Genomic DNA, 72,089 nt, shown 5'->3' with positions numbered 1-72,089 from the left:
GGAAGCCTGTAGAGTTACTCTGAAGATATCCTGATACATGCACATTTATTCAGGATTAGATTGATAGGATTTTAAATAATCATAAAATATTAAAAAGTCCTATTCACCCCCCTCTAGGACATATTGGCATATTTCCACTTCAACTAAAGCGGTCATTACCGTAATTTCATCCTGCTCCTCCCTTTACCTCTCCAGCTGCTCTCTGATGTTATCAGCGATGACCCGTAACTGCTGAACCTCTCTCTCTCTCTGCGATATCAGCTTGGTGTAGGGTGCTCTCGCCAATGACGGATCGGCTGGAGGCAGCTCTAGCAAGTGTCATGAGCTTGGCACCATGGCCAAGCCCATGCACATATCCAGAATGGGGGAGTGGGATGACTGCGTAAGGTGTCAATCGCCGTCTGTAATGAAAACATATGAATTTTCCTAACGAATAACATTATTATAATTAAATGTAATTAAATTTTACAATGTAAGAATTTTTACCCAATTCTTGCTGGCTCTAGGATGTACCCACGATCCCGTCGCTTGCTGACAGTGAGTCCCTCTATAGAGGTCTACTGGTCCGGGCTCCTGGCCAGTGGTGGAATCTCACAGCACAATCGAAAGGACAATAGAGTTAATATAAATGCATGAAAAGAAAATATCAACTTAATAATCACCAGTAATTTCTTACCATATCGTGACGAAGTTGTACAAATGAATTTAAACCAGCTACGTGGTTCACTTCTAACTTTTCCCTGTTGTCAGAATTTATTTTACTCCTCTTCTGAACACATTACTCATAATACATTGTTATTGATTACAAATTTAATTGTTACCTTAAGATATCATAAATATGTAAATATTACTTGAAAAGACTCAGACGAAAATCTCTTGCAGAGTATCCGCCAGTTGTCATGGGTCACGTGCGGCGGTGCGGACAGCACGCCCTCCTCGTAACTCATGCACTGCTTGTACCGTTGGTGTAAGTCACCGCGGTACTCCTTAAACCACTCCTTGACCATGTCATCGATGGCATGGGATATGTACAAAACACTCAAATCCAAGACAAATTTATCCTGCAGTTTCGTAAATAATAGATTAAGACAATAAACTTATTAAGAAAATAACTTAATGGTAAATGAACTTTTACAAAACAAAATTTAATTTACTAAAATTTACCTGAAGATGCTGATGGATGAGCAATTGCACATCATCTGTCACATCTGCCCAACGGGAGGTGGTGGCAGGGATCAGAGATCGGCATAAGACACCAACCTTCGACGTAAACAACCTGGCATTGTCCCCAACAGGTCTAAGGCAGTCCTATGGGAACTCTACCGTCACCCTACCCTCACGCATAAATCGCTTTAAAAATAACCCATGCGTGGGTCCACATCCTCGTCGGTTGGTCGACGATGATGTCGCAAAAGAAATATGTAAGTCTAAACATAAACAAAAGTCATTAAAAGAAATATATGTCTATACTTACATGCAGTGCCCGGTGTATGCGCGACTGAGGGATCAGACTTGTGTGATGCAACATCTGACGGCGATGCTGTCTCCATTGCATCACGGGTGGAAGGGGTAGATCCAGTGCGCGAATGACATGATTTCCAACCAGGTGTCATCACTGAATATGTGCGAGCTAAGAACTTATAAATTTAAACAATGTCAGTACAAGTGTAATATACTAAAACATTATACAAGTAGTGTTGATGGTACAATGCATTCGTGCTTATACTTAGAGAGACGAGAATACGTTTAGGTTATAGGTTTAGGTTTAGGTTTTAGGTTATAGGTTTAGGTTATAGATTTAGGTTTAGGTTTAAGGTTATAGGTTTAGGTTATAGGTTGTAAGTGTTATGGTTTTATGCTCCTTTGGTTGTCAAATTTTGTGGTGCCAAAACATCAATCTATGTCTTGTGTAGGTCATTGGTATATATGATCAAGACATTGCATCACCTCTCTAAACACTTTGCTTCAAGTAAAGAACAAAGAACTACTTCAAACCATTTTAAGAAATGCAAGTACAAGCTATAACGAAAGAAGTAATCTTGTTCAAATACTCAAGTTAGTGTACAATGCAAGATGAAGTGTAATTCAAGCTTTAGAAGATCTCAAGCTCAATGTTACATCAAGTAGAGAGATATCAAGCTTCACAATCTTCAAAGGTCAACTATTATCTGAAGAAATGAAGTCTCAATGTTCATACCTCACTTTCAAGGTATGATTGACCTTAGATTGACCTTAGGGTAGGTCATTTTGTATACATAATTCAAATTGAATTACTTTACATGTATTTAGACTGTTCTAAGACTAGTCCTGAACTCTGTTCGACTAGTCTTAGCTCTGGCTCGACCAGTCTTATTCACTCCTCTTTAGGACATATTGGCATATTCCTACTTCAACTAAAGCGATCATTACAGCAATTTCACGTAGGAACTTCCTGCGAAAGGCTTTCCCATGGAATTCGCGTCCATGGGCTGGTGTACCACACGGAAAACGGATTGGCTACTCCCACCGCCACCAGCCAATGGTTGATGGTCGGTGTACTGTGGGCCCCACCATGATGTATGTGTTTCATCCATGTTGTCCATATATTTTTCCAGATCATTTTATAGTATGAGACAAAAAATGAGGTATATCCCAATCTCAAGTGGACCACATTATAGGAAACAGTGTTGAATGAGCTTTGTCCATTGAAAACCTTTTAGGGGCCATAAAAGTTTTGGATTAAGCTGATTTTTGTTTTTTTATGACCTAATCAACATATTGGATGTCAGATAAACAATACGGTGGGCCCTAGGAGGATTTTAATGGTGGATATCCAATCACTATTGTTTTCCTGTGGTGTGGTCCACTTGAAATTTATTTCTCTCTTATTTTTGGGATAATGACATAAAATGATATGTAAAAATGGATGAACGGAATGGATGAAATACATACATCATGGGGGCCACATAGCACCGACCACCACCCACTGAGTGGATGCAGATTAGATACTGACAGGTTGAGTAGCGAGACTTGCTCCAGAAGTGATGTCACCAAGTTTTGTGGGACCCACCATGATATATGTGTTGTATCCACACCATCCATCCATTTGAAGAGATCATTTTAGGGCATGAGATAAAGAATGAGTCAAATCCAAATCTAGAGTGGACCCCACCATAGAAAATAGTGGGAAGAGTGACGCCCATTGTTGAAACCTTCCTAAGGTTCACTATGATGTTTATCTGAGATCCAATGTGTTCATAAGTTGAGACAGACATGAAATAAGGGAAAACAGAAATTTTAACTTGATCGAAAACTTTTGTGGCCCATGAAGGAAACTGTAACTATAGATAAGGTAATTGAGAATCCCATCTCAACACTCTCATTAATTACATTTCAACAAGCAATTTCTCAATCAGACATTTTATCAAACACTTAGACTACACATCACAACATACATGTAATAAATTAGTTATAACACATATTATGGCAAATCCTTTCACATAGGAGTTGTCATACATACAACAAACATGAATCCTAGATTAATAGTCATAGGTAGCATAAATCATAATTTTCTATTCATTCAAACATTTCAATAAACACATGAAATGCATTTTAATATACAACTTAGTTTACACATACCTGATATATCGAAAACGTCGTAACTAAGATCATATGGCAACAATTAAGTCAGACATAAATCATTGCTGACATTGAAAGCCTTAAAAACCATAACCTAAACGTTTATAGTCCGCACCTTTCGTTGGTACGCTCGCTACGAACTCGATTCGTACACCACATCTTTGTTTACGGCACAACAGCTACCTAAATCATGAAATAAGTTAGCTATTTCACCGATTCCTCTAATTGAATTCCTAAAACGAGATTAGGGTTAGGATTTCTTACCCAAATCAAAGATAGAATTGACAGTGTAGCGACGGTAGGGTGGTGATTCAACACGAGGGGCAGTGGGAATGGATCCCAGTAACGATCTCCTGAACTCTCTCTCTCTCTTCTCCTCACTTCTTTCTCCTCTTTTCTCTCTTCTCTCTCCTAGGGTTAGGAAAATTCGAATAGAATGAGAGAGGGGTGGGTTAAGGTCCTTATATAGGCCCAGAACTGGTCCAAATGGCCCCAGGGCCATGGTATACTTAGGTTATAGCCAAAAGACGTCTGTTTTAGGCCAACAGAGCTCATCTGGAGGTCCATTGCTCGCATATGGTCTGGGAAAAGTTCCCTGACAATGGATCTATGCCAAGTTAAGATTTCGGTCCGATCGGATTAGTGGATCGATCGTGGAGGACCCGTTTTAGTTTGACGGTCATCGTCACTCGATTAGGGCCACAAGTATACCTATGGATGTAGGGAAATTTTCCTAATCCAAGGGTGTAGTTAGGTCAGAATCTAATGGTCTGAAACCTTAAATTTTGCTTGCAAGCGAATAGCCCAATTCACTTAAGTTTGAGTTCATTTTATGAAAATATTCGCGTTTCTTACACACTTTGCTTCAGGCTCAAGTTGTGCGTTTCTAGATACTATTTGAACTCGATTCCCGCGACAGTTGTCAAGCCTAGTAAGGTGGTCATAACCTTATAGTTTCATGGTTATCGGACTTTCGACACGCAGTCCAGGTCCGATACGGAGTTTCAATGCGCTCCTGAGAGCAACTGGGTTTTGAGACTGATCCTAGGTTTTTAGGAAATGTTAAGTTAGTGATTCTAATAGTTTTGGGTCTTACGGTTCGTATAGAAAGTGGTTCGAGCTAATTCGTCGATTAATTCAGTTTAGTACTTAATTAATTTTTGCCTAATTTCTTAAAGATCTGGTCCTTAGTGATTTTTGCCTAAAGTGGTACTCGGGTCTTTGTACGGATTTTTCCGAGATGTTACAATCTACCCCCTTAAAGAAAAATTTCATCCTTAAAATTAGTACATTTTCGTACTCCTCGAGAATCTGAGGGTAGTTCTTATGGACCTCGGCTTCTGTTTCCCAAGTAGCCTCTTCTTCAGTGTGGTGTGTCCACAGTACCTTCACAAGCAGGATAACTTTACTGCGCAGCATTTGTTCCTTCCTGTCTAGGATACGCGTCGGTCGTAATACATAAGTAGCATCTTCACTCAACTGTACCTGCTCCCATTTGACAATGTGGGAAAGATCAGGAACGTATTTCTTCAGCATCGATACATGAAATACATTGTGCACGCCTGTGAGTGGTGTGGGAGGGGCGAGATGGTATGCCACCACACCCACTCGATCTAGTATTTGGAATGGGTCAATGAATCTCGGCGTAAGCTTCCCCTTCTTACCAAAATGAATGACTCCCTTCATTGGGAAAACTTTCAGGAACACATGGTCCCCAACCTCAAATTCTAGTTGTCACTATCTTGTATTGGCGTAACTCTTCTGTCTGCTCTGCGCTGCAAGAAGTCGACGCATGATAATGTCGATCTTCTTTGAGGTTGCCTGTACCAAATCTGAGCCAATCAAACTCTTCTCACCAACTTCTGCTTAGTAATGCGGTGCTCGACATGGACGCCCATACAGTGCTTCGTAGGGAGCCATGCCAATGCTCGCTTGAAAGCTGTTGTTGTAAGCGAACTCAGCATAAGGAAGATAGTCATCCCAACTGTCTTTGAAATCAAGCACACTTGCCCGCAACATATCCTCTAGCACCTGATTGACCCGTTCCGCCGGCCCATCCGTTTATGGGTGGAACGCGGTACTAAACTTCAGTTTCACACCCATTGCTTCTTGGATACGAGTCCAGAAGATAGATGTGAATCGCTTGTCTCGATCCGACACGATCTCTATAGGCACTCCATGCAGACGTACTATCTCCTTGATGTACAGCCAGGCTAAATCGTCTGCTGAGTTTGAGACTCTAATCGGGAGGAAATGAGCCGACTTTGTCAATCGGTCCACGATCACCAAAATGGAGTCATGTGTCTTCCTTATCTTTGGTAACCCAGAAATGAAATCCATGGAGGTGAAATCTCATTTCTATTCATTTATAGGCATGGGCTGAAGTAAACTAAGGGTCAGCGATGCTCGGCCTTGACCTGCTAGCACGTGAGACAGCGGGACACAAAGTCTGCTATGTAGGCCTTCATGTTATCCCACTAGTACGAACGTTTCATATCTTGATACATCTTCGTACTGCCAGGATGCATTGCCATCCTTGAATTGTTAGCGGCTTCTAGAACTTCCTTTCTCAAGTTATGAAGATTTGGGACGCATAGGCGGCCACGATAACGTAAGCCCTCATCTGAACCAACTCTCCATTCCGACTCTTCGTTGTCGGTTGCTTGCTCTCTCATCCTCATCAACCATTCATCTTCTCTCTGAGTCACAATGATTCGGTCATCGATAAGTGGTTACAAGCGGATGTGTGCGACGCTCTCGAACGACTCCTCTACCGTAAGCTTCTGTTCGAAGTCTCGCACGAATTCCACTATAATCCATTCTTCTATCATCAATGGAGCTGCAAATGCTACCGTCTTCTTACGGCTCAATGCATCTGCCACAAGGTTGGCCTTGCCGGGATGGTAGGAGACCTCAAACTTAAAGTCTTTTAAGGTTTCCATCCATCGTCGTTGCCTCATATTCAAGTCTTTCTGTGTGAATATGTACCTGAGGCTCTTGTGGTCGCAAAAGAGCTCGAACTCCTCTCCGCAGAGGTAATGTCTCCAGAGCTTTAATGCAAAGATGACGGCCGCCAACTCTAGGTCGTGCGTAGGGTAGTTTTCCTCGTGTTTCTTCAACTATCGCGAGGCATAAGCAATCACCCTATCCTTCTACATAAGAACACAACCCAGACCAACACGAGAGGTGTCGGTGTATATGGTATATTTGACCCCTTGCTCTGGTAATACTAGCACAGGGGCGGATGTCAGCTTGTCCTTCAGTTCCCGAAAAGCTGCTTCTACCTTCTCATTCTAGGCAAACTTGAGATCCTTCCGAGTGAGCTAAGATGATGGTCTGGCTATCTTGGAAAAGTCCTTAATAAACTAATGGTAGTAGCCAGCAAGTCCCAGGACGCTCCTCACCTCAGTAACCGAACCGGGCTCCTCCCAGTCCTGAACTGCCGTCACCCTAGCAAGGTCCACAACTATTCTTTCCTTGGACACCACGTGTCCCAGGAACTTGACTTCTTCTTTCCAGAAGTCACACTTCTTATACTGGGCAAACAATTGGTTCTTCCTGAGAGTATCAAAGACTACTCATAAGTGCTCCTCGTGATCTTTCTGACTCTTGGAGTATATCAGAATGTCATCTATAAATACGATGACGAATTGGTACAGATACGGTCGAAACATTCTGTTCATAAGGTCCATGAACACGGCTGGTGTGTTTGTGAGTCTAAACGACATCACAAGGAACTCGCAGTGCCCAAAGCTGGTTTTGAACACTGTTTTCTGTACATCCTTATACCTGACACGCAACTGGTGATACCCTAACTGTAAGTCGATCTTTGAAAAATAATGTGCCCCTTTCAATTGGTCGAACAGCAATCCTGGGCAAAGGATATTTATTCTTCAGTGACACTTGGTTCAACCTGCGATAATCAATACACAATTACAGTAATTCGTCCTTCTTTACAAACAACACGGGCGCTCCCCAAGGAGATACACTCGGCCGTATGAAGCTTAATTCCAACAGACCGTTGATCTGTCTCCTCAATTCCTCCATTTCGCATGAAGGCATGCGATACATTGGTAGCGAAATGGGTGTCGCACCAAACACAAGGTCGATAGTAAAGTTGATCTCGTGCTGAGGAGGTAATCTAGGTATCCTTCTAAACACGTCAATAAAATCTTGGACTACAGGCATGTTCCTAAGTGTCAGACCATCAACATTCTCTAGCAAGGTAGCATAACAACTAATGCGGTAGTACCAATTGACCTGAACTGAAAAAGTAAGGGTCGTGCCCTCAGGTCCATGGGTTGTCACCACTCTAGTATCACAATCAATTTCTACCTTCATCTCAGTGAGCCAATCCATGCCGAGGATGACATCGTAATGATACAGCGAGGCAACAATCAGGTTGACGGGTACCGTCCTGCTTCCTAAGTTTATCGAGCAACCCCTACAAATCTTAGTAGTGTCTGAGAAGGTCCCTATGGTAGTAAGGAGTCTCATCCCAACCATAGGAGTAGTTCCCAATACTAGTCGCTTGACTGCTGTGCATGATATTATTGAAATAGTGGACCCGGTGTCCACTAATAGGAAGACTGGTATACCTTGGATATGTGTTGTGACTTTGAAAGCCAATGGTGCTGCGATTGCTGTCTCGGAAGCCTCAGTTGCAAGTGAGTGCACCCGAGTTTGTTGGGGACGATTCGGCTGCACTGCCATAGGTCCTTGAGGCAGCCTAAATTGAGGTACAGGTGGCCGTAAGATGGCTATGCAGGCGGTGTTGATCGTAGAGTTGGAGCTAAGATAGCCTGAGGTAACTGACGATCGATCTTCTGAGGCAGCGCAAAATCGTTATCCCTCATCCTGGTAAAACAGTAAGTGTTAGTATAGCCCAACCTCTTGCAGTAGGTGCACCACACATCTGATCGCCTAGGTTGTATCAGTGGAGCCAAGAGCCTAGGAGGTGAATCTGGACGTGGCCTCTTACCGAGGAATGGTCTGTTTGGCAAATTAGGTCGAGGCCTCGGACCCATGGGTACACATGTACGGGACAGCCTATCCCCATCCCGCTCAGCTCGTAGGGACATGCTCACTAGCTCAGCATAGTTGGGAATGCTAGCGTAACACATCTTCATACGTATTTCAGGTCACAGACCCTCAGAAAATCACCGCATTCGCATCGGCTCGTCTGCTAATATCAAAGGAGCGTATCTGGCCAGTTCTATAAAGCGGTTCTCATACTCTGCTACGGTCATCCCTCCCTGTCGGAGGTGAAGAAACTCTCCTCTTCTTCTATCTCATCACCATACTCATCAAGTCGGGCTTGATGTTGTCGCGGCCCAATGCCCATGTTGTTAATTGTGGTGTCATTGATGAAATAGATTAGCGCAAGCTCATCCGCGTTAAGTTTGTAGCCGAACTCATGAGCAATCTTGCACATAAGTCGGCCAAATGGGAGTGAAATATCTGTCCTAATGGCACATGCGATCTGGACTATCTGTAGTAGTACGTATGTAGGCAGACACAGCTTGTCTTCCTGCCCAACTCTGTATAGAAAGTCCACCATCAAACGCGTGCACTCGTTGCGATTGCTCCATCTAGGATACACATTGTTTGTGAATATTTAGTGGAGTAGGCGAAAGTCAGGAGTCATCTCGGTCGCTGGGAGGCAATTGCCTCGCTTCCAATGGACCTTTCAGCCGCAAAGAAACCGCTTGCGGCGATCTCTTTTTCGCATACTCTTGAGATTCTTCTCCCTAGCATGTACCTCTCCACGTGGAATCCCCATAATTCGGGCTATCACACCAACATCGACAATGACTTCCTGCCTTCCCAGGGGATAGTGAACTATAGAGGCTCCAGCAGTGGATCTCGTATGTGGGTGTAGAAGGCTCGAACAGTGCTCACACACTCACGTGACTTGCTTTTAAATATGGGACCCCACTCGGCGTCCAATAGAAGGTCCATCACCGGATACAGCCCAAATAGTCTCTCGCCCACGTGTACTTCAAAGATAAAACTCTACGACCTTTAAAACTTACCATGTCTGATGCTCGCTAGCAGAGTTGTTTCGATGAGAATTTGGGGATTGAGATCCCGTTTCGTCCTTCGCTCCTGCTCAATGCTAGTGCTAGCCTTGGTGCCTCTCTACTTCCTTAGATGAGTAGGACGGCTAGGCCCGGCTTCATCCGCGGGCGCCCTCTTCTTTTCCATGAGGGAAAGAAGTGTGGAAAGGGAAAAGATTGCAGCCACTAGCTCAAAAAGAGCCATGAGAGTGAAGCAAGATTGAAGGATAAGATGGGTTGGTGGATTTTAAGGTTTATGAGACACAAAGAAGGGTTTGTGTGCTCAAATGGGAGGAAATAAGGGAGATAGGAGATGGGATTTATTGAAGATGGTGGAGGTGGGTATGTAATGAAAAAGAAGAAGATATGAGAATGGAGGGGGGATTTGAGGTGAAAAGCCAGGTTTTTAGAGGGGTTGGAAAGGTTTAGAAGCTAAGTAGGGGAGTGAAATGAGCAAAAAGGGAACATATAGAGGGTCCCGCACAGTTTTCGTGGGCCCACACACGTGCAAAGGGGCAGCGGGCCGCCGGACCCGCGAGCCCGCTGGACCCGATCGCGAGGCCTCGCGGTAGGCGCGATGCCATCGCGGTCCTCTGGACCTAGGGCAAAGGGGCCACCCTGGGGGCGATGGCATCCCCCTCCCGGGATGCCGGATAGGTGCGGGGGACCCCCTGGGTCCCACTGAAAAATGTGTTTTAGGCTCTTATGCCCGTTTGAGGTGTTTTCGGGGTCCATCTCGTGCATATTCACGCTTTCCGAGTCATTTGAGTGTGTAATATGCCGAATTATCATCTAAACCCATCGATTGACGACCTAAAAAGGAACTGGGATCATCTCACATGATCACAGATGCATATGGGTCATATTTCAACGATCAGTTTCATCCGTCGGCGAAACTTGAAATCCTAAATTATTTCTACGTTTTATCGCCCCCTCCTAAGTCAAAGTACGTCAGTGTGCGTCGTGTTACCATAACCCAGGTCCAGTTTAATCCAAATCATGCTCTGATACCAACTTGTAACGCCCCGAAAATCGGGGGTCAAGCAAAAACTCAACTCCCGAGTTCCAACGCATCACTTATGCAACATAGATAATGATGATTAAATGTTGTCCATATTAGTGCATTAAACATGAGTGAGATTATACTAAAACAACATATCATACTCCAGAGAGAATTAAGTTAAGCGAGCGGAAGACTATGATAGATATATAAAGTATATAAGTGGTTATAAATCCGCAGAGTATGATCATGTCACCAGGTTGAATATATATATGTTTGTTCCAAAATATACAAAATGATAGTGTAATGTCCAACTAATTTATATCCTTGTAGTCCCGTCGATCAGCACATGGTCTACATAAACTCGCCTGATAGCAGCATATAGGAAAACTCCTCCTCATCGTCGTAGAAGTCAGGCTCCGTTTCGTAAGCCTCACCATCATTTGCAGCTAAAACATAGTCTGGTTGGTGTTTTAAAACACCGTCCCAGTGTAGGAGTGAGTGATCAACTCAATGGTACTATAAGGCAAAGGTTAACATGTTATCAATTCAGTCAAGCAGTAATGAGAAAGCAGTACAACAATCATGTCCTAAGTACTCTTGTTAATGCAGGGATGATTATGCTATAATGATGTATGCCCTCGCCTGTACTCCCTCAGAGACACCATCGCACGGTTGCACATGCTACTCCCACTATGCACTTCCTCGCCAAAGCACATGCAATGCGGTGCATGCACATGTTAGTCGAGTTCTTGATTAAGCTTATTCATACAATAGATTCAGGAAGCTAAGGTACCTCCCTTTTTATCATTTACCCAAACAATGATCTATCTAGGGTCGTCAATCCTAGTAAATCACATACGATAGGCAAGTTATAGGGTAACATCACCCCTAATTTGAAAAGCAGTGGATAGGTAAGTTCAGGTTGCTACGGAAGGCTCGTCACCTTAGCGCGGGCCTATTTTATACTCGAGGTCACTAAGAGAGGCTCGTCACCTGATAGTAGGCTGACAGCTCGAATATAGTGTCTTATACTACCGTATTCGGCTCACGAGTTTGGATTGCTCACTGGTCACTACGGGGAGGCTCGTTACCCCAGCGTAGGCCGATAGCTCGACCACGGTGTCTCATACCACCATACCCGGCTCATGAGTCTTAGTGGATTGTGGTACCAAGGTTAAACGAGCTTTACATTGGTAAGTGGTACCTTAGATTCAAGTAGTAGCGTCTATACATGGTAAACACACATTAGGCCAATCGGGTTACTTGACAAGTTCGATTGGTACGAGCGCACGATAAATTAATTGACATGGAGCGCATACGCACTCCTTTTGGCCTAACCACTGCCGATAATCACCGTATGACTCGGATTCATCGAACGTATCCATTGTAGCGAGGTTAGTTCAGCCACTTGATCGAAACCATTACCGATTGCCTGGACTACGTAGTAGTCCCAATCATACTCAAATACAATATGCATTCATATATGATAGTCAAACATCATTTAACAACTAATTCAAATACAATTCTCATTTAGGCATGTTAACAACCATATTGCACATATTATCATACATAAGCATTTCATCCATAAATCACGTAGTAGTAAGATAGATTACATGAAGGAAACTGTAACTATAGATAAGGTAATTGAGAATCTCATCTCAACACCCTCATGAATTACATTTCAACAAACAATTTCTCAATCAGACATTTTATCAAACATTTACACTACACACACAACATACATGTAATAAATTAGTTATAACATATATTATGGCAAATCCTTTCACATAGGAGTTGTCATACGTACAACAAACATGAATCCTAGATTAATAGTCATGGGTGGCATAAATCATAATTTCTTGTTCATTCAAACATTTCAACAAACACATGGAATGCATTTTAATATACAACTTAGTTTACACATATATGATATATCGAAAACGTCGTAACTAAGATCATATGGCAGCAATCAAGTTAGACATAAATTATTGCTGACATTGAAAGCCTTGAAAACCATAACCTAAACGTTTATAGTCCGCACCTTTCGTTAGTACGCTCGTTACGAACTCGATTCGTACACTACGTCTTTGTTTACAGCACAACAACTACCTAAATCATGAAATATGTTAGTTATTTCACCGATTTCTCTAATTGAATTCATAAAACGAGATTAGGGTTAAGATTTCTTACTCAAATCAAAGCTAGAATTGACGGTGTAGTGACGGTGGGGTGGTGATTCAACACGAGGGGCAGTGGGAATGAATCCCTGTAACGATCTCCTGAACTCTCTCTCTTCTCCGCACTCATTTCTCCTCTTTTCTCTCCTCTCTCCTAGGGTTAGGAAAGTTCGTATGGAATGAGAGAGGGGTAGGTTAAGCTCCTTATATAGGCCCAGAATTGGTCCAAATGGCCTCAAGGTCATGCTATACTTAGGTTATAGCTAAAAGACGTCTGTTTCAAGCCAACGGAGCTCATCTGGAGGTCCATTGCTCGCATACGATCTGAGAAAAGTTCCTTGACAATGGATCTATGCCAGATTAAGATTTCGGTCCGATCGGATTAGTGGATCGATCGTGAAGGACCTGTTTTAGTTCGACGGTCATCATCACTCGATTAGGGCCACAAGTATACCAATGAGTGTAGAGAAATTTTCCTGATCCAAGGGTGTAGTTGGGTCAGAATTTGACGGTCTGAAACCTTAAATATCGCTTGCAAGCGAACGGCCCAATTCACTTAAGTTTGAGTTCATTTTCTGAAGATATTCGCGTTTCTCACACACTTCGCTCCAGGCTCAAGTTGTGCGTTGCTGGATATTATTTGGACTCAATTCCCGCAATGGTTGTTAAGCCCAGTAAGGTGGTCATAACCTTATAGTTTCGTGGTTATCGGACTTTCGACCCGCGGTTCAGGTCCGATACGGAGTTTTAATGCGCTCCTGAGAGCAACTGGATTTTGAGACTGATCCTAAGTTTTTAGGAAATGTTAAGTTAGTGATTCTAATAGTTTTGGGTCTTACAATTCGTATAGAAAGTGGTTCGAGCTAATTCACCGATTATTTCAGTTTAGTACTTAATTAATTTTTATCTAATTTCTAAAGGATCCGGTTCTTAGTGATTTCTACCTGAGGTGGTACTCGGGTCTTTGTACAGATTTTTCCAAGACGTTACACCGCGCTGTACAAATGGTTCAAAGGAGATCAAAGTTACATGGGCCTTACAATAATGTATTTATTATATCCACACCATTCATCAAATTTTCGAGATCATTTTAGAGCATTATCCAAAAAGTGAATCATATCCAAAACTCAAATGGACCACACCAAAAATAGTAGCGGGATAATGATTTTCACTGTTAAAAAATTCGCAGCGCCCACTATAACATTTATTTTCCATCTAATCTATTCATAATCAAAAATATCTGGGTGAAGAGGAAAAGAAATTTCATATTGATCCGAAACTTCTATGACCCGAAAAGGATTTCAATGGTAGACGTTCAATCCCCCACTACTTTTTGCAATGTAGTCCATTTTATCTTTAAATCTATCTTATTTTTCGGCTCAAGCCTTGCGACGAGCTCGCAAAATGGATGGACGGTTTGGATATAACAAATACGTCATGATGGGACCGACAGAACTTACTGACGTCAATACACCAGTAAATCCGCTTTCCAATCCCATCCCCGCCAGAGGCGGATTTTTTGCGAAAGCCTTTTACAGGAAGTTCCTACGCTGGGAACCCAGGTGGGGCCCACTGTGATGTTTGTAAAAAATCCTTCCCGTTTATCCATTTTGTGAGTTTATTTTAGGACATGTTGCCAAAAATGAACCGTATCCAAAGCTCAAGTGAGTCGAAAACGTGATAATTAAACGTACACAGTTGAAATATTCGTGGGGCCATGGAAGTTTTGATTCATACTAGTGTGTGTGTATATATGTATATATATATATATATATATATATATTCCAGTTCATCCCAATAGGAATGCCATTATTAACAGTATGGATGACATCTAAATATCACTGTTGAATCCATGAAGGTTTCAACGGTAGGAATTTTCCTAACCACATTTTCCTTTAGTAAGGCTTGGTTGAGCTTTGGATACGGTTCATTTTTAACAATATGTCCTAAAATGAACTCAAAAAATGGATGGATGGGGAGGATTTCTCACGAACATAACAGTGGGCCCCACCTAAGTTTCCAGCGCAGGAACATCCTGCGAAAGGCTTTCGCTGGAAATCCTCGTCCATCCCCGCGCATCCACGGATTGCATCCTACCCCTGCCCGGACGAATTACTGTCTGAGCAGGGCTATGTGGGACCCATCATGATGCAAGTGTTTTATCTAAGTTGTTCATCATTTTTATTATATTATTTTAATATATGATTCTAAAGATTAAGTAGGTCCACATCTCTAGTGAACCACACTAAAGGATGCTGCAGTGATAATGACATCCACCGTTGAAACCTTTTTAAGGGCCACTGTGATATATATATATATATATATATATATATATCATGCTCCCCTGCGCACCTACGCATGTACGCACCTTTTCACACGTGCCATAGGTGTTTAATCTGAACGGTCCATGTGATGCGGAATCCCATAAACCTCATGTGACAAATTTTCACCCCAATCTAATATTCTGGTGGGCCATAGCAAAGAGAAATGCAAATCAAGGGAGGAAACTGTTTTCATTTTTCATGGCCCATCAAAGTTTTAGATCAAAGTAAAACTTGGGTTCGAGAGGTTTCAGGAGGTGCTGCTTCACATGAACGGTTCAAATTTTGGATCCACATCACGTATGATGGGTTCTCAAAAAGTTCGTACGTAGTACGTACGAACTGGTTCGCAAGTGAGTGTTTTCGTGTGTGTGTGTGTGTGTGTGTATTATACCATCCAACCTATTCATTAGGTCATGTAGACGTGGATGAAGTGAAGACACAAAATATAAGCTTGATCTGAAACTTCTCTAGCTCCCAAGAAGTTTTTAATGGTGGACGTTCAATCCCCACTTTGTGGTCCAATAAATCCTTGGACCTGCCTCTTATTTTGGCTCACACCTTAAATGATATGAAAAAGTTGGTGGACTGTGTAGATCAAAACATAAATCATGGTAGGGCATAAGGAAGTTTTATATGTTAAAAGTTAGTTTTGCATTGCACAAGCAATTAAAAGAGAATTTTTTTCTAATTTTGAAAGCAATTTTTTTTTTAATAAAAAAATTTATGAAGCGCATTCCGTGTTCACCATTAAGCTAGACTCCTGTCAAGGAAAAAATTCAGTGAAAAACTACTCAGTGTTCTTCTTCTTCCACATTAACAATGCATTAACAAACATTGGAACATTTTTCCAATTCCGCTAAATGCACTAAATAAGCGTTAACAAACAGGCCCTAGGGCGTTACCGGGCTGCCCGAATACCCCTACGCGGTGCCTCCTACTTGTAGAGAAAACAGGAGGTGAGGTCTCAACCGTCCATTCGCATCAGACTATAACCGTCGGATTTCAACACCTCTAGGGTTTATACATAAACCTCAGGCTCCTCTAACAAAACCCTCCTCCAGCAGCCTCCACGAGCTTCAGCACCAGGTCGAGCTTCCATGGTGAGAAAATTTAAGAAAACAATCTCTCTTTTGGAATTCTAGGGTTTCATTTTCTTCTGATTTCTGCTCCTTCATAGCTTCCATAGTTTCTAGGGTTCTGGATTCTGTTCCGTTCTGAAATCTAGGGCTTTGTATGATACTGTCGTGTTAGGGTTTTGGATCTGCTCATGTCTTTGATATTCTTTTGGGGTGTGTACAGCATTTAAGGTTTTGGAGGTTTTTTTTTCTTCTTCTATTTTTGTATGATTTGGTTTGCAGACAGATTTTCACTGCATTTTACCGTGTTGAATCTGATTTTCTGCGGGGGTTCAAGGGTTTTACGGACTGTTATTTTGCTACGCTTTGAAGATGCATGGATGGGCATTTGGAGCCATTTCTAGCGTTTAATATCGACTGTCAGGAATTGCTTTAGGGTTTTAGGTTCATTTTGCTGTCTCTTGTGGATTCCAGATATCAGAGAAATAGGAATGTCTAAAATAGCAGACGACTATAGCTGCGCGAAAAGTGGGGCCACAACAAGCCCACGGACCTGAAAGTCACGCCCAGGCCCAACCCATGATAGCTATAAGTATTCCTACACTGTAGCTCGGACAGCCACCTGCATCCGTAGTATACTGCATTTGGGCAGATGGTCCAAGGGGCTTGTGGTACAACATATGTTCAGCCAAACCCAAGGGTTTCCATCTGGGATTAACTTCTTCATTGAGAGTCTAAAGGAAAAGAAGGCACATGAATTCCTAGAGAACATGTGGCACGCATTGGTATTTGATCCCAGGATTGTAAATAGGTCTCGGTTAACTGTCTCTGTCACCACCCTAACCGTGTTGTATTGTCCCTTGCTGCCTCTTATCAGGCCGTCTTGGGCACATACGGTGGTCCACACCACCGTATTATTCATGAATGGGACCTGAATGTATCAGGCCGTTTTAGGGATACTTCAAACACTTGTTGATAGAGTACACCCCCCCAGTAATAATACAATATGCTTCTTTTCCAGTCGAAGAAGATGCTAGAAGTGAATTCAAGGTTGACGAAGCTGTGCATATTAACACCATCACAATGGAGGCACGGTTTACATCTGAAATGGTGATCATCGACAAACCTACTCACGGCATAATGTAACATCTCAAGCCGTTGTATATTTCAACTCACATTGAAGGGTCCCCCGTTATCAGAATTCTGGTCGACAATGGGGTTGTAGTTAATCGGGGTTGTAGTTAATCTATTGCCATTAAGAATAATGGCTAAATTGGGAAAGGCTCCGGCCGATTTGATTCCATCAGAGGTGACCATTAGTAATTTCGTTGGTCATGTCACGAATACCCATGATATTTTACCAGTTGATTTGACTGTTGGAACCAAGACAGTCTAAGTACTGTTTTTTGTGGTCGATACCTCATCGAGCTATAACATGTTATTAGGGAGGGAATTGATTCATTCATTTGCATGCATCCCGTCTTCCCAACACCAGTTTGTGATTTTCTGGAATCAAGATAGGGTCGAGATAGTATTGGCCGACAACAAACCTTTCTTAGCTACTTCAAACGCTAATGAGGCTTATTATTATGGGAAAGAAGTTGGTCCGATTAGGTTTACTGGAAGCAATAAGTTCGGCAATTTGACAATTAGGTCTCAATGCACACCAAATGTTGAAAGGGTATTTTGGTCATTTATTATTGGGATTGACTGGTGGTTTTTGTAAGTCATGTAAAAAATGATTGGGCTAAAGCAGCACACGGAACAAAATACCCACTAGCAACATTTAGTTTTATTAGCAGAATAACCAAAAATGAAATCTAGGTCAACCTATGGATTATGGAGTGCTAAATCTAACATCATGGGAGAGGAATATGGGAATCTTTGAAACAAGTATGATTCAGATGAATCTAAAGCACTCTTTTTTTGGGGCTTCTATTTTGTCTTCTTAATAAGGGAGACTAGTGTTGTCAAAATCCTACCATATATGAGTTGAGTCAAATCTTAAGCAAAATGATTGGAATTTGATTCTAAATCCCTTTTTTTATATGAATCGTACAATTCAATGATTCGAATCCTACGATTTACAATTCAAATCCGAATTTACGATTCAAATTATACTCGTTCTCTTCTATTTTAAGCTTCACTTGGCTTTCATTTTATGGTTTTAATTGGTGGGGGCTTTGAGAATCATTTAGAAAATGTAAATTATTTTATTTATTCTTTACAAGAGATCAAATGATATATATTCTCTTCGACATTAAATCATGGAGCTTTTTTTTAATGATTTCGTACTTCTTAACTGGTCGAATCACCAAATTGATTTACGACTTATCTGGAATGTTTTTATGGATGGTTATGATCATGTTGATTTATATCATAACTATCAACTTCAAATGTTTTAAATGTTTTTTCTTTTTCTTCACACTGGATGAACTTACCAGGTTTGGAGTTTTGAGACAAACTTTTATCATGTGATATCCAGGGCCCTAGAGTAGTTGGTAGCAATTTATGCTATAGGATAACAATTTTTTCTGAATCTCCAGTCTCAAGAGTTCTATATTGCTACAACTGTCTATAGGTAAAGAATCTTATGTAGGGCTGTACACGAACCGGGCTAGCCCGATTAACTCGCTTGACTAGGCTCGACCCGGAACTGAGTTCGGGTCGGGATGGGCCATTTTCTTCGGCCTGAAACCGAGTTCGGGCCGAGTTTGGATAGGTTCTAGTTCGGCCCGACTCGGCCCGAAACCTGACTCGACCCGACTCGGCCTATATATATCCTAAATTCTTACCTAGTTACCCTAACCATTTACAGCAATCCAGGCCGTCCAAATCGTGGGTCCCTTTGTAAATGGACCAAAGTCCCAAAAATCTATGACAAAAGCCCTTCCCAAAAATCAAGGCCGTTCAAGTTACCTGCCAAAGCCCTTCCCATGGAGTAGATGGAGCAGAGTCAAAAAAATCAAGGCCGTCCAAATCGTGGGTCCGAAACTGGCCCGAACTCTGCCTGAACTCGCCCGATTGCTGACCGGGCTGGTTTGGCTAGTGATTGGGCCGGGCCGGGTTGAGCCCAGTTTGACTCGGTTCGTCCCGATGTACACCCCTAATCTTCTGTGATTAAGATTCAGGGTCATCAATGCGTGCTATGCAGCTATGTTATTAATCGACTTCAAAATTTCAGTAATTTGCATCCATACTTTTTCCATGATGTATTTGGTCTGGGTAGATATTTTTCCGGCAATGTTTATGACTAATTTCTTAAGATATTTTCTAGTCATTGTTGCAGGAGTCCTATCAATTTTCTGGTTGAAGATTTTTTTTTTTTTTTTTTTTTTGAGTTTTTTATTTCCTTGAAAAGTTTTTATTTCTTATTTGATTTATGATGTTGCACTGCCTTATGGAGTTCCATCAAATTCTTTGTGCATTCAGGCCTTTGTTAAAGCCCAGAAGTCGAAGGCTTACTTCAAGCGCTTTCAAGTGAAGTTCAAGAGAAGGAGAGGTATCATGGTCCTTTTGTATCCTAAGAGCTGTTGAAATTTCTTGATTTTACCAAGCTTCTGCTGGTGCATCTTTGTTTTTTCAACTTTTTAATAAATGTATATTAACTTCTTTCTGCAAATTTGTAATTTTTTACAGAGGGGAAGACTGACTACCGTGCCAGGATTCGTTTGATTAATCAGGACAAGAACAAATACAACACACCCAAATATCGATTTGTTGTTCGCTTTGTATCCAACAATTTGACCACTGCTATTTGTTAGTCCAGTGTTTCCTTTCTAGTACGTTTATTCTCTTTTTATTGATCTTTTATTTCTTAATGACATGCGGTAAATAGACAAACAAAGATATTATTGCACAAATAATATCTGCTAGTATTGCTGGTGATTTGGTTCTTGCGACAGCTTTTGCACATGAGCTACCTCGATATGGGCTGGAAGCGGGCCTTACCAATTACGCTGCAGGTGCCTAATATCATTCTATGACATAATTTTTGACTGTTTTTTTTTTTTCTTTTTGCATGCATATCCATATTTTAATCATGGTTTACATGGACATTAGCTTACTGCACTGGGCTTCTGTTGGCTCGCCGTGTCTTGAAAATGCTTGAGATGGACGATGAATATCAGGGCAATGTGGAGGTGTGTATTTGTTGTTTGTAATTTCACTTATGTTTGCACGATCTTGTTTCTTTAATCTGAGAGGATAAAATGTGTCGAGATATTTCCTGTTGTTAGGCCACTGGAGAAGATTTCTCTGTCGAACCCACAGAGAGCAGGAGGCCATTCCGTGCTCTTCTTGATGTTGGTCTTATTAAGACTACCACTGGAAACCGTGTCTTTGGTGCTCTTAAGGTATTTTGAGCTTTGCTCTCCTTGGTGGTCTTGAGGTATTTTGGTCTTCATTTTTCTCTTGTTTGATTTGTTTGATTGCAATCCTCATTGTCGCTTCTTTTAAGTGGCGTTTTCTGTTTGTGTATCTTACGAATGATGGTTCAAGGTGGAGGATTTCTTAAGCTTTTAAAGCACCCATTTTGTTTGAATGGTTAGAAGTTTTCAATTTACAAGTATTTCAGAAAATTTCCCATCTAAGCTTGGTTCTGGTTTCAATCCATTATCATCAATTGGCCAAACTGAGACGAATTTCACAATTTGATTCGGTATCTACAGCAACTCTTCCTCCCTCAGCAATTGCCACAGTCAGTTGTATTACCCGTCTGAATTGACGGCTGTGAAGCACATATCCTAGACTGGTTCTTTAATGCGTCTGTGACAACTTACTGTGGTTTGTTCTGATGGATATTCTTATGCACCTGTGATACTCATTGTTATTTCATTTTCATTTTTTATATCATAATGCCTGTTAGGTTTGTTGACATGTGATTGCCCAACAATTGGTTTAGTGGCCTTTATGTTTCTTGGAATGTCAGGCATTTAGCATTTTCCATTTCTCCTATTGACAATGGATTTGCTTTAATAATGGGTGAAACTTAGGAATGTTGATATATGATCAATGGAAAACGCCGTTTTTCTTTTCTTCCTGATGGACTGCTGTATATACCATTGACATTGGACATTGGTGGAATTGCAAAGTATTCCATAATGGTAATGGTGGCTGTAATGGCGCCACCATTACCCTTATGATATGAGCTGTAATGGCTCTTATGGCTCCCATAACTGTATCAGCCTCGTAACGGTCGTAAGGGTAATTTTTTCCCCTAACGGCTGTTATGACCCTGTAACACATAACGGTCTCCGCCATTAACATTATATAATGGCCATTACAGCATGCCATGTGGCATTGTTGTTTTATTTTTAAATCATTTAAAGCTAGACGTATTGGTCAGTTCTAAGTGCACCTTTCCTTTGAAATTATTTCTCAATTTCCATTAATGGTTGCAATTTTTTTTAAAAGACGTTAATGATTGTAACTTTGGATCATCTTTAGGGAGCATTGGATGGTGGACTGGACATTCCTCACAGTGATAGGAGGTTTGCTGGTTTCAAGAAGGATGATAAGCAGCTTGATGCTGAGGTTCACCGCAAGTATATCTTTGGCAGCCATGTTGCCGCATACATGAGGGTAAGACTATTAAGTCTAAACTTTAATTTTCTTTTCCTCTCTCTCACTCTCTGTTTAATTCAATTTGGTTAGCTTGACCAATATCAAGATTTCAAACTGAGGGGGATCTGATCTTTTAACACATTCTACATTTTCTTTACTGTAATTACTTGAGAGAACTATTGCTTGTGCAGACTTTGATGGAAGACGAGCCCGAAAAATATCAGTCACATTTCAGTGAGTACATCAAGAGGGGAATTGAGCCCAATGGCATTGAAGAGCTATACAAGAAAGTCCATGACGCCATCCGTGCTGACCCCACTCCATTGAAATCTGAGAAAGCTCCTCCAAAGGAGCACAAGAGGTAGGCCAGCACTTTAGCCTTTCCACAGTATCCATTACTTTTTTCCTCTCATTATCTTGCAAATGATTTATGCTCCCAATTTCAACTGTTAATTGCCTCTCACACAATGACATGTCCTTTTCTCGTTATTATATGGAAAAACAGCTGTATTTGCCTGTTCAAAATTCCGGCATAGTTAGATGTCCTATGTTACATAATTGTAGAAAGAGAAATGCTTGCTTTCACTTAAATGAAGATGTTAGAAGAGGTGATTTGCCGGACACAAGTCAGCTTGACACTTTTTTTTTTTTTGGGCCATTCATCAGGCAGGGTCCTCCATGGACGAGTCCTGGATGAAAAATCTAGTCGATTCCACTCTTGAGGTGGTCCATATATGTGTATAAGAAAAACGGACATTTGGGGGTAAAATTGTCTGTCAGTCTTTATTCAATGTAGATGTGAACAGCCAGATGGCGGATCTTCCAGGGAACATTCATAGTGCTCCCCAAACAGTAAATTGCCTGAATCTTGCATGTGTAGGTTAGATTGGCAGGTATAACGTCGCCTTTCAATCTCTCCTTGCTTGCGGTCGCCTCAGCATTCCTTTTCAAAAATTGGAACATTCTCCAACATGCATTGACTCCCATTATCCAGTTTTTGCTTACAAGCATTCCTCTTCTTCTGATTATATGAAAATGGAGAATTCCTTGCCAAACAAGAACTAGATTCTGTATTTGGTTAGGCTTTTATCTCTATCATTATAGGAAGGGATCTTGCATTAACTTTGAACACTGGGTCCATCTGGTCCTTGGATTGGTTGATCTTGGATTGACTGGCCCTGTCTCAATGGACACACCATCTCCAATGGCACAAATAGCTTGTTTTAATTGTTTATTTGCTCCTGGCCTGATATTCCTCTTTCTCGTAATCTGTCAAGCAACTGCTAGATTTACAAATTTCAGGATCTGTGACTACTAGTCTCTGAGATTTCAACCAAACAAAAGATTGACCAATCTAGGAGTTTCCAATCCATGGCTGACTACTCTCAAGTCCAAGGATTAATAACTCTCCCTAGAATTGGGTCCCCACCATCCAAATAGGCCCTATAGTAAGATTGTAACAAGAGAACTCCATGAATGTCGTCTTTGTACAGTTCATCTTCATTGCCAAGGTTTTACGTATTGTCTGAATCTACTGGTATTGTTCATGAACAGTGCGTCAGTGTTGGCCTGTATTGGCCTTAAAAAAACCACCCGACGCAGGGTGATACGGCGTGGTATTGGTGGTGAACAATGCATTATCCAATACAACGAGTTTTAAACCTTTATCTCACTTAATCAACTTGTTATGTAATCATCTTATGTAATAGACTATTAGATAGCACTTGATGGTAATCAACCCATGTAATGGTCATTACATTGTGCCCGTGGGAGTTTTATGCTCTCGTTGCTGGTCCCCTAGCCTTGGTAAAGGGTGGGTTGTTTCAGGTTTTGTCAGCTGTTGTTGCCAAAACTTTCAACATGAATCTGAACACTATGACATGAATCTGAACACTGACCTTTCGAACTCATGTCAGGGCGTTCCTTGTAAGCGATGTGCTGCATCGAAACGTGGGTGTAGTGAGAAATGGGCAAAGGTTGGCTAGGGTGTGAGAGGTTGGCAAGGGTTCCCGCAGTATTTGGACCTGTGTGGATAAAGAAGCTAGTCCAGGAGAATAGCATTCATCCTGCCATATAGAAATATAGGAACATTGACAAATAAGAGTATGGAGTTAAGTACATACGATGAAGTGAAGGAGAGTCAACATAGCTTGTGTTTGGGAGGGCAAATGGAAAGGGGCCAAACTAGAGAAATTGAGCTTTTGATATCTAGCAAACAACAATAATAGAAATGGGTAGGGATAGTAGTAGATATAAGATTTAAAGTTTTAGATGTTAAGAGAGTAAGGGACATGACCTAAAGGAAACTACCTGTCTTCATTGCATCTGGTGTCATGCCCCAAACTCGGGAACTGGGCTCGCAAAATTCCCAGCCGCTGAATTCGGCGCTGATAGCCTCCGTAATACCCCATTCTCGGCTCCCAGCTCCCATACACTAGGTTTCGATCCTGGGATCCTATAAGGAAGATTTTTAAGGTTTTTTTTTTTTTTTTTTTTTTTTGGAGTATAACCACAAGTGTACTTAAGTCACAAAACATCATCACCACATCATCACCACATATCCACTAATATAGTCTTTGAGTACAATGCTGAAAGGAAAATACATGATATAACAAAATTTTAAAAGATCAGGCATATGCTTTTGTCTCAATGCTGCTGCGGTCTAGCATAACCTACACGTAAACAATGTGCGTAAGCTTACTACGAAGCTTAGAGGGTGCGTGCGTATGTGCGCAATGCATGTGCCAAGCATATAAATATCAGAGTAAGCGGAAATAATGAAGGGCTTAACTGGCAAGTCTATAAATGCTATCAGCCATGCCCAGGCTATGCGATGCGAAGGCCTACATGGCAAATGTTATATTCTAAAGATGCAATGCAACGTGCCAATCCTTCACTAGTTCACATGTCAGAATAGTTCACAATTGGATCATCACCGGGGTCTAGTACACTTTCGACACTGGTTGCCGCCCATTGCACGCAAGACCAAGCGAGTGCAAAAGACCTCACTATCTGCTTCGTTAGTGGTAACAAAAACCACCTGGTCCATTGATAGCGAACTCATTTCACAAGCTGGTCAAACTCAACCTAGCATATAACCCTCTATTGATGCAGGGACATGTGATGACCTAATCCTAGATGCAAGTATAATCAGGTTAAAGAATGTTCAAATAAATACACGAATCAGCTAACCGTTTCTAATCAGAGGGATTAGGTAAATCTCAACACAAAGATGAGGTCATTTCGTCAGGATTATGCTCCTTAGCATAAAATTACGTAAACAGTAAAAAGGGAGGACTTAGGGATATAAGGATATTCCATATCTAGCATAAGTCAGTCCACGGTCAAGTTTGGATCTGATTCTACTGACTAACCATCTAGCATAAGTTAGTCCACGATCAAGTTTAGATTTGATTCTACTGACTAACCATCCCTCTTTTCCATTCAAACTAGAAGGGGGATATCTAGAGAGGAACGAAAGGGGTGAAGAATGAACGGTTCGAGATGAAGAAAGTACAGGTCTTTTGTCGTTAAAAGAAAAGTCGGATGGTTCTTACCTTTTCCTGCACCTCGAAAATCTAAAAAGAAGGAAACCTGAAATAGGGGTGGAATCCTCAACACCCAAGGGCTAATCCTGAAACCCTAATTTCTTAAATAAAGAGGAAAAAACATATACGAATTTCTATTCATTCCATAATAATGAAAATAGGATTTCTCACAACGTATGCATAAGCTATGGAAAAAGTAAAAGTGCACCGAAGCCCCTGAAAACAAGAAAAATAACAAAAAGACGAAAAAAATAAAGAAAGTGCAATAAAGTCCTTGAAATAAGAAAAAGAACAAAAAATGTCTAAAAGTAAAACACTCGTGTGGTAGGGTGTGAAATCCGACCCATGGATCTATGGTCAGGGTGTGGTCATGCTGCTCTTGCACTCGTAGTGCGTTAGAAAGTGGGTCCAATGGACCCAACGTCCATTTACATCAACTCCTTCGTTTTGGTACTCTGTGGCGACGCCGCCTCCTCTGAAACACTCTAAAGGGTGCACCACTGATGTCCGCATCAATTCTCCCCAGGTAGGAAGAATTCACCATTGGCGAAAGTGAAATCCTGTATCTCTCGAGCAAATTAGGGTCGATGCACTGCAGTTGTCTCTGTGATCCAAGAGTTATCTGTAATGGGCCTGTTCCTGCATTTGACTAGGAATTTCTGGAAACCCCGGAGCGAGTGGAAATCGCCTCGGAGTCCAAAATTTCCTCTATCTCGTCTCTTCTCAGTGCATGTGGAAGAGAATGTAAGGTGGGTATAGGAAGATCAAGCTGTGGCCAAGGTCCATATATTGGGGGGGGGGGGGGGGGGGGAAAAAAAATGGGAACCAGTGGATAGAGGTAATGGCTCATGAAAGGGAATTAGATCTTCCACATTAAATGTGGAACTGATGCCCATGGTAGCAGGGTTATCAACAACATAAGCATTAGACCCTGACTTTTTCACAATTTTATGTGGGCCTATGATACGGGCATGAAGCTTCTTCACGGATCCAAGTGGAAACCGATCAGACCTAATACGAACCATAACGTCATCTCAAGGTTGAAATTCCCTAAATCTCCTGTGAGTGTCAGCAGAAAGTTTGTAATGTTCATTACTTGAATTAATCTTCCTCCTAATCTCACTATGCAATGCATGTATATGCTAGGCGAAAGATTCTCCTAACTCTGAAGGACACTGTGGGGTAGCCATGGAGATCAAATCTACGGCGGCTCGAGGTGTAAGACCCGAAACAATTTCAAACGGGCTCATTCCTGTGGACCTGTTCACTGAAGAATTATACGCGAACTCTGCTGTGGGAAGAACAGTGTCCCAGGTCATGTGGTGGTCTCCAATCAGACATTTTAACAAATTCCCTGGGCTACGGTTCACTACCTTTGTTTGACCATTTGACTGGGGATGCTATGCTGAAGAAAACTGGAGCCTCGTACTCAAAAGATGCCGAAGAGTTTTTCAAAAATAACTATTGAACCTAGTATCTCTATTAGACATGATGGATCTAGGTACTCCATGGGGTCGCACAATCTCCTGAAAGAATAGCCTAGCAACGTGGGAGGCATCTGAGGTCTTATAACATGGTAGGAAATGAGTCATCTTAGAAAATCGATCCATAACCACGAGCAATGTTGTCAAATAGCATATGCGATCCTGTGCAATTGCATATGCGTGTGGGCATATGCGATCGCACAATCGCATATGCGGTCGCATATTTTTTATTATTTTTTTTCCGCATTTTTTCAAAAAAAAAAAAACAGAAAAATTAGAAAAAATTCAAAAAAAAAAAATCAGAAAAATCAAAATAAATTATTATATGTCATTGGGACATGAAATACATTTAATTTAAGTAAAAAAAATAAATAAAACTAACCAATTACATACATATGATAATGATACATCATACAGTTACAATTTACAAATTACAATATAGTTAAACTTCTTAAATCTTAACAATTAACATTTTAATTACATTTAACAATAACAAATATGAAATATGAAATATCTATATTCAACATTCAACACTACATGTACATGATAGTTGATACAAATACAATACATAATATATCAAGTTATCAATATCAAGTTATCAACGATCAACAAGATCAACATCAACACACTTAGACTTATGAGACAAGCATTAAACAAAATTAAGAAGTTATGTATTTATTATTTATCTAATCAATAATCATTAATCATATACATTGATCTAGCATCCATTGTGGTACATCACCACCAGGTCCACCACCACCACCATCATTATCATCATCATTCGAGTCATCTTCCACATACACTTCTTTTTCTTCCGTTTCTTCATCATCTGTACGTACTAATACTTCACCAACATCCAGTGGTGGATGATCTTCAATTTGATCATCATTATCACCTTCTCCTTCTTCAATCTCCTCAATCTCATCAACGGGTTGACGTCTACTACTCACCCCCCGGCTCCCCCTCGTCCTTCGCCTTTGAGTGGTACTACTACCCTCACCAGGTGTCGATCCATATGCGGCATCTTCAACTTGTGCCCATGTCAGATCCTCTCCAGCAAATACCAGGTCCTCCGTCTCTATGAGCCACTCGTTATCTGCATCTAATTCATCTAAGCAGATAGGGTCAAAGAAGCCGGGCTTTTCTTTCCTACTTTGGAATTGTTCTCGCAATTTTTGATTGTATTGAACGAAAACCAAGTCGTTGAGCTTTTATTTTCTCAAGGCGATTTCTTTTCTTGGTATGAATTTGCAAGAAAGAAAGCGCAGCATTTGGCATTAGCTATTTAGCTAATTAATTTAGCTTAGGCCACAAAAAAAATTAAAGTTTACAAAAAAACAAAACAATTACTAAACAGTCTAAACTTACCGCCTCGAACGTGCTCTAATTGCGCTCGTAACCACTGACAGAACACGTGAGTCCAAGAATCTTCATAGCCAGCTTCTTTAGAGCTGGATCCTTCCTGTTCGGGTCTACTCCATAGGCAGCCCACTAGTCAGCTGAGAAAAACAGTTTAAGTATAGGTTAGAGTCTTATTCTCTTAGAGACATTTTGTAGAAAAACTTTTTGTAAGAGTTCAGTACACAGTTGACAGTACACTAACATTCATTCATAGAAGTACTTACTGGGTAATTTCATTGTCCGATGTCTTATTACGATATCCCTTGAGAATATCCCTTCACTTTGTGTAGAAGTCTAACAAAATTGAGATCTTGTCCTGTTCTCCTCTATTTGGAATCATTCTTTCCAAGACATCAATAAATCCAACCATATGCATAGTTAGTGCTTCTGCTGGATCAGCAGAAGCGAATAAACAGGCTGAGTTAAGGATGTAAGCAGCCGAATACAATGGAGATGACATTTGGCTGCCCCATCTTCTATCTATAATATCTAAAATTGGCTTGTAATCATGGTTTCTATAGTTAAAATGGTCCATGATCTTATTTTTTGCCCTCTCCATCGCATCATATATGTAGTCCATTGCGGGCTTCTCATCCTCGTCCACCAATCGCAATACAGTGATTAAGGGCTTGGATGATTTTAGCGCCTTTACCACTTGAGTCTAAAAACTTTGAGAAAGAATTGTTTGTTGAACTCTTTTCCCTTCAGCCTTCTTTGACCAATGCCCACTTGTAAAATCGGCCGACACTACAAAGCTTCTAAGTTCTGATTTCTTTGCATGTAGACTTTGTAGTGTTAAAAAGGCTATAGCGAGACGGGTGACTGCTGGATGTAGCAAGTTACCCCCAATGTGTTTTCTCATTCGACTGAGAAGAAGGGTGTGTTTGTACATAAAGACCGTGATTCTTCTAGCCCTTGCAATCACATTTATAAATAATCTACCTATATCTTCTAACATAAGATCAATACAATGGGCCGCACAGGGGATCCAAAATAAACATCGCCTCTTCTCCATAAGAAGACGACCGACCATTACATACGAGGCTGCGTTATCTGTAATTACTTGTACAACGTAGTCCTCACCTATTTCTTTAACTACATTATCTAGTAAGTTAAACAAATATTCTCCTGTGTGTGAATGGCCCGATGCATCCACTGACTTCAAGAACATTGTCCCAGCTGGACAATTTACCAAAAAGTTAATGAGAGACCGACCAGATCTATCGGTCCATCCATCGACCATTAGTGAACAACCATATTTTTTCCATGATTCCCTATATGCAGCTATGAAGGATTGTGTATATTCAACTTCAGTTTTTAGGCACGTCTCCCTCATTTCATGATATGAAGGAGGTTTAAGCCCAGGTTCAAATTGACCTATAGCCTCAATTATTATTTTGAAGCTTTTCGATTTAACGACGTTGAAAGCAACGCCGGTTTGGTAAAACCACTTAGCAATATATTGAATTGTGGTTTTCCTATCTTTTTGTTTATACTGGTTCTCTAAAGTTGATTGAGCCAGCCCTTTCCCTCTACCCCTTTGGTCGACCACATCCTCGGGGTGTGGTCTACACCATCTATCTATTGGCCCATGCCCTCGGGCTCTTTTTGATGGTTGTACTTGTGGTCTAGACCGGCCTGTTGAAGTAGGGGGAGTGAGACTAGTTTCATCTACATTAATTACATTTATATCTTCATATGCATCTTGTTCCATTTATTCCTCCTGGCGTAGGACACTATCGCATTTCTTTCTTAATTGTTTTTCCATATACTCTACGATCTCCCTTCGGATTTCTGGAGTAATTTTGTCGCATGCTTTTGCATTTGACCTCGGTAAATGTGCAAGGTGTTGCTTGTGCCTTGCAATACCACCGGAACTCACAAACCCATATAACTCACATACTATGTGAGTCTTTTTGGTAGCACTACGGTAGTGCCCATACTTCCAACCCGGGTCATTCGACTTGGGCTTCAAAGAGGAAGATTGGGAAGAAGACATTATGATGGTGGATGGTGGTGTCTGTATTAACACTAAAAAGTAACTAGCTAGCTACTAACTAGAAACTAGAAAGTAAACTACAAATAAAAAGAAAACTAAAGTAAGAGACTAAGAAGAAGAACTAAGAAGTAAGAAAAAAGTAAATCTAAGAGAGTAAGTAAGAGTAAAGAGTAAAGAGCCTAAAGAGATAAGACTCGGGGGGGGGGGGGGGGGGAGTTACACTTACACTTGTAGAAACTAGAGAGAGAGAGTTACACTTACATACACACTTGCACACTTACACTTGTAGAAACTAGAAAGGGAGAAGAAGAGGGAGAGAGAGAGTTGAGTTACACACTTACACTTGTAGAAAGGGAGAAGAAGAGGGAAAAGAAAATGAGAAAAAGAGAGAGAGTTGAGTTACACTTGTAGAGAGAGAGAGAGAGAGAGAGAGAGAGAGAGAGAGAGAGATTGATACACAAGTAAAATTACAAATGTAACAAATCTAAAAGAAGTTCCCAACTTCCAACTTTCAACTTCCAAATTCGACTCTAAGTTGTCTACTTGTCTTCTCTTCACCTTTGTCCCTTCACTTGAGTATTGATCTTGAAATCTTGTTGTAAGTTGTACTTGTAAGTTGTAACTTGTAAGATGTAACTTGTAAGTTGTAACTTCAAACTTGTAAGTTGTAAGTTGTAACAACTAACAATTAACAAAGTAATAAATCAATTATAAAAAAAAATTGATAGAAAGAAGTTGTTAGAAACTTAGAAGTTAGAAGTTAGAACTTAGAAAACTTAGTGGATGGAGATTGGAGAGGACTAGAGGAGTGAGGAGTCTCTTGACTCTTGAATCTTGATTCTTGAATATGGATGGTAATGGTATGATGTATGATGTATCATGTATCTTGGATTCTTGATTCTTGATTCTTGTACCCTTCCTTGATTTTTGATTCTTGAAAGTTGAAAGAAAAGAAAAGAAATATGGAAATGGAATATGGATGAAGAGGAGTGGATGTAGAATGTAGATTGTAAAGTGCTTAGAAGTTAGAATTAGAAATATGTAAGAGAGGATGTAGTAAGAGAAATAGAGAATAGAGAGAGTTTGAGCTTTTTTTGCATGTAAGAATGCTTAGAATGCATATTTATAGAGTAAAAATCTGGATTAAAAAAAAAAGTCAGAAATCTGACCGTTGGCCATTATGCGATCGCATATGCAGTATGCGATCGCATATGCTTGCACATGTGGCATATGCGATCACATATGTGCAGGGATCTCATATGCCATTGCCACATATGCGATCGGCCCACATATATGCGCATATGCGATCTCATATTCACATATGCGACCGCACATGACAACACTGACCACGAGTATGGAGTTGTACTTACGAATAGTCTTTGGAAGCCCAAGCATGAAGTCCATACTGACATCTTGCCACGGGGTATGTGGAACTGGCAAAGGAGTATATAAACTTGTATTTTGCTTCATTTGCTTCGCCAGTTGACATGTCCGACACTGCCCTACAATCTTAGCCACATTTCATTGGAGATTAGGTTAATAGAAATGATCAGATGCAAGGGTAATTGTTTTATCTCGAGCAAAGTGACTTGCCATTCCTCTAGCTTGCAGCTTCCAAACTAGAAAATTGCGGAGGGATGTGCGTGGGATGCAGAACTTGTCCCCTCTAAAAAGATATCCATTTGTAAGGACGAACTCAGCACTCTTCGAGGGCGGGTCACTAGACAATAACGCATAAATGATTCCAAAATCAGGACAGTTCGAGTACTCACCCTTGAGTTGCTCAAAGCCCGTAACTTCTATACTCATAGACCGCATCGTCGTGATACGATGGCTAAGCGCGTCAGCAACCTTATTCTCTTTTCTAGCCTTGTGCTTAAGCACAAACATGTACTCTTGAAGAAATTGTGCCCACTTGGCATGCCTAGGGCTCAACTTCTTTTGAGAGCTCAAATATTTCAAGGCCTCATGATCAGAGAATAGGACGAATTCTTGTGGTAATAAATAATGCCGCCAATGACACAATGATTGCACAACCGCATAGAACTCCTTGTCATAAGTGGAGTAGCGTTGTTTAGCCTCGTTCAACTTCTCACTAAAAAAGGCCACAGGATGTCCCTCTTGGCTTAACACTCCGCCTATGGCAATTCCTGACGCGTCACATGCTACTTCAAAGGCTTTGGTAAAGTCAGGTAGACGCATGATTGACGCTTCCGTCATCTTCTTAATTTATGAGAAAGCCCGTGCCGTGGCTTTAGTCAATTGAAACTCCCCTTTTCGTATGCAATCTATGATGGGAGCCATAATCGAGCTAAATCTACGGATGAACCACCGATAAAACGTAGCTAGGCCGTGAAAGCTTCGCACGTCATGTATGGTACGCAGCTTAGGCTAATTGACAATGGCCTTGACTTTTTCATGGTCTGTAGACATACCCTCTGACGATACAACGAACCTCGAGAAGATAACACGGGAGGTCAAGAAAGAACATTCTCGAGGTTCGCATAGAGCTTTTTTGCTTGCAAGGCGTTGTAGACTTGCCTCAAGTGCTCGATGTGTTGGCTAGGGGACGTACTATAAATGAGGATATCATCGAAGTACACAACTAAAAACTTGCCTATAAAGGGTCACAGCACCTGGGTCATCACCCTCATAAACGTACTTGGGGCATTTGTTAACCCGAAGGGCATAACCAGCCACTCGTACAACCTGTCCTTCGTCTTGAAGGCAGTTTTCCATTTATCTCTTGGGTGAACACGAATTTAGTGATAACCACTCTTGAGGTCAATTTTCGATAAGATAGTAAAGGTGGCCATCATGTTAAGCATGTCATCAAGCCTCGGTTTAGTGATCTTGTTTATGACTCTACTATCAACGCACATGTGCCACGTGCCGTCTTTCTTGAGCGTAAGAAGCGCAGGCACGACGTACGGGCTCAGACTCTCACGAATGAATCCCTTTTCAAGCAATTCATTCACCCCCCTCTTCAACTTAGCATGCTCGGTGGGGTTCATTCTGTAGTGAGGGATGTTTGGTAGGGTTGCCCCTGGGACGAGATCTATCGCATTCTGCATGTCTCGCATAGGTGGAAGCTCGTCTGGAAGGTCCTCAAGGAAGACATCTCAAAATTCCTCTAGGACCGGATGAGCCTCCTGGGGTATCCCCATAACAACCTTAGGTGTATTCTCCCTAGCCAGTAGGTTGTACACCATAGTCCCCACCTTAGTTTCTCTCTCAAATTCCTTAGCATCTATGATGTGGAGAGACTTCGACTGAGGCGCTCTTTGACTCTTAAGACCGCCTGGGGACGCAACATCTTTTGCTCCTGTTGACGATTTGGGAGGGAGCGGGCTCAAGACAAGCTTCTTTCCTTCATGCTTAAATACACAATTATTCGTACGCCCGAATATTGTGACATATTTGTCATAGAGCCATGACCTTCCCAAGATGATATGACCAATGTCCATTATGACCACATCACACCACAACTTGTCAACTTGTCCTTGTATGGTCCAAACTCAATCGGAACAAGGCATCGTTGGGTCACAGGGAGGGATGTCACAACCACCTAAGAAACTTTGTATGGGTTGGGGTGAGGGACTGGTTTCAACCCTAGGCGACTCAAAGTAATTGGAGAAACTACATTCTCACAGCTCCCGCTGTCTATGATCACTTTGCAGATCTTTTCTCCGCACTTGGCGTAAGTGTGGAAAATAGTGGTTCTGTGCCAATCTTCACTTTCCTTCATTTGAGTCAAGGCACACCTCACCACTGGAAGTGGGACAACCACGGTATCATCTTCGGCATCACTAGCCGGTTCAATGGAGGGTATAATGATCTCCTCATCATCCTGGTCACTATCAACTTTATCTGCCACTTTTTCCGTGCCTACTCTTATTTGAACACTCGGCAGCGATGTGACCCATGCCACCACAGCGGTAGCACTGCCCTGGGGTCTCGCTCCATGCGGAGCTACTTTAGGCGTAGTAGGTTGGAAATCAATCTCCGTCACATTGGACTGGCGCACAAAGTGCTTCAGTTCCTGCACCACTTGGTAAGCATGTTCCAGACTGGTGACCATGTGAAGCGTGAGCTCCCGCTGAAGCTCAGCCTGAGGCCCATACAGAAACGAGAGAGAACCACAATAGGGTCCTCATCCACATCGCACCTCATCGTATATTCATCAAACTTGGCGATGTATTCCGTCACCATCATGGATCCTTGGCACAAAATGTGCCATTGATCCAACAGCCTCTGCTTGTAAGAAAGGGGAATGTACTTCTCTCGCAACAACTGTTTCATCTCACTCCAAAAAAGAACTGACCCCTCTCTAGATCACTCACGACGACACTTCACATTTTCCCAATATAGTTTTGCCTGGCCCACCAATTTCATCTTGGCGAAACCGACTCGTTGTGGGTCTGGCAGACTGTGCCACTCAAAGAAGTGGTCATGTCTGCAAACCAGTTGGAAAAAACTTTGAGGTCCAATATCCCATCAAAACTGGGGGCGTCGACTTTGATGCCCTTCATGACCCTAGCAACAGGGTTCTCGTGCTCATGATATCTCTAGGGGTGCTGACGACGCACCCCATCATGGCCCGCCTATTGGGCGGGAAGAACAGGATCACGATTGTGTGTGGATGGTAATGGATTTACCCCGTTGTGCCCGTGGGCCTGGCCTGTGCCCAAACCATCCCTAGGCGGAGTAGGGCCTGCAACTTAGAACTGATCGACAACCCCGGTGTCGGGGGTCACCTGAGCTCCACCTACAGTGGCGGTTGGAATACCAGCCTCTAGATGCACAACTCTCTCCTTTAGATGCGTGAACCCACCAACCTGATGCGCAAACTGCTGCGCGATATCATCCCTGTTCGAAACTGTTGATCCATTCTCTTAGTTATGCCCTTCATAGCCTTGGCAAATTGATCGGAGTACATGGTGTAATGGAGACCGAATCCATAACCAGTGTGCGTGGGCATACACCAGGAATCACAAGTGAACTGACTGACTTATGCTAGATCTGGACTGACTTGTGCTAAAAACGATGATACCAATGCAATACAACTACCCCATACCATGGACTGACTTATGCTAGATCTGGGATATCCAGAGAGGAACAAAAGGGGTGGGGAATGAAGGGATCGAGATGAAGAAAGTACATGTCCTTTATCGTCAAAAGAAAAGGAGGATGATTCTTACCTTTTCCTGCACCTCGAAGATCTAGAAAGAAGGAAACCTGAAATCGCGGTGGAATCATCAACACCCAAGGGCCAATCCTGAAACTCTAATCTCTTGAATAAAGAGGAAGAAAAGACACGAATTTTCATTCATTCCATAATAATGAAAATAGGGTTTCTCATAATGTATATATAAGCTATGGAAAAAGTAAGTGCACTAAAGCTCCCGAAAACAAGAAAAATAACAAAAATACAAAAAAGAAAAGAAAAGAAAGTGCAATAAGGCTTTTGAAACAAGAAAAAGAATAAAAAATGTCTAAAAACTAAAACACCTGTGTGGTAGGGTGTGAAATCCGACCCATGGATCTATGGTCAGGGTGCGGTCATGCCGCTCCTGCATTTGCAGCGTGTCAGAAAGTGGGTCCGATGGATCCAGCATCCATCCACATCAACTCCTCCGCTTCGGTACTCTGTCGGCAACGCCTCCTCTGGTACACTATAAAGGGTGCACCACTGATGTTTGCATCATCTACACCTGGGCGGGTAAGGTCAAACCCCCTTCCTACCGACCCCGACATAGTGTGAGACGCGGCCCACTGGTATACAGCCATTGTCCGCTCATGAATCCACTCGGTCTAGACATTGGAGTATCCTACTAGTACCACAGGGTTTAGGGACATTCACCCAGGGACGCCTGTGGTGCCTTGTAACCTCAATAGTTTCCGGTGTCCATAAAATCATCTGCCAGCCACAACAAGGCTACAAGACTACATCCCTGGTGTCGCTAGGGAGTAGATGTAACGTGTCACACAATACACAATGCACGAATCACACTATCCAAGACATGCATCAAACCTACGTGTATGCGGGGCGACCCTATCTCATATAGAGTCCCCAGAGTGTCTCAAGGAGAAGGGCTATGAGCATTCGTCATCCACAACAGGCATACAAATGATGTGTATGGGCATATAACTGGGCATGATATCTATTACACCAAGCATATTATCAGTGTGTCCTATCAGGCCAAGCACACTAGCATGTTATCAGACATATCATGATATAATTGGCACTAATTGACACATCATACATAGAGAGTGGGAATCGAACGACAGGCCCTACCATAAATATGGAAGAGGATTGCGTACTGAGTAAACTCTATGGGCCCCACTGTCATTCATGCATTGTATCTACTCTGTCCATCTCTTTTACCAAATAATTTTAGGGCTTTATCCTAAAAATGGAGCATATCCAAACCTTAAGTGGACCACACCACCAGAAACAGTGTGAATTGAACATCAACCGTTGAAAAATTCTTGGGGCCAATCGAAGTTTTAGATCAAGCTGATATTTGTGTTTTCCTTTCATCTATGTCTTTCTGATCTTATGAAGAGGTTGGATGACAAATAAACATCACTGGGGCCCTTAGAAAGTTTTCAACGGTGGAAATCAATACTTCCGCTTTTTCCTGTGGTATGGTCCACTTGAGCTTTGTACATGCATCAATTTTGGGTTGAACCCCTAAAATTATTTGGAAAAACAAATGGACGGCGTGGATAAACCACATGCATTCACAGTGGGCCCAACAGAGTTTACTCAGTACGATAAGAGCCTACTGAGTAACTTAGTACGCAATCCGATTTCCATAAATATGGAGGTCTATGTGGTGTGGCCCACATTAGACTATCATTAGCTCATCATGTAGCCTGTACATAAAAATCTAGTCACTGGATGTAAGGCATGGATAAGATACATATACCAAGGTGGGGTCCACTGGGAATGACCCGGATGGACACCCACATGTGCACCATGTTTGTCACTAGGCTATCAATTTATTGGGCACCCGACCCTCTGATGGTATCCCAAGGCGATCAAATTATTATTGGCATCACTATAATTACTCCAATAAGATAGTCTGCACCGTTTGAACATTGCCGATGTAATTTGACAGTTATAAATCATTGCTTAGTCACTAGGATGTGATCCTGTGCTTGTGGCCCATCTGAGTCTTGGAATTTCATCATTTCAGGTAAAGTACATGCCTTGACGGATTTAATACAACCATAGTATCAACATTACGTAAAATTAATTGATTTAATAATTAATTTCAAATACATCTTGCATTGAACATAGAATTACAGGGATTTTTAATTTCAGGGTGCCAATCATAGCCAGGGATTACAGAAATCCAGGAATCCAAGTCCAAGAGAGCCCTAAATCCAAGTGATCCCATATTCAGAGGTTCCCAAGTCTAAGGAATTGAAATCCAAGGAAATCACAAGTCCAAGGGATTCCATATCCAGGGGAATTCAAGTCCAAGGGCTTTCTACCCCCACAGTTCCCTGTGGTGTGGCCCACCTAAGATCTGGATTGGCCTGAACTTTAGGCCCTTAGCCCAACACGGCCTGAATGAAAGGATAGATGTTGTGTATGGCACATAAACATCAAGGTGGGTCCCACGAGTGGGACTCTATTGGCTGAAAAAGGGGTAGCACCCCTGCCCATTGTTTCCCTTAGTGCGGTCTGCATTAGATTTGGATCAGCCTGATTTTTGGACTCTTGGCCTAAAATGTTCTAACAAAACGGATGAGCAGAGTGGATAAGTCACATACATCAAGGGGTCCCACGAGTGGGCCCCATTCCACGCCCCAAGCTTGGTGTCCACCCGCCAAAGGCACTGGTAACAACGTCCCTCCTTTTTTTAATATTATATATTTTTTGTCATAACATAAAAGTAGGCCCAAGAGGAGGATCTACTCCATCCACTGTGTAAGCCAGCTCGAGAAGTGTCTAATGAGTCTGATTTGGACTGGTTTGGACGAACAGGGACCATACGGTGGGCCTTGAAAGATTTCAACAGCAGAGAATTGTTTCCCTCCATGCAGCCCACTCACAAATTAGACCTGACTCATTTTTAGGCCCATGGCCTGAAATGATCTGGAGAAACAGGTGGACGGTGTGGATTAAACCAATACATCATGGTGGGGTCCATGAATGGAACCCTTCTCCTTGCCCAAAGGTTCCCGTCGCTGGGCAGCAGCGCCCATGCACGTGAACTGTTTTTTTTTTTTTTTGTAAAATTTATTTATAAATATTATTATTATTATGACTGGGGTCCATGCTTAGACGATCCTCACCATCCATCTTATCGACCAACTCTTCGTGTAGCCAAAGAGTCCAGACTCGGGCAGGTTCCACGACATACATACGTCACGGTGGGCCTTAGAAAGTTTTAACAGTGGAAATTTGTTTCCCTCGGTGTGGCCCACTCTAGACTCGGATCTGTCTCATTTTTTTGGCCCATGATCTAAATTGATCTGTAGAAAAAGGTGGACGGTGTGGATCTAACATATACACCAAAATGGGGCCCACGAGTGTGGCACCCCCCTCCACGTCTAAATGGTTTTGACGTGGGGTGCTCCAGCCCACCATCCTTTCTAATGTGGTCCACCTGATGGTTGGATCAGCCTCATTTTTGGGCTTTATGGCCAAAATAAGGTGTCAAAATGTATGGACAAACATGGATGAAACATATTAATTATGGTGGGGCCCACGAGTGGAGCCACCCCATTTGCTCTCACGGTTAGCCGGGTGCTGGCAGCAGCGGCGTCCAGGGATGCTGTTTGCACACCAGCAACAGCAGCTATACCCCATTTTTATTTTTATCTGTGTTATTTGTACGTGGGGTACACGTGAGAGATTCGAACCATCCATCAAGTTGGCCAGCTCATGGTGGGCCATGGAGCTTTGGATCAAATTGATTTTGATGCCCTTCCCACCATCGAAATCTACATAAACCTAGCAATATGTTGGATTGGAAATAAATATCACTGTGGGCCATACAAGATGGTCCACGCTGTGATAGTGTGCGGGGCACACTCTCCAATAGTGTGTCCCACCCCATAACATAATAATCTTTGGAGAAAGAAGGAAACATAAAAAAAGGAAAAAAAAACAAGGCAACGATTCAACCACTGGAGTGGGCCCCCGCCACTATGCGGTCCACCATACAATCTATACATGATCAAGGTGGGTCCCACTAAAATGTAAAAATCACAAAGAAAGGGATGGTTTTGACCCTCCCATGCACTCACAACGATGGATGAAGGGTTGGATCGGCTCGGATCGACGATCGGACGGTCCACCAAGTTCCTCTCCACCCCCAATCTCCTCTAATCTCACTTTCCTTTTCTCTCTTCCTCCTAATCTCTTAATCTCTCCCAATTCTCTATCAAGCTCTTTCTTTTCTCTTAAGCCATCTTCTTAATATTCCTTTCTTTTCTCCTTATATCTATTAATCTCTCCCTAATTCTCTAAACTTTTTTTCTCTCAATCTCTTTCTACTCTCTTGCTAGCAAATGGTTGAAATGAGAGGGAATTAGGGGATTTTATGGTAGAACTTTTAGGATAGGGAGGGAATTAAAAGGAGGAGGGTTAGAATGGGGAGAGAAAGAAGGAGAGAGGGATGGCTAGGCATGGGCAAGGCATGGGTTGCATGGGTCGCTTTGACTAATGAGGAGAGAGAAGTGATGTCTCGATTAATGGGTTGATTGATGGATTGATTGAAGGATTGGACGACCTTGGGATTTGTTCAAGAGGGGCCTACCGCCCACATGTGTTGTGCGGCCCACCCCGGATTGTGCCAAAACTGCAACTTCTAATCTATGAGTTGCAATTGGGCATACTGTGCGACATTGGAATCGTAGCGCCCACGCGGTCGTTAGGGTACAAGTCTTGAGGTGTTACGGTACTAAAATAGGGTCGCGATCAAAACTCGTCGATCTGGTCAGTCGGGAATGTGCCAGCACTAAAAACGAAGCGTACGTTTGGCCTCATAGGGTTACGGGTCTTACATCTAGCTAGGATGAATCTTTATTAGGAGTTAATCAATTACCTCTTCATCCATTGCCTCTTTGCTCAAAGGGAGTAGGTGAGCCTTCTCTCTATTTTCAATGCGTATTGGGCAGTGTTGTCATTTGTGATCGTGTAAGCGCTTATGCTATTGCATATGCCATTTTGGACCAGTGGACTGCGAATGCCATGGTGTTATATTATTGTGCCGTTGGGGCTTATGTAGTTGCACAGAGAAGCGTGCGACCTCATAAGTCATAGTTATGTGATGGCATAACTTCCCAATGGTTAAATTTTTAACCATTGGACTTATTGTTATTATTATTTACTTCATTTTCTTTCACTTTTTGCCTATAGATGTGCACTCCCGCCCCATAATTTTGACAACTTTATTACTCTCTTTCACTCTAATACTCTCATATCGTATCCCTCTAGTCTCTTTAACTCTTACTCTCTTTCATGCTCTATAATTCTCATTGTCTTAAAACGACATACATAAAATTTTTATGTTGCTTTCACATTTTTGAGTATATACATTGATTTGAGTAGTTGTTAGTTGACTTGTTTCAGTCTAATAGTCTAATAAAACTTCAAAAACAATTCCATACACATATAGCCTTTTTTACATAAATTTTCATACACACACACACACACACACACATATATGGGAAAATGTTCTATGCGGTCGGGCTCATGGGAACTTCCCATGAGCTCGAGTTGTGTGGGCCCACCGTGATGCGTGTCGAACATCCACCCCATCAGTCCGATGAACCATACCATCGTGGGCCTTGGGCTTAAAAATCAAGTCAATCCGTGACTTGTGTGGGCCACACCACATACAAAATATGAGATGGGTTTCCCTCCATTAAAACATTCATAATCATTTGTTGGGCCCACCGAGATGTGGTTCACAAATCCAGCCCATCCATTATGTGTGTCCCACTTGGATGAGGGGTCAGACCAAGTTTCAGATGTATCCAAATTTTAGGTGGGCCCCACCAAGTGCCTTTATATGTTTTAGGCATGTCTTCACATGATTTTAGATGGTATGGCCCACCTGCGTTCCATATACGGCTAATTTTTGGGATATCCCACAATTTAAAGGGGACCCATCAAATGCATGGTGTTGATGTTCGACATACATCATGGTGGGGCCTACACAGCTCGACCTCATGGGAAGTTCCCATGAGCTCGACCGCATAGAACCTTATATATATATTTCAAGTTTCCTTTAAAATTTTGGAATTTTTTTTTCAGCAACAATAAAAAATGTTTGGGGGGTTGCCATCGCAAATGCGATTATGCCATTGTATAAGTGCACAATCCCTTGGGTTGCACGGATCGCTTATGTGATTTGATAACAGTGGTATTGGGTGATGCCATAGTCTATTGAAGATCTTCTCTTGACTGGGCATAGTGGAGGGGTTGGGAAAGGAGGGGTGGTGTGGTGGCTAATCTTATTGGTAGCTTTATGGGCTAATGGGTGGAAAGGAACAATCGTTGTTTTCAGAATAGGAGTGGGTCGGTGGTAGAGGTTGCAAGAAAATTGAGATCGATGTGGTGGAATGGGCATCCTATTGATGATCTTCTCTTGACTTGGCACCGTGGAGGGGTTGGGAACGGAGGGTGGTGTGTAGTTAATCTTATTGGCAACTTTATAGGCTAATGGGTGGAAAGGAACAAACATTATTTTCGGAATATGAGTGGGTCGGTGGTAGAGGTTGCAAGAAAATTGAGATCAATGTGGTGGAATGGGCATCCTATTGAAGATCTTCTCTTGACTTGGCACAGTGGAGGGGTTGGGAAAGGAGGGGCTGTGTGGTGGCTAATCTTATTCGCAGTTTTATGGGCTAATGGGTGGAAAGGAACAATCGTTATTTTCGGAATATGAGTGGGTCGGTGGTAGAGGTTGCAAGAAAATTGAGATTGATGTAGTAGGATGGGCATCTTATTGATGTTTGTAATCTTTTCTCTATTTGCATTGTATTTTCGTTCTTTGCCTTTTGCTTTGTTAGGCCTTTTTAATAAGGTATCATTGTCTTAAAAAAAGGATGTTAATAGAGTAAGTGATAAGGTTTTAGAGTGCATATGCGCCTCGGGTAGGATAGAAATCAAGAGGTAATTCTAGGAGGATGTTGATAGACTAATATAAGAGATTCCAAATGGAGAGAGGATATTTGTAGTGGAAGACTTAAATGGTCATGTAAGAAAAAGAAAGTAGAGGATAAAAGAGGGTCCATGAAAGATATAGTTTTGGGGAGAAATGAGATGGGGAAGCTATCCTTGATTTCGTTATGGCTTACAGTCTAGCTCTAGCAATCTCACACATTAAGAAGAGAGATGAACATTTAATAACTTTTGAAAGTGGATCATATGCAAGCCAAATAGATTTCTTTTTTACTTGGGAGGACAACGTTCAATATGTAAGGACTACAAGGTATCTGGAGAGAGTTTGCCGCACAACATATGTTAAATGTTTACATTAAGAGATGGAAGAAAGGTAATGAAATTAATAGGTATTCAAAACTAAGTGGTAGAATTAAAGCACATAAAATAATGTTATTCATAAATAAATTGATGGAAGAAGGAAAGTAGAATGTCGAGGAAGAAGTAAACGTTATGTGCAATGAGATGGCTGAGTGCATTCGGAAGGTGGCAAAATATATTTTATGAGTATCTAGAGGGAAAAGTCAATTATACAAGGAAACTTAGTGGTGGAATGTAGATGTACAAAAAGCTATTAACAAGAAACATGCATGTTTCAAAGCGTGGCAAGGGACTACAAACAATGGAAATCTTGAACAATATAAAAATGCCAAAAAGATTGTTGAGAAAGTAGTAAGTGAAGCTAAACTTTAAGGCTTACAATGATCTTTACAATAGATTGGGACAAGAAGGTGAGAAAGATGTCTTTAAATTTGCAAAAATGAGAAAGAGGAAGAGTAAGGACCTAGATCATGTTAGATGCATTATGACTTATGAGCGATGATAAGAGGGTATTGGTCAAAGACGGTGAGATCAAATAAAGGTGAAGAAGCTATTTTCAGAACTTATTGAGGGCTTATTTGGATACATCCTCGTAAGTATCTTTATTTATTTGTTTAATTATTATACTTATGACAGCAAATAAGCTATTTTTTAAAATAGAAGTTGGTTTGATAACCAACTTTTGTAAAAGTAGCTTATTAGCTTAAACTCATAGCCATAAAGATTATTATTATTATTATTATTATTATTATTATTATTATTATTATTTTATTACTCTCTTTCTCATCTCTCTACGTGATGGACATTCCATATTAAAGGTGCCCCGCATGATGGATTGTCCGCATCGAAGGTGGGGCCCACATGATGGGTAGTCCACATCAAAGGTGGGCTCCACATGATGAGCAATGGACATTGAAGGTGGGCTCCACATGATGGACCATTAACATTGTGGTGGGCCTCACGTGATGGATGACCCACATCAAGGTGGGCCCACATAATGGACGGTCCACATCAATGGTTGGTCACTAATGATAATGACCCACATCCAAAGCAGGCTTTGCATGATGGACGACCCACCTCGAAGGCGGGGCCCACACAATGGATAGTCCACCCCAAAGGTGGGCTTTACATGATGGGTAGTGGATGTTGAAGTTGGGCCTCACATGATGGATGGCCCATATCAAGGTGGGCCCCACATAATGGATGGTCCACATCAAAGGTCAACCCCTAATAATGAATGACTCACATCCCAAGGCAGACTCCACATGATAGATGGTCCACATCAAAGGTGGGCTCCACATGATGGGTGATGGACATTAAAGGTGACCCCTACGTAATGGACGATCCATATCAAAGGTTGGCCCCTTGTGATGGAGGCCACATCTGAGGTAGGCTCCACATGATGGAGGCCCACATCAAAGTTGGGTATGGCATGATGGACGGTCCACATAAAAGGTGGGCTGCACATGATGGATGATCCACATCCAATGTCTCGACATGATGGATAGCTCACATCCAAGGTGGCCCCATGAGATGGATAGCCCCTATCAAAAGTGGGCTTGCAAGGTGGATGGTCCATATTGAAGGTAGGCCCCACATGATGGATGGTTCACATTGAAGGCAGGGCCAAGGTGTGCCAACGCAGTTAATGGTCCACATCAAAGGTTGACCCCACATGATGGACGATAGATGCTAAAGGTGGACCCCACATGATTCATGAATAAGTACAAATTGGAAGATATTTAAAAAATAATTGGGGAGAGGAAAGAGAGGATAAAGATTAGTGGAAGAGATTTAAAAAACTAATGTGAGCTTTAAAAAAAAACTAATGTGATGTTGGAAACCAAACAAGACTTTTCTACTTTTTTGTTGATAAATACGCTATTTACCAAACATACCTATCTGATGAATAAGTAGAAAAAAGAGAGATTAATGGTAGAGATTTAAAAACACTTATGTGATGTTGGAAAACCAAGATAAACTACTTAAGATCCAAGCGGGCCCTAAACGAAAATATCTCTGAGAGCATTAGAGATAAGGAACCATTAATTCAAATAGCATTGGAGTCCATAGATACCATCGTAGGATTTAGATATCTTACATGAAAGAAGCTTTGGAAAAGATGGAAAACTTGAAAGGCCCTTGGGTGTATTAATAGAGGATTGGAAGTGTATGGGAGATCAGGTTATTTTGGTTGATAAAGTTGTTCAACAAGATTTTGAGATTGAAGAAAATGCCAGAATATTGGAGGAAAGATACCTTTTTACCTATTTATAAGAATAAAGGAGACATATGGAGCTGCTTCTGATGGTGGCTGGTCTATGGTTCCTATGGAGGGAAATGAATATAATGGATGTTTCAGGAATCGTGTGGGGCAAGTAGAGGAAGTCTTTAAGACAGTGAAACGGCATGTAATAGAATGGACAGTGGCCTCGAAGGCTGTAGTTCGGTTTCAGGCAAATTCGGCTGACCTATAGGGGCATTTGGGTTGTTGTATAGTTTTTCTGTTCTGTATATTCTGCCTCTGGCATTTTTCTTTATAAAATTTTCTCGTTGTTAAAAAAAAAAAAAACAGAGCTGCACTAACTATTGTTTGAAAACACATGAACTGTACTATGAAACTTTTGGAAAGAGTGATTGAGCCACATGAGATGAATGTATCAGAAAATTAGTTTGATTTCGTGCTAGGGAGGTCTATCACTGAAGCTATTTTCCTAATAGACAATTGCTGGGGAAATGTAGTGAGAGTAGGAGATGCGGTCTTGAAAGAGTTAATATGGTGGGGATTGGGAGAGAGGAGTATCACCAGTATGTAACAAGATGAGGCAAATGTGCAACAGACCAAAATCTAGCCAAACACAATTAGTTGGGCAAGCCTTGACGACGACGACGACGACTTCCATCTCAATTAAGCATCATCACCATTCAATCTGCAAGTCCCCTAGGACATGGAAGTTTCACTGTGCAATCGGATCTAAGATTGAAACATTACAACTAATATAGCTGCTATCCAAATTCATCATTATTGTTGCTGTCTATAACATGCTATTTGTGTATGTGCTCTGATGCTTTTGTTGGTTTTTGTGATTATATTGCAAAGAATTCATTAAACATGCTTCTGTCTTTGTGGCAGGTATAATTTGAAGAAGCTGACATACGAGGAGAGGAAGGCCAAGCTCATTGAGCGGTTGAATGTGCTGAATGCGGCTGGGCGGGATGATGATGATGATGAGGATGAGTGAAAAAATCAACTCAATTAGGCAGTTGTCTTTTTTTTATTTGGGTACCCGTGCTGTACACTCATTTAGGCAGTTTTTGATAATTGCTACATTTGGGACCCTCAATTGTGTGGTCAGCTGTTTCCGTTGGATGTTTAGATGGGTGAGAATGCATCTGTTTTATTTATTTATTTATTTTTAATTATATATATATATATATTTGAGGGAATATGATGGATTTTCTGTTGTTGCTGCTGCTGCAGCTGCTTCCTTATTCTGTGGGGCCAAGTTATGGTTGCACTATTTTTTCACCATTTGACGATGGCATTGCCATGTGATTCATGGCACATGTTGGAATCTGGGCCATTCTTCACTTGGAGTCCACAGTCGTCATGACCCGGAGGACATCCAGCTTGACCATAATCACCAAGTGGGGCCATGCGTGTGATAAAGATAAGACTGTTGGTTTTTATGTGATTTTGTGCCATTTGTAGGCAATGAATTCTCTGGTTTATCCTAAGCTGTCCTGTCCGTCACCTTAAATTGAATCTCGGTCAGAAGATGCTGATACAGTAAATGGTGAGGATGTTGAAGCCCTGATGGTATTCTTGTTATTTTAATATGCGGTAATTTTTCATATTAGACAAGTGAGTCCCACTATTTCATTTTTGTTGTTTGAATTGCTGGGTTTCAAGGAATATATGCCTGCCTCTGGTGGTGGTGTGGAATGTTGGAAATTATGGGCCATTGTATTTATTGTATTTGTTACGGTTGTATTTGTGCTGGGCCTAAACTTTTGCTCCGGTTATCAGATAATGGAGACAGACTTATAGACAGAAATGTTAGATATGGGCAACCCGTGCGTCTCTTCGGGGTGTGTATCCCAGTCTATATTCGTAGCTAATGGCAGGCCAGGTATTCGTCTCTATTTCTTACCATTTATACAAAGTCAATCAGGAAAAAGGTTGCGTGTGACCAATGAGTTGCGTGTGGTGTATTTGAAGATCCTCGGAAGCATGTAAAGAGGATTTTGCGGCAATACAATTGGTGTTTATCAAGCAACGCCATATCATTCATTAAGAGAGTTGTTGAGTGAAAAGTTATTGTGCTGAAGCAATTAATAGTGTAATTCTTTACATTTACCTGCCATTTATATTCCTTAGTGTAATCCATAGCCGTTAGCTTTAATTGTACTTATAGTCTATGCTCATATGTTGGATTTAGTTTTGAGTTTCAAAGAAAGTTTTCTATCCAGAGAAGTGTTCTGCAGTTGTTTTTCGCCACTGACTACAAGAATTTTTTTTTTTTTTGTTTTTATTTGTATTGAAGAGAGAAAGTTCTTTCATACGGAAGGTAGAGATGTGACTCATTTTCAGAGGACGAACCCCACACTTTGTCTATTGCTTGATCATCTAAAGCAACAACATGCAAGTGGCTAAATATGCAACGAATCTTATTGGAACTTGGTCATATAATGTTGATTTCCGATGTATCTGCCTATCCTAGTGCTTGGGGTTGTGGTTGTTTGGTTTGAATTGATCTGCACATTTAACTCTGGCATGCCTGCACTAATCACGTGACCAAATTTGAAATCGAACTACAACACAAGTTTGGCGTGCCTGGTGGAACACTAAAAAAATACTTGGCTGTTAGAAATATTCATTGAATACCGGCCATGCAAGGAAAAAAAACAACAACACATGTTTGGCACGCTTGGTGGTACACTCGCTTTTGGTTTACTTGTCAGTGTGATATTGCCAATTGACCAATTGGAAATATGAATAGAAAAAGCAATTAAAATTTTGGGGACGAACCCTTATATAATCACATTACCTTTGACCGAGGAAGTGCCGGTTCAAGTGGTCCCAAATCATTGAATCTAAATAATAGTCCAACGCTTAGTCCTGCGAACCAGGATGAGACATTAACCTCTTGGATTGCATCTCTTGAAGAGATAACGGTTGGACTCCATGATGTGCAAATGAGTATTTAACACGTTCAGGAATATGAAAGAGCTCAGGCAGAGTTGGTACATGCTCAAGCCGAGCAGTTTCATGTTCAAACTGAGACTGTGAACTGATGAATGGCTAACCAGATCGAGCCCATGCATCGAGTGATAGCCATTATCACCGAAAGATCACCTACGACAACATAGTATAATGCCGAAGGAAGTTTTGTCTGTAGCATGGCTCAACCGCTACTGATATTTCTCCTTCAACGAAGCTCGCCTTCTGTCCTAATGCAGGAGGGGCGGAATGCTCGATTGCACACCGAGTTCAGGCTGCCAAAGCAGGAGGTTAGAAATTTTATTCCTAAAATTCGGAATCAGGGTATGTCGGGGGAACAACCTTTCCAGCATTTTCTTAGAAATTAGTTATTTTATGAGGGATATAACCGGGTATGTCTTGATCCATCGCCTATGGTTGAACCAAAACGAATAGATCATGACTAGATCATGCAAATGGTCCAAGAGGTTATAAGCCAAGTCATCGGCCGCAAATACCATCACGATCTACCATAAACCTTATCTTGAATGGATTAATCGACAACACCTATTGCCGATGAATTATCAACCGATTTTTTCTCTATTTTCGGGCGACCTTGGTCAAACGACGATCGAGCACGTAAGTTGATTTACTATGCAGTGTGGTGAACTAGTTAACAATGAATATCACAATTTGCAACTATTCGATCATTCATTGACGACATCGGCCTTTACTTGGTACTCCAACTTATTGCCAAACTTAGTTCATACCTGGCAGGAGATTAAAGAGAAGTTCCATGCCCAGTTCTTTTTCAAGGACAGAGAGATGACTATGTCTGATCTCGCACGTTTTCGATAGTTACCTAGGGAATCTTGCAAGAATTACATTACTTGGTTCAAAAGAGCGAAAAGCTGAGGCTAAATTTGTGCAACTTGCGCAAGATAGTCTGGAATACAAACTCCGAAAGAAATTCATTGGAATGGAGTTTGCCGATTTATATGATTTAACCATGAAAGTTTCCAAGTATGAGGAGCTTATCTAGGAAGGAGCTAGACAAAAGGATTTGTTAATCGAAACTTATTATCACGACCCCAACTATGAGGTTGTGATTCCTGAAGTAGTGATAAAAAAGTCACTCATTTGTTTAGTGCTGATCAAGGTGGAAACAATTGCGCCAATAACACAAAAGGCCCATAAGATATACACCTTTGATATCACTCGCGTCGATGAGATATTAAAGATACTATTAGCAGGAAAGTTCATCAAAGTGCCCAGTAATCACAAAATAGTCATGGCCAATGAATTTAAAAAGGTCGAATATTGTAAGTGGCACAAAATGCGTTCTCACTTCACTAATAAGTGCGTTGTGTTTAGGAATGCCATTCAGGACAACATCGATCACAAACTGTTGAAATTCCTCATAAAAGGAGAAGAAGCAATGCAGATAGATATTGGTCCATTCCTACCTAATCTGAATGTCAACATGGCTATAGTGAACCTGTGGAGATTAGATTGACCAAGGTAGAGAGTTGATCTTGGTCTTGGTCATTACCATAGTGCACTGTGACAAATAAGATCGGGACGATTCTAGTCCTACACCACAACTACAAGTTATACAGAACAATCGAGAGCAACGCAATGTGACAGTTGAGCCTCACTACTATCCAACCGATGTGTTAGAATGGCCCAGGATGTGGAAGTTCCACCTTGCTGGTTAAGTCGAACATGCAACTCTAAGAAGGATTGATAGGATAGATACTAATCGACCGAGGAAAGTGTTCACACCCCTCGACTGCCAGCTCTGGCAAAGAATTCTAAGTCAAAGGATGGTCAAGCCTCCATCGACTCAGAGAAGAGTCTGGAAAAGGGTCATACATCCCAAATTCCCCGCTGCCCCAAATGCAATGACTTGAACGCAAAAGTGCCAGTGGCAGCAACATCAAGAGGCCATGAGAAGACAATTAGCAGAGGTCGAGAATACACCTCAGCCAAGGGCTGTGCGGTCGCGACCATTCTAGAGGGTTCCTCAATCGAAGGAACAACTAATCGTGAACCGTAAGCAATATTGGTGATTGTGACGATTTATCTGATTATCTTAACGATGAGCGATTTTCAGGGGAGTATCTCCTAATTGAGGAACTAATGGTAACAACCGAAGTGTTGGACCTATCGTCACTCATTTTCAAGCAGGCAGAGGCAACTTCAACAACAATGAGAGTGCCGAACATTCCGGTATAAGTTTCGATGAGCATCACGGCTTGGAAACACTTAAAGGGCATTATCTAGGTTCAAAAATTATTTTCAGATCATTGTCACCTTTGGTATTTGATTACAACGTGATACTCACCCTTCCATCCCATTTTCAAGCCAGACCATCCAAGCTTAGTTAAATGATGGGCGATGTGGAAGAACTCGATTCCCCTTGTAGCAAGACAACATGTTTCTTTTTCCTCAGAATATGCAATTGAGGAAGCACCGAGAATGAACAAGATAGGGGGGGGGCGGCGATAGGACTATACCAAATAATCAAATAAAATATTGAATAATAAATAAATCAGATATCTCAATTGGCTAAGTATTGAAACGTTGATTTCAATTGATTCGTAGGACAACCTTCACCTAAAAAATTTAGGCAGAACAACCTTATTTCACGAATACTTTTAAAATCAAAATTCCAAACTTTGCACGAGCAAATAAAATTAAATATTACAATCATTCACCACTTCAACTGAAATGAAAATACAATCATTCACCACATAAAAGATAAAAGCATTCACCCCAAACGCAGAGAATTATAGTGGTTCGGTGTGTCAACAACTGTTCTAAAACAAACACTCCTACTTAACTCCCAAAATTACTCTCTATGTAATCTTGGCTTTCACTATGAATAAGGTTTTCTCAGGGTCACCTTAAAACCTGATACAGTTGTGATTTTACCAGGCTATCAAAAATAAAACCCTTACTGAGATTTTTAGGTTATCTCAGACAAAACTACACTAAGATTTTTTGGCTATCTCAGAAAAATAAAAATAAGAATTGAAGGTATACTTATCTTCACTGTAGAACAAACTGTAGCCGAAGAACTACTTTTCTTGAATGTCAAATGTTCAATGTTCAGTCATATAGAAAAGGTCAAGAGTTCTATTAATTTTAATTAAGTTTAAACCAAAATGACTACTTAAGTTAATTCTCTTAAATCTTAAAAAGAAGAGTAGTATTCACTCTCTTTAGAATAAGAATGACAGAGTTTGAGATTAAGGGAATCAAATAAAAGCTATGAACACATCGTGTTACATAAATCCTCCAATCGCGTCATTGTGTCGCCTTGAGATGCTCGCATAAATCCACGTTAACGTGGGACATGCCGGCGAATATCCGTATAGTGAGAGTGCGGGTCGAGCAGGATACAATGAACTGTTTTCCACATTATGATAGTGATCACTACGTATGATGAGCCGCACATACTTTGCTAGGCATATATACATGGTAGATTGTTTGCGCATACTAATATCTCTCGTAGTGGTGGAGTATGTGACGTATCAGAACCCTTACGTTAATTTTATAAATCTCTTAAATCATTGTTAATCTTAAAGGATACCATCACTATGAGTAAGGTGTTGACCCTCTCCAACCGTATAGATGATGCAAGTGATGTACAGATTGAAGACTTAGATGACTATCTTCCTATGGAAGACTGTACTGAAGGGATACAAAGATAGTTTTATAACTTAGTTTCATACTTCCGCTGCAAACTCGATAAATGTAAGAAGCTTCCATTGAGAAGACATTTGATTATTTATTGAATTATGTTACTCTGATGAAATAATTAATACAGTTGATTTTATTCTTGTGAATGTTACCTTCATAAATTTATCTGGATGTGATATAAATGAAAAAAAAAGGGTGCGATTTTAAAGCATCTACTTTATACATTATTAACACTCTGTTTTCTCAAGAATGAGTATAAACTCTTGCCATGAAATTTCGGGATGTTACATGGGCCCTATGCTATCATTCAAGTCCTTAAAGGTTGATCCTACCTCTTGCGTGATAGGGATGGAAAAGTTACAAGAACTTCAATCAATGGCCGATTCTTAAAGGCCCATTATCCCTCTTTATGGGAAATAGTGTAGGGGTAGGCCAAGTAATACAAAGGAAACCGATAAGCTCCTTACGACATATTTGAAAAAAAGATTTTATTATTACGGGAAGGGATATAGGCCATCAGCCAGTGCAAAATACATAAGAATAAAAAAATGTGTGCAATAAGGAGGCACAACTGGCCGATTGAACAATTCAGATATAAGCCACCCGCATCTCTTAGAATTCCTTGAGTATTGACACTTTAACCTCTTCGGCCAGTGCCTTCTTACTCCTCCATGATGGTCTCTCGATCAAAAGCCTCGAGGAAGCTTATCACTTCATCGATGAGGCTGTCGATTATGACAACCTCGCTATCGTCTTCTTCCTTGTGAGCACTGCTTTCTTGCAGTCGAGCTTGATAAAGGTTGAATTGAGAATTAATGAAGGCCATAATCTCATGGGTGTTAGACCGATCCCTTTTCGGATGGAGATGCGCAATCTCAAAGAGGTCGTCGGCTAGCTCGTTGCACTGGGCTTCAAGTGATTGCAGCATGGACTCGTTGAAATGGTGCTGATGAGTCCAGTTGAGGAGATGGCTCTATGAAGCACCATATCAAGATGAGAGATCTTTGGATTCTGCATGAATAGAAGACCACTTCCTCATCAGACCGACATGCTCATGTATCTCCATTTCGGCTTTGAAATAAGCATCCCTGATGCACTGTAGTTTCATCAGAACCTCTGATGCTTCTATAACATCTTTAACAAAAGGGTAAACTCATGAAGGAGGGAAGATTACGAGAAATACTCAATCCCTGTAGTGAGGATTTCCTTAAGAAGGGTAGCGATTGCGAGCAGAAGATTGAAGAAGACATGAAAGCTTGAGATTTGTTGTAGAAGCAGAGGAGATGTAGGTGGCAAAATGAAGAAGAATGATGATTTTATAAGCATCATTAGAGACATTCAATGACCACAAGTAACGACATGTGGCAATTGGGATAATCGAAAGGGCATGACGCCGATTTGTATTCCAAGAAAAGTGTAACGGGTGGTGACAAAAATGCTAAATCCTTAAAAATGGCACACACGTCTCCCTACTTTCACACCCCCTATCAGCCAAGCAATTATTACCAAAAAAAAAAGAAAAAAAATGCTAAGTGTTGGCTACAACAGAACCTACAAGGTGACATCGGTCAATATGACCGAGTGAGGAGGGCCAGTGCCGTGATTGTTAAGACTCAAATATTGCATATTTTCCCTCATTATACCATGGTTTTATGATCATGATAATTCTTAATCATTGTATTTTATGCATGTTTCTCTTGCAAGGTGATTTCGAGAGCTTGAATAAAAAATGATGCTAAAAATGTACAATTAGATGCTCGAAGATTACCAAGGCAAGGATGGATGTTTGGAGACCAAGACTGAAGACTTGTAGGGCCCAAGATCCAAGAAAACCAAGTGGAGAAAAAAGAAAGTCCAAGTTATAAAGTACAGAAATCTAGAAGTGCTGAAAAGAGATTGTTGATGCCATCAAGCACACTTTGATTCCATCAAAGTAAGTGTTCGATGCCATTGATGGGCGATCGATCACATCGAGATTAAATGAAAAATCAGATTTCTTGCTGGACAAAGGAGGGAAAATATCGATCCCATCGAAGACCCCTCGATTCCATCGAAGACTTACAGTCGATTCTATCGACCACAGTTTGATACCATCGAGAATTTTTGGGTTTTGGACTAACTTGCTAGACAGTTCTGGACACTTTTCGATTACATCAAAAATCTGTTCGATGGCATCGATGACAGTTCGATGGCATCGAAAGCTTACCAATGCCATCAACATGATACGCAGTGCGAATGCACAGAATTTAATTCAATTAGAAAGGTACCTTCGATTCCATCGAAGACCTGTTCGATGGCATCGACAGATACGCGGATTGTATAAATTGAGTCAGTTTTCAAAGTCGGTCGATCAAAAGCTATAACTATGAGTTTTCTAAGATATTCAAGATATGAATTAGGGTTAAAGGAGCAGAGCAAAGGGTTTTGTTGCTGCCAAGGAGTTCTTTTCATCTTCCTTAATTTATTTTTCATGTTTTCCTTTGAGAGTTTTGGTTTAATCATATCCATGGTAAACTAATCTCTTAGCTAAAGCTAAGAGGTGAGACTCGTAGTTTATTTTGATGTTTATTTTACTTTAATTTAAGTTCATGTTAAACTGTCATTGATTTATAGTTTTAATGAAGGAATATTTGTAGTTTTCTATGATCTATTGTGACTGAAATTACAGTAGATGGTCCGAGAGTTTTTGATATCTTCGTCTCTCTTTGGGATCAAGTGATCTGTAGAATTCATGATCCATCATCGTCTTTAGGCATGGTTGATGCATGAACTCCACATGATTATGAGATTGGTGCTTCAAGTATTTGTACAAGTAAAGTCCCTAAGGATACAATCTCAGTCTCACCGAGTTATTACTACATCGCGACCTTACACTTGGGGTTGTTAACAAGTTTTTGGCACCGTTGCTGGGGACTTCAGCTGCGTTTTTTGAAAATGATTAGATTTGAAATTTATTTAGGGTTATGATTTGTTATTCCGCTGCATTTTTAGGACTAATATGTTTTTCTATTTTGTAGAAATGAACATAGTTTTCATAATCTAGTAACCTCTTTCTAACTCATCCCTTTTAGATTTCTTAATTATGTAGTTTCTTAGGTTTAGTTTTAGAACTTGAGGGCTTTGAGTGTTTCATGCCCAAGTGGGCTCGTGACAACACTCAACTACTCTTAAGTGAAGGAGGTTTGGTTAAACGATTTGTTAGCGTAGTTTTTTGCACATATGTTTGTCAATCACGTGACTAGTTGTGTCAAGTAGTCGGATGTGTCCTTTGCCAATGAAGACCTATAACACAACTGGAGCAGAAGCCCGAACTACAAAGTCAGCATCTAAAGAAGCTTCTTATGATCAGGACCTTGCAAAGAGATGATCCCAACCTAAATAGGAAAACTTACTTAGGTCATTTATTCAAAGCCAATTCCGAGTTCATATTTTCTATCCTTTAGTCTTGGCTTTAGCAAGTTCCAAGTTGATGAATGATTAAATGGACAAGGAATTAAAACAGGAAAATATGTCCACATTCGGTAGGAAAAAGGTGCCACCGAATAGCACTTTCGGTGTTACCGAAAGCACTCAAAACAGTCCAACAACAATTCAAAGTTAATTCTGTACCACCGACGAAAAAATTTTAGTGTCATCAAGAGAGATTTTTTTTTTTCATTCCGCAACTTGAGAATTTAATTCGGTACTACTAATTGACAATTCGATACTACCAAAGCTTCGGTAGCACCGTAAACTAGCCATTTTCTATCCATTGATACTGTTTCTCTATAAAAGCGGCTTGTAGAAACTTGCAAAAATTATGGATTAAGGCATTTTAGAGTCTCTAGTGTATCCCTAGTTTATCTTACCCTACATAGACTCTATCCATATGAGTTTCATGTTCTCTTCATTGTGATCCTTCACTTCTATGAGCATTCAATGCTCCTATTAATGAAGAACATGAACTCGTGCCTTCTCTAGAGTACAAAGACTAAACTAATAGAAAAATTCTTTATTTTTCTGATACTCTAGAGCATCCATATGTTGAATCTCTTAGGAATCCACTCATTATCCTAGATAAGAGATTCAACTAAACTCCCATTACCTTGGTCACCTTTATAGGTATATCTTATACAAAGTTGTTGATCGTGAAGCTGAACCAACAGAAAAATCTAAGCTACGTGATCAGGGGAGCACCGGGAAGCTGATTCGAGCACGAGAGTGCGAAGATCAAACAGACCCAAGATGAGACACAAAAGAGGACTCATTCCGACAAGTAAGTGTCATTATCAAGATTCCAAAGTTTAGTCTCTATCCTCGTGTAGGATTGAGGCTAAGAGTTTGCTATAAACAAACTCGATTAGGTGCCTAGTGTGGGACCTTGGCTGGTGGGCTTAAACGGAGGTGCCTAATGTGGTACCTTGGCCGGTGGGCCTAAACGTGGGTTCTAGGTGTAGGACCTCTGCTCTTGTAGAGAGATAAATTGGTGTCCTTAGTGTAGGATTGTAAAGGTTATTGGTAAACCTGTTTTAAAACCATTAATAGTGAAATCCGGTGCACTATAGGATTGAGTGTGGATGCCGGGAGTGGAGTAGGCAAATAGCTGAACCACTATATATGCTTGTGTTTGGAATTGACATTTGTGCATCTATTTAGTCATGTTTATTTAAGTTCGAATGCTTGATTATTTATGCATGATTAGATGAATGCTTAAGATTGATAGGAAACATATTCCACACACAAGCTTACAACACTAGACTAGTTGTTTTATTTGTATATTTTGAATAGCCTTTGTGATTGGACCCTCTATTGGCATATATCTTGAATATCTTGTGAATATAGGGTCGATCCCACAGGGAGATGATTTATGAGAATGAGAAAATCAAATGCAAAATTAACTAAGTAATGAAAACTAAACAAATAAAATGATTTTGAATGTTTTGAATATATGGAATTCAATTAATTTGAAAATAACACCCAAGCTTCAAAGTTCCACACATAGGTTAATGTTCCATAAGTCATGATGACTTTGATAACACAACTAGGATCTGAGCACTATGGTCAGCCTAATCGGAAAATAAAACTGTTTAAATATTTTAATAAATGATATAAAACATTAGAGAATCATGGATTAGCATCATTGATATATATATATATATATTCCCAAGTGCCAGTGATTTTAAGTATTCAATATCCATGAGATAATGAATCAAAGAAATGTAGTAGGTTGAGAACATCTCCCAACTAGGAAATCTAACTAATCCAGGTTAAGCCTATCCATCAATATAAATCTCATATGATGGAAACATATGGATCTCACATAAGGATAAAAAACCTAAACCTATATAATTGATAACATGCATACACCATTCTTCTCATCATTGAAAACAATCAATCATCATAACTTATAAAATCATTAAACCAATGTGTTTCCCTTCTAGCTTGGGCTAGAGGGAACTAGAAAAACATAATTAAATTGTAAAATAGAAAAGTGATAAGAAAGAAATAAATACAAATAGAAAAGATCTAAAAGAAAAAAATAATTTACAAAACTTTAATAAATTTGAAAACTCTCTAAAGACCCTAAATCTTGCTCTTGAATGTTTTAAATGATGCCTAGGAATGCCCTAAGAAGCCCTATTTATAAGTGGAGAATTCCCTCCTTCAAACTGATTTACTGCCTCAAATTTACACAGTTTGCAAAAATAGACTTCACTCTGCATAGTTTACCAAAATAGACTTAAATCTGCACAATTTCACAAAATGACATGGAGTTTTAGAATATGCTTTTTCATGACAATTTCAGGATTCCTTTTCTTCACTTCAAATCTTTAATTCTCTTCACTCCTCACTTGGTTTTCTTGAATATTTGGCATGTGAATTCTTCAATCTTGGTCTCCTAAGATCCATCCCTTGCCTTGGCGATTCTTGAGCATTAAATCCATGCTTTTAGCACCATTTTCAATCCAAGCTCTTAAATTTACCTTGTAACACAAACATGAGTAAAATAGATCATTAAGCATTATCATGTTCATAAAACCAAGATATAAATGGGGGATAATATGCAATATTTAACCTTTAACACACCCCCCAACCAGCATTTTTCTTGTCCCGAGCAAAATAAGCGAAGAAAAATAAAAATAAGAATAAAAAGTAATTCTAGAAAAATTAAAACGAAAACAAAAATTCTAACTACACTTTCACAGGTAATCTCGATTGCATTTATCATATGCAACAAGCCTTTAAACCCTTAGGTTTCCCCTAGTGGATGAGTTATAGTCTCGTGAGGGTTTTCAGAAATGTTACCCACAAACATTGAAAACATGAAAAATAGTTTAAAACTCAGAAATTTATACAATTATGCCTCCATTCATCATATGAATTCCAAAACAAAGCAACACTTGTCCTAAGTCTGAAGTTAGTTAAAATCTCAATTTCCTAATCCATTACATCCTTGAGTTCAGAGATCTAATTAAAATTTAAAATAGTTATGATCCAATATACTTAGGTGCTTAGTGACATTAGTCTAACTTTGAGAAATGTGCATGTTCCTTATCTTAACTCATTTCAATCATCCCAAGAATATGAAATCTCTAGTTATCTCATTTCTTTCATGCCCTTTCTTCTTTTGTCATCATATCTTCATTATTATATACCACCCTTAGATGAAGATTCCCACTGGATTTGCTTCATAACCTAAGGTATCGTAATTGTAATGGTAACAATACTAGATACTTAAGTATCCTTACTCCGGATTACTAACACGATTGTTATGGTCATTAAATTTTTTTTTTCTCTTAAAAAAAGCATATATCAATGGTACTAGTTCATTCAACCTTGTTTGAATTAAAATTTATTATTCAAGTTCACATATCATATTCCTCACTTAGTTAGCTAGAGTGTATTGTAAATTTAATACATTAAATTACAACTCACTTTAAACTAGTGATTAGATAATCGAACTCAAGTCTATAATTTTCAGTTATCAGAATTCTGACTACTATCAACCTAGAATAAGTATTAACTTTGCCTTTGGAATTCACATAATATCATGTTCACATTCTTGTGTACAAAATTTTTATTTTGAAAATGTTGAAATTTTTTCCCATAAACCTAGAAAAGAAACTCAAAACCTAAAAAAAAACTCACATGGATGACTATCCCCCCAACCTAAAATCTACATTATCCCCAATGTAATGATACATGTAATGCAGAGAACAATAAAAATAAAAAAAATGGTGGATAGTACTTGCCAGGAAGAAATGCATATGCTAAATGTCACAAAAAAAGAATATTATACAAATCCTACACAAATGCTCCGTCAGACTAAGAGCATCAATCAGAATATTCTGGCTCATGAAGAGGGACAGACTCCTCTCCCAAATGAAAGTTTTCCACATAAGTCTTCAATATCTGACCATTAACTTTGTATACATTGCCATTACGTGGATTCTCAAATTCAACAGCCCCATGAAGGGGCTTGTCCATCTTGATCTTAACTTTTCCAAAAAGAACTGGAGATGAAAATTGTCCAATAGGACCTTTTGCTGAGGTTCAAAATTCTTCCTCAGGATGTTTTTGTCATGAAAAGCTTTCGTCTTCTCTTTGTAAATATTAGAAATTTCATAGGAGTCTCTCCTCAGCTCCTCTAATTCATTCAATTCTAATTTCCTTTGTCCACTTGCTTGGTCCATATCAAAGTTTAATTTCTGAAAAGGCCTAGCTATATGTCCTAGAGGGGGGGTGAATAGGACAATGCCAAATAAAACTTATAACAACGGAATTAAAAAGAATATGATAGCCAAAATAAATCACAATGCAAGAAAGTAAAATAAACTCAAAATTCAGATCTTGAGAGGTTGATACAAATGTTGTTCTAAGGACAACCTTACACCAAAAACCAGAGTTTATGGTAGGACAACCTTATTTCTAGAAAGATCTTTGTATCAAATCTCAAACCGAAGAGGAATACAGAAATAAATACAAACTAAATTAAAATAAATTGTAATCACAAATGTATTGTTCTAGGGACAGCCATACACCATAAAAATGGCAGGGCAACCTTGCTGGAACAACTTTTAAAGGAAATTGAATATCAAGCTGATAAAGGAATAGCAGAAAATAAATTCTAAACTATTACAAAATTCTCACAATGCTTAAATTAAATGATTACAACATTCACCACCATACATACATCCCACAAAAGAATAATTAAAGATTAGAAGTATAAATCATTCAACCACAACACAAGGGATTGTAGTGGTTCGCCTGTGTGTTCACTAACTGTTAAACAACAGCCACACAGAATGCTACTCCACTCCTAATATCCTCACACAGGGGATATTAGCGTTCACTAACAAAATAGGTTTTCCTAGGTTCACCCAAAACCTTTACAATTGTGTCTTTGTCTGTGGGCTTACACAATTAAAAAAACCCACTTCTGAGTTTTCCTGGCTCTCCTCAGATAACCAATACAACAAGATTTTTCTGGCAAATCTTGAAAGAAACCAAAACAGAAAGGAATTTACAATTAAATGTAAAATACCTGATTATCTCCTTCGTTGTAGCAGCCCGGTAGAACCAAATCAGAGTAGACGATTGAATGTCCATGTTCAATGTCCAGTACTCAATTACAATGGTTCTAATTCTAATAGATTTTAAATTAAACCAAATAGGGCTTGCCTTAATTGATTTTGATTCCAAAGAAAGGGAATAACAATTCCTCTTATCAAATTAGATTGGAATAGCAGAAACAAAATCAATTAAATAAAGCTAAGGAAAGAGAATATTAAATAAGCACACTTAGCTTAGATGGAGCACAGAATTATCTCTCAGAAGTTCGACGAAGATTTTCTTGAATGGATTAATTAATTCGATGATTTCTTCTGAGATTCGTGCACTATTTATAGGTGAGCAGATCACGTCTTCGACTGGTCTAGGAGCTCTTCGACTAGTCGAAGCAATAACAGATATTTGAAAAATCAGGCGCGATAAGCTTTGACCGTTCTACGACTGGTCGAAGGTCTCCTTCGACTGGTGGTAGGTCACCGTCAACTGGTCGAAGGTCTCCTTTGACTGGTCGAAGAACCTGAAAAACATCGCTGGATTTTGAGTTGAAGATTTTCGACTGGTCGAAAATGCAGTCGACACTGTTCCTTCGACTGGTCGAACAGATTCCTGGACTAGTCGAAGCCTAACAGATTTTATCCGAAATTTGTAACAAACTAACGACTGATCGAGGAATTTCTTAGACTGGTCGAAGCAACTCTAGGACTAGTCAAAGAAGGCCTAGGACTAGTCGAAGAACAGACCAAACTTATGTAAAATAAACATTCGATTTATGTATCCAAAGTGACCTACTTCTAAGGTTAACCTAAGGTTAGTCAAACCTCAACCATGAAGTAAGGACATTGAAACATTAGGAACTAGTGACCTTGGAGTATGAGCCTTGAAGTCTTGATGTAGTTCAATCTTGAAATCTTGATGTAGCTCAATCTTGAAAGCTTGATGTAGCTCAATCTTGAAAGTGTCTTGAGTTCTTTACAAACTGCCTTGTACTCTTCTTGAAGTCTTGCAGCTTGAGTCTTGTCTTGTGAGCAGTTCTTGCATTCAAGATTGATCCTTGTACTTGTGAGCTTTGCTTGTTGTGAGCTTAGCTTGTTCATGAATGTTGATCCTTGAGAGAGCTTCACTTATGCAAGTTATATATAATAGTGATTTTGGCACCACAAATTTGACAACAGACAGGGATATAAACTATAGCACTTATAATTTCTTTATTGCCTAGTATGTTCTATGTTCCAATTCCATAGGCAAGTGGCAAAGCCTTCCCATACACCAATTTGCATGGGGACATTCCAATCGGGGTCTTATAAGCAGTCCTATAAGCCCATAAAACGTCAGATAGTTTTAGGGACCAATCCTTCCTATCCGGCCTTATACTTTTCTCTAAAATGTGTTTGATTTTCCAATTAAAAATCTCAGCTTGCCCACTCGTTTGTGGGTGGTATGGGGTGCTCACTTTATTCTTGATGCCATATTTCTTCATCAAAGCTTCAATGTCCTATTACAAAAGTGAGACCCGCCATCACTAATGATGGCTTTTGGAGTTCCAAATCTAGAAAAAATATTTTCCTTGAGGAATCGTATGACTACTTTTTTGTTATTAGTCTTACTTGGAACTACTTCAATCCACTTGGAAATATAGTACACACTAACCAATATTTAAAGAAATTCAAAAGAAGATTGAAATGGGCCCATAAAATCAATACCCTAACAATAAAAACTTTCCAATGGTATAATAGGGGATAAAGGCTTCATGTTGTGCCAGGACACTCTTCCTAATCTTTGACATCTATCGCAAGCAACACAGAAAGCGTGAGTGTCTTTAAACATGGAGGGTCAGTAAAAATCATACTGCAAGATTTTTGCAGTGGTTTTCTTAACAGAAAAATGGCCACCACATGCTTCCATGTGGCAAAAGGAAATAACACTCTGAACTTCATCCTCTGGGACACAACGTTTAAAAATTTGATCAGTCCCATTTTTATATAAATACGGGTCATCCCAGAAGAAGTTCCTAACCTCGGTTTCAACATGCTTCCTATCTTGTGACTTCCAATGATATGTCATTTTTCTTATTACAAGATAGTTCACTATATCCGCATACCAAGGCAATTTGGAGATCGCAAATAATTGTTCATCAGGAAAAGTGTCTTAGATATGTATCTCTTCAGTGGAATCATCTAACACCAATCTGAAAAAGTGATCAACCACTACGTTCTTTACTCCTTTCTTATCTTTATCTCTAAGTCAAATTCTTGGAGTAAGAGGATCCATCTCAAAAGTCTCGGCTTTGCATCCTTCTTAGATAGCAAATATTTTAAAGCCGAGTGGTATATGAAAATGACCACTTTGGATCCTAGCAAGTAGGACCTAAACTTATCCAAAGCAAAAACTATTGTAAGTAACTCTTTTTCAGTTGTTGAGTAGTTCACTTGGGCCGGCATAATGAATAATGTAGGGCTGTTTATCTTTCCTTTGGCCCAAAACAGCCCTTATGGCATAATCATTTGCATCGCACATTAGTTCAAAAGGAAGTGTCTAATTCGGTGGAAGCATGATAGGTGCAGTGGTAAGGAATGATTTAATTTTATTAAAGGTACTTGCACACTCATTTGTCCACTTAAATGGGACATCTTTTTGAAGAAGATTAGTCAAGGGTCTAGTAATGACACTAAAGTCCTTGATGAATCTTTTATAGAAATCGGCGTGCCCTAGAAGTGATCTAATATTTCTAACAGTTCGGGGAATAGGTAGATTAACAATAATGTCGAGTTTTGAGCAATCTACCTTGATTCCATTTTTGAAGATAACGTGGCCCAAAACAATTCCCTTTTGAACCATGAAATGAGACTTCTCTCAATTTAAGATAAGGTGCTTCTCTTTACTCCTAGATAAGACAAGAGATAAATTGTTGAGGCATTCCTCAAAACTAGTCCCAAATACAGAGAAGTCATCCATAAAAACCTTAAGAAACTTTCCAACCATATTTGAAAAAAATACTTAACATACACCGTTGGAAAGTTAGTAGGGCGTTACACAATCCAAATGGCATCCGTTTGAAAGCAAACGTGCCAAATGGACAATTGAACATGATTTTCTCTTGGTTTTCCAGGGCTATCTCTATTTGGTTATATCCGGAATATCCATTAAGGAAACTATAGAAGGAGTGACCTGCTATCCTCTCTAAAACTTGATCAATGAATGGTAGAGGGAAATGGTCCTTCTTTGTGATCGTATTCAATTTTCTATAGTCAATGTAAACACGCCAACTAGTGGTGACACGTGTTGGTATGAGTTCATTATTAGAATTTTACATGATAGTTATTCCAGATTTCTTTGGGACTACTTGAATTGGACTCACCCAAACACTATCGGATATTGCGTAGATGATTCCCACATCCAATAGTTTGATCACCTCATTTTTTTTACAATTTTCATCATGTTTGGATTGAGACGCCTTTGAGGTTATCTAATTGGTTTGGCATCCTCATCGAGGTGGATCCAATGGGTACATATGGAAGGGCTTATACCCTTAATGTTAGAAATGGTCCAGCCCAAGGCTCCTTTATGGTCCCTTAGAACATTCAACAATTTAATCTCTTGATCCTTATCTAAAAATGAAGAGAGCACCATAGGACAAGTTTTATTTTCACCTAAGTATACATACTTAATCTGATTTGGTAGTGGTTTTAAATCAAGCCTTCGAAAATTGGTTGGTGGTGGCAGAGGTCACGAGTCTTCGATAGATAGGATTTGAGTATGTGGTTTCCATTGATACATACCAATGTCCTGGGTGGTAGTGCTCTCATTATCATCATAAATTTCAGCAAACACCTTTTTAAATCAGAATTTTTTAAGTCCCTAAAGACTTTAATCAATTCCTTAAATAGGTTAGGTTCCAATTCCTCTTCCTCTATCAAGCAGTCCATAAAATTCAGCTCATGGATCTCATTATTGTCTATGGGTTGCTTACATAGATTGAAAATATTTAGCTTTATGGTCATGTTACCAAAAGACAACTTCATCATTCCATTCCTGCAATTGATGATTGCATTTGAAGTTGCTAGGAATGGGCGGCCTAAAATAATGGGAACTTGAGCACTAGCTTTTATACATGGTTCAGTGTCTAGTATAATAAAATCCACAGGGAAGTAGAATTGCTCCACTTGGACTAACACGTTCTCTAAGATTCCTCTTGGTACCTTAATTGAGTGGTCAACGAGTTGGAGTGTAATTGTGGTCGATTTAAGCTCGCTTAACCCCATTTGTTGGTAAACCGAATAATGTACTAAGTTAACACTTGCACCAAAATCTAGCAAAGTATGCTCAATTTAGAAATTCCCAATAATACAAGGAATAGTAGGACTTTCTGAGTCTTTGTATTTAGGTACGACCCTTTTCTAAATGATAGCCCTCACTTTCTCAGTGAGGAAGACTTTCTTGTGCACATTTAATTTCTTCTTTACAGTGCACAAGTCTTTAAGATATTTGGCATATGATGGAATTTGTCTAATGGCATTAAGCAGAGGAATATTGATAGTAACCTTTTGGAGCACATCCAACACCTCTTGACATTTCATGAGGACAGTCAGGTTCCGAAGTCTAGATGGGAACAGAATTGGAGGCTCATGTGATTGGTCTCTTTATCCTTTTGTTGTTGCAGCTCTTGAACCATAGCTGGTTCATCATTCTCTTGAGACAATGGCTCATCCTCCGGTATTTCTACTGGTTGCATTATCTTGTTATTGACCTCTTTTCCACTTTTCAAGGTAATGATGGCCTTAACTTGTTCATGATGTAGCTCGCTTGGATTTGAGTCTCCAATGAAATGTGTATTTCTAGGGTTTGGTACAGGTTGAGAAGGAAGGGTGCCTTTTTTCCTAATATTTAGTTGAGTCTCAATCCTAGACATGACCTTTTTAATTCCTGATTTGATTGGATTAGAGACTGATTCATTTGAGCTTGAGAGTTCATGAATGCGGTCAATGCATCCTCCAAAGATGATCGCTTTGGTGGGGGCACATATGGTGTATTGTTAGGTGCCCCAAAGAAGTTGTTTTGTGGAGCGCCTTGAGGTGCATTGGGTGCATTAATTTGTGGTCCATTCCTCCAACTAAGATTAGGATGGTTACGCGAATTTGGATTGTACGTGTTTCCCATTAGTTGCATAACTGACCTTTGGTAGTTGTTTATAGCATTTGCTTGCCCATGCTCATGCGTTGTCACGCCCCAAACCTGAAAATTGGGCTCACAAAATTCCTGGTTACCGAATCCGGTGCCGACAGCCTCTGTAGTACCCCATTCTCGGCTCCCAATGTCCATACGACAGGTTTCGATCCTGGGATCCTACAAGGAGGATTTTCCAACGTACATTTGTCTCATAAGAAGCATAACCACAACTATACCCAAATCATAAAGGCAACATCATCATCACATATCTACTAATATAAACATTTGAATATAATGATGAAAGGGAAATACATATGTCAAAAATGAAAGCTCCAGAAGTCAGCTGCACGCTCCAAGCTCAACACTGCTGCAACCTAATGCCACTTGCACGCATCTATCATCCATAAGCTTATAGAAAGCTTAGAGGGTGGTGTATGTGTTAGGTAAGTGCCAAGTATCCAATACAATGCCATAATCATACAATATCGGAAATACAAGCAAGATCATGAATCATACGATATCAGAGTAAGCAGAAATACTGTCAAATCCATGAGTCATACGATATCAAAGTATGCAATGCGGATCAGCTATGCAAATGCGGAGATAGTAAGCCAAATACTACGTGCTGTGGATGCAATGCAATATGCGATGTTCAATGGATTCAAAACTTCTGTGGCAACCCAAAAGGGTTTCAATGGCAGACGTTCAATCCACACTGTTTCTTGCCATGTGGGCCACCTGACTCCTGCATATGGCTGATTTTAGGATGGCCCATGGTCCCAGAAGGGGGCCCATCCAATGCACGGTATTGATGTTCACACACATCATGGTGTGGCCTACGCATGGGACCCATGGTCCCTGGCTTACTTTCACACGTAGCGCAGCAGGACGCTGCGTGTCCTCGGGACAGCAGCAGCGCCTGCTGCTAACACTTGTGTTTTTTTTTAAAAATGGTTTTCCTGTGGTTTTTCCCATGTGGGGTCTACATCAGGGGAATCCGACCTAGCCATTGGATTCCAGGGCTCAAGACAGACCCATCAAGCTCAATATTCAATGTATTTCAGTGTGTAGAAACATTAGGTGGATTTCAACAGTAAAAGAACACTGTTTCCTATGCTATGGACCGCCAGATAGTCGGATTGGCTTCATTTTTTGACTCAATGCCTAAAATGACTTGGGAAATAGGATGGATGGCATGGATTAAACTTATACATCAAGGTGGGGCCTGTATGAGCGGCCCACCCAAATAGCTTGTATAGATATATATAGTATTATTTTATGTTGTTGGAAGTACACCCCATTGTCTATTCACACTCTACGAAAAACACGTCCAGCGTCTAGGGATACTGGATAGACGGTCTGAATATATATCAAGGTGGGTCCTACATGGTCGTGGCTCACTTGATTTGCGTAAATCTAATACTTGTGTTTTCCATCACCAAAGGGTAGGGCCCACATGGTTTGGACGGTGTAGATCCAACACGTCCATCAAGTGGGTCCCACGAAGGCGGAAACATGGATACATTGCATACATCATGGGGCCAACAATCAAGGGAAAAAGGGAGGGAGGGAGAGAGAGAGAGAGAGAGAGAGAGAGAGAGAGAGAGACGTGATAATTGAGGGACCCCGACACTATGGGCCCTCCATTCCATGCATTACAACATAAATCAAGTGGGTCCCATTACATGTGGGCCCACCGATAAAAAATCAACGATGAAAATTACCTCTCCACCACAATGAAAGGTCTAGATGACCTCTTTAAATCTAGAAAGTAAACATTATGATGGGGTCCATGGAGATTGGCCCCATCATGGAATGATCAGGAGAATCATAGTGAGCCATCGGCCACATCTAGGGTCCAAAATGAGATCCATACCATCAATCGGTAGGCCTCACTTGGCCCATCATAAAAACATGAAATCTAGGCCTATAGAAACACCCACCATTCGATCTTCTTAGTCCGATGGAATCTCAATCTTCTTGTGTCCCTCTTTGATGGAAGGTGATGAGAAATGAATGGCTAGGATGAAGGATTTTGGGATGGAAAGTGGGCCACACAACACTCACTTTTCTCACTTGGGATGGCTTGGACATCCACTTTTTTTCCCTCTCCTTTGTTACTTGGAAAGTGTGAAGAGAGAGAGAGAGGATGACATGTAAAGAGAGAGAGAGAGGGATAGGTGTGAGTGATGGGTGATGTGTACTTGACATGTAAGGGATGGGTTTGTAAGAGAGTTGACTTTAGGGGAGGGGTGGTTGTACTTGACATGATTGATGGGATTGATTTGACATGTTCTCTTTTGGGTTTTGTAACTGTTGGGCGTTTTCCTCGAACTGAACGCGGGCCCACATCTTCTGGCCCGGGTATCGCCTCAGCGCAAGAGACACGGCATCGGAACCACGACGATGGCGCTATCGCTAGGGTATAAGTCTTGGGTCAAGCCGACTGTGGAATACGGGACACGACTCAGGGTTGCGCGCAAATGCAGTCTACACGTCGCGGGTCACCAAAATTCGACTTGGAGGATTGCGGAAGCCTACGGAACAATACAGGATAGGATATGGGTCTTACAACTCTTCCCTCCTAATAAAAATTTCATCATCAAAATTTAAAATATAATACCACCAATACAGAGCTCACCAAGGGAGGGAAATCCTATTAGAACACAACATCCCAACATAGTCAAACACCTAAGAGATGGGGACAAAACCCACGAATCTTAGCCTCTTGCTCCCAAGACGCCTCATCAACACTACGATGACCTCACTGAACCTAGGATTTCAGATTAAAAATGATCAAAACTAGAATACCATGCAATCTCATAATCTCAATGGTAGGGAGCTATATCAGAAAATCTCTAAGTTATTCGAACTCAGGGATCTAACCATTCTAAGTTCTCAACAATCATAGAGTGAAGGGTAGTTATCAGTAGATATGTGATGTTATCTTTAGGTATTCCCAAGTTATGCTCTGATACCAACTTCTGTCACGCCCCAAACCCAGAAATCGGGCTTACAAAATTTTCAATTACCGAATCCGGTGCCTATAGCCTCCATAGTACCCCATTCTCGGCTCCCAGCATCCATACGCCAGGTTCCGATCTGGGGATCCTACAAGGAGGATTTTTCAACGTACATTTGTCTCATAAGAAGCATAACCACAAGTATACCCAAATCATAAAGGCAACATCATCATCACATATCCACTAATATGAACATTTGAATACAATGCTAAAAGGAAAATACATATGTTGAAAATCAAAGCTCCAGAAGTCAGTTGCACGCTCCAAGCTCAACATTGCTGCAACCTAATGCTACTTGCACGCATCTATCATACATAAGCTTATAGAAAGCTTAGAGGGTGGTATAAGAGTGTGTAAGGTAAGTGCTAAGTATCCAATACAATGCCATAATCATACAATATCAGAAATACAAGCAAGATCATGAATCATACGATATCAGAGTAAGCAGAAATACTGTCAAGTCCAGGAGTCATACGATATCAGAGTATGTAATGGGGATCGGCTATGCAAATGCAGAGATAGTAAGCCAAATACTATGTGCTGTGGATGCAATGCAATATGCGATGCGAATGAAATGACCAAGATGGAGTGTGAAGTCGGGATGATAGTACGTAGTATCACAGGCTATGGGGTCCACCACAAAGGACTTCTATCCAAACCAGTCCCATAACTAAATTTGGATAGTCAGACTCAACGTGGTAAGCTCCTGATCTCAAGTTAGTCACGCACCCTAACTAAAATCCTGGCCACTACGAAGGTACACGTAACAAATAATTACGCACCACCAGCCCGAGTGGATAGTGAATGAATGAATGAATGAGTATGCAACTCCTACTCAATAAGTCCACATATTAGTACGGTTCATCTCTGGGATCATCACCGGGGTTTATTACACTCTACGACAGCTTGACGCTCCTATCCGAGTGCACAACTGGGTACGTGGAAGAGACCTTACTATCCGCCTGCCAATATCGGGCCTGGCTCGTCGATAGGGGACCCATTCCTCAAGCCGGTTAGACTTAACCTAGATATTGCCCCCTCACTCAATTGGGTAAGGTCACACCTCCTTCCAACTGACCACGACACAGTGGGAGACGCTGCCTACTGGTATACGGCCATCATGCACTCATATACATCCACTCGGTCTCGACGTTGGGGCATCTCCTAACCACGGAGGTTTATGGATTTTCACCCAGGGACATCTATTACGCCCGTATGCTAAAACTAAATATTTTTAGTGTCCCATCTGGCCATCCACGATATGCCTATGGAGGCTACGACCCTAATATCACTAGGGCGTACAATAGTCATATCACAAAATGCGTGATGCATGAGTCATACAATCTAATCATACATCAATCCTGCGCATGCCGTGCACTCATGTGAGATAACCTCTGCCTATCAGGGAGTCTCATATCAACCTTCCCAATGACATATGCAATGGTCAATCACATCTCATAACAAACATGCAGATGATGCGTATGGGCATGTATCATGGTGCTATGCTGTCACATACTTATAATCGGTATCGATAATCAGTATTGATAATTGACACTGATAATCGCCATCGACAATTGGAATTGGTCGAACAAGGCCTAAGGGAAGGTCACAATGTGGACATTAAACCATCATTACCCAACAATGTGGCCATTTAACCAACATTGCTCCCAAGGAGTGGCTCATATAAGGGATTCATAGACAACTTAACGGGCGATACATTCATCGCACTCGGCCTCAACCATGGGCCTTGAATAAATCACAATGGGCCTTGCCAAATGGGTCAGAAATACATCACAATGGGCCTCATCATATGGGCTGGGAATACATCATAATAGGCCTTGCCAAATGGGCGAGAAATATATCACAATGGGCCTCATCATATGGGCCGGGAATACATCACAATGGGCCACGACATATGGGCCGGAAATATATCTCATGGGCCACGACCCATGGGCCTCAAATACATCAAGTGGCTGCATCAATGGACCGCACCAATTGTCCTTATATACACAACAGGCGGGCCCTGCACATGGGTCTTATATGCATCAAATGGGCTAGATATCTGGGCCTCGAATACATCAAATGGGCCGTATCAATGGGCCATAAATACGCAACAGGTGAGCCCCGCTCATGGGCCAAAGATACATCATGATGGGCCTTATACACATCAAGGTGGGCCTTAACAATGGGCCTCATACATCATATCAAGGTGGGCCTCAACAACGGTCCACAAATACAACAAGATGGGCCTCATCACATGGGCCTTATATTTATATATCAAGGTGGGCCTCATACATCCCAAAAAGAATCATATTGAAGGATCATTTGGACCATGCCACAAATAGTAGTGGAGATAATAATTCTCACTGCTAAACAAATCACAGGGCCCACCATTGAGTTTATTTCCCACCTAATCTAATCATAAGGTCTTAAAGACCTATATTAAAAGGGAAAGCAAATATCATAATGGCCTAAACCCTGTAGTCCAAGGGTTTTAATGGTGGACGCTCAATTCCACTATTTTCTGTAATGTGGTCCACCTGATCCTAGATCTGTCTCATTTTTGAACTCAAGCCTTAAAATGAGCTTTCCAAAATGGTTGGATGGTTTGGATGGAACACATGCATCATGGTGGGTCCCATAAGGATGGACCGTGTGGAGAGAACATATACATCATTGGGGGTCCCACCGTCCAGTGGTGTGGACGGTGTGGAAAGAACACATACATCATTAGGTCCCACGTGGGGCCCACCAAAATGTTTATCTATCATCCATTCTGTTGATACGGTCACACAGACCTGGCTGAAGAGGAAAAAAAAATTTCATATGGATTCAAAACTTCTGTGACAACCCAAAAGGGTTCCAATGGCAGACATTCAATCTACACTATTTCCTGCCATGTGGGCCACCTGACTCCTGCATACGGCTGATTTTGGGATGGCCTATGGTCCTAGAAAGGGGCCCATCTAATGCATAGTATTGATGTTCACACACATCACGGTGTGGCCTACATATGGGACCCACGGTCCTTGGCCCCTTTCACATGCAGCGGAGCAGGATGTAGTGCATCCTCGGGATAGCAGCAGTGCCAGCTGCTAACAGTTGTGTTTTTTTTAAAAAAATGGTTTTCCTGTGGTTTTTCCCATGTGGGGTCCGCATTAGGGGAATCCGACCTAGCCGTTGGATTCCAGGGCTCAATGCAGACCCATCAAGCCCAATATTCAATGTATTTCGGTGTGTAGAAACATAAGGTGGATTTCAACAGTAAAAGAACCTTTTTTCTATGTATGGCCTGCCAAATAGTCGGATTGGCTTCATTTTTCAGCTCAACGCCTAAAATGACTTGGAAAATAGGATGGACGGCGTGGATTAAACTTATACATCAAGGTGGGGCCTGTATGAGCAGCCCACCCAAATACCTTATATAGATATATATATATATTATTATTATTTTATGTTGCTGGAAGTACACCCCATTGTCTATTCACACTCCACGAAAAACACGTTTAGCGTCTAGGGATGCTGGACGGACGGTCTGAGTATATATCAAGGTGGGTCCCACATGGTCGTGGCCCACTTGATTTGCGTGAATCTGATACTTGTGTTTTCCATCACCAAAGGGTAGGGCCCACATGGTTTAGACGGTGTAGATGCAACACGTCCATTAAGTGGGT

The 72,089-nt window shown here is 40.7% G+C and overlaps 1 protein-coding gene across 2 annotated transcripts; it reads left to right on the top strand.

Moving 5' to 3' along the window:
• The first annotated feature begins 16,130 nt into the window (after positions 1 to 16,130).
• Positions 16,131 to 46,651, top strand: LOC131246042 (large ribosomal subunit protein uL18-like). Of its 2 annotated transcripts, none has more exons than XM_058245911.1 (10): positions 16,131 to 16,281; positions 19,690 to 19,759; positions 19,897 to 20,016; positions 20,163 to 20,222; positions 20,320 to 20,399; positions 20,496 to 20,612; positions 21,706 to 21,840; positions 22,014 to 22,183; positions 45,902 to 46,149; positions 46,250 to 46,651. In XM_058245911.1, exons 1-9 carry the CDS (start codon positions 16,279 to 16,281, stop codon positions 46,008 to 46,010), a joined length of 864 nt encoding a protein of 287 aa, XP_058101894.1. In that variant the 5' UTR covers positions 16,131 to 16,278; the 3' UTR covers positions 46,011 to 46,149; positions 46,250 to 46,651. The 2 variants fall into 2 exon arrangements, with proteins under 2 accessions (XP_058101894.1, XP_058101893.1); XM_058245910.1 differs by having other exon boundaries at positions 16,133 to 16,281; positions 19,897 to 19,988; positions 20,096 to 20,222.
• The last annotated feature ends 25,438 nt before the right edge of the window (positions 46,652 to 72,089 follow it).

This window comes from Magnolia sinica, chromosome 5, assembly GCF_029962835.1.
Source record: "Magnolia sinica isolate HGM2019 chromosome 5, MsV1, whole genome shotgun sequence".
Lineage (NCBI taxonomy): Eukaryota > Viridiplantae > Streptophyta > Magnoliopsida > Magnoliales > Magnoliaceae > Magnolia > Magnolia sinica.
The sequence above is the reverse complement of the archived record's forward strand: the minus strand, read 5'-3'. Positions and strand labels throughout refer to the sequence as shown.

Coding starts and splice junctions, on each gene's coding strand:
- LOC131246042 (XM_058245910.1), top strand. Junction 19,760..19,896: donor GAAGTTCAAGAGAAGGAGAG/GTATCATGGTCC, acceptor AATTTTTTACAG/AGGGGAAGACTGACTACCGT. Junction 19,989..20,095: donor ATCGATTTGTTGTTCGCTTT/GTATCCAACAAT, acceptor TGCGGTAAATAG/ACAAACAAAGATATTATTGC.